The sequence below is a fragment of the Macrotis lagotis genome, chromosome X (genome assembly GCF_037893015.1).
Source record: "Macrotis lagotis isolate mMagLag1 chromosome X, bilby.v1.9.chrom.fasta, whole genome shotgun sequence".
NCBI classification, from domain to species: Eukaryota; Metazoa; Chordata; class Mammalia; order Peramelemorphia; family Peramelidae; genus Macrotis; species Macrotis lagotis.
In genome coordinates, this window is record NC_133666.1 from 35747304 (window position 1) to 35819392 (window position 72089).

Consider the following 72089-nt stretch of genomic DNA (forward strand, 5'->3'; position numbering starts at 1 on the left):
AGGCATCGAACAGGCAAGTTCTCTCTGCCCGTGAGACTTAGTCATTCGCATTGTCCTGCCACCATCCTGGGAGATCCAGAATCAAAGCTATCACTACTGATGTATTAGTTGGAGAGGTAGGAGACTTGGGTTTGGCTTGCCCCCCCCCATGCACAAACTTTGACTTTTATGAACTGTGCTCTCTTGGGTAGATCACTGATATTCCCTAAATGACAGGAAAAATGAGGCAGTGTTTCTGATATGCATGGTAGTCTGTAATATGGAGAGCAGCAACATGTGAGTTCTGAATTTTCCTAGGCAAGGCAAGGGTTTAGCTCTGAAGCTCTCTCTCATTATTTGAGACATCTCCAATAGGGTTCCCTAAGAAGGAACTTTCTGGACCCCCAAAGCAGGGAGAGACCTTACTGAAGAATACGGGGAGACCTTCTCTCTTTTAGGTTTGGGGCAGGACCTTCCTAAGCAATGTGAATCTGGATACTCCTGCCATTTCAGAGTGGGGTGGGACTGGAGGGACTGGAGGTGTATGGAATTATTCCTTGGGCTTCCCTGAGAGGGATCCAAGAGGGAGAAGTTCTAGGAGTTAGGGGTGCTGCCCTGCTGACTCTGATGGAGAGCTGTCAGGAGCTCTCTATCAGGCTTGGTGGGACCAGCAAAATCAATATTCATTTTTTAATTCAATTGTTTTTCTCCCCCGAGGCTCTTCCAATGGAAAGAAATCCTAAAATTGAAGGGATTCTTATTCTTTCTCTTGAACCAAATGAACAAGTGACTTATTTGATGAAAGTACTGACAAATGTATGAATTAGAATGAGATCAGTGTGGGCCAGACAAACTGTATTGACTCATTGCTTTTCTCATTAATAATAGTAACAAAAGAACACAACAAGAAAGACATACACAAGTAGGTAAGATTAATTTTAGGTAATAATAAATAATAAATAATAAATAATATAAATGTCCAGAAAGACAATCAAGCAGCTAGTTTTTATATTTATTCCAAGTAAAATCAATAATCCAAATACTGAGGAAAGCACAGAGCCAGAATCTATATATTATTATAAATAATTATAGATTATTATTGTAATTATTATAAATAATGTTATTATAAATAATAACATGTTTGAGTATTCAGAAGTTTCATAAACTAATAGATAATAAATCCTGATATTACAAATGAAAATTTCAAAAATATCCTTGAGAATTCAAGAAATTATATGGAAACCAGAGAATTATTTTGAATAAAATTGCTGCTCACAATTGCCCCCAAATAACATACCCACAAAGGATTAAGAATAATGTTTTAAATACATTTTGCCATTTCAAACACTCATTACCTTCAAAGTACAAAGAAAAACCTTTCAAAATCTAAAAAACTTAGTAGAAGAAATCAACCCCATGTAGGATCAGGAAGATATGTATACTCTCCCTTTCATCTCAGAAGCTACGAGGGTTGTTCTGAAGCTGTTTCCAGTGAACCCACAGAAGATACATTTACTTTGAGTTGCAATTTTGCCTACCTCTGCAAAGATTGCTGAACATCAACGAAAGTAGAGAAGCTATTTATCTTAGGACTATTTCTATTTCCCATCCTGCATGAAGAAGAGAAGAAATTATTATCATTATTACTACTTAGTGATACCTTGTATTTATTTATATAATACTTTAGGGATCTCAGGGTTTCTCTCTTCATATATATGTATATATACATGCATTATACATATATATTCTCATTTCATCTTTTAAAAAGAGGCGATTAAACTACTTCATTTGAAGGTTGACCTAGAGTCAGAAAAACCTTTGCTGAAGTTCCTGCCTCAGATACCCCTTAGCTATGTGATCCTTGGTAAAACCCCTTTCCTTTCTTGGTGTCATTGTCCCAGCTATAAAAAAAGAGAGGGACTACTCTAAGTCAATGCTGATTGCTGGACCCGAGTTCAAATACAGTCTCAGGCATTTGTGGTCTGTCAGACCTTGGACAGCTCTGTTTAGCAGGACAATTGTATTTGGAATTCGAAGCACAGCCTTTATTTAACTGGCTCAAATCCTGGCCCAACCACCTGATACCTGTGTGACCTTGGACTCGATGGCACCTAGAGGGGGCTTTTTCATATCTAAAGTTGTTTCTTTTTGATCCCTGTTTCTCCACTGAGCCCCACTTTCCTCCTTTGTAAAATGGGGTTAATAAATGTACCTACCTCACCAGGCTGTTGTGAGGGTCGAATGAATTTTAGAAATGTGAGTCATCACCAATCATCATCATTAGCAAGATCTCCAAAGATCTCTTCCCACCCTCCATCCCAAGAACAGCAACAACAGAACAGATCATCTAAAATATGCCACAAGCCAGGGGATAGACTATTTAAAGTGACTGAGGAGGGACATTTTCTTACTAAGCCGGGACCCCCGGGTTGAACAAGTTACATTCCCCAGAGCTGGTGCTCTGGGAGCTTGTTCCACATGTGGCGGGGTATCCACCTCTACCCCCACCCATCACCCCCCCCAACCTTTATTTCCACACACTCCAAAGCTGTCCCACTGAGCTTTGGCGGGGGGCCGGAGGCAGGTGTTTACCATGCAGCTCTCTTAAAGAAGATGCAAAGCTAAGAAGCACATGCTCCAGCTCGATCTTTATTCTCCTATGGTTTGTGATGGGGGGGGTCCCTCTTTCCCCCTGACCAATTACACCCCCCCTTTATGGAAATGTAACATTTTGTATGAATGGGAAGTAGGAGCCCCTCTGCATGCTAATGAGGGAGACAAAGTACCTCGCCTCTTATTTGCAACTGGGCCAGACCTTCCCATTAGTGAATTAAATCTGTTCAAATTTATTTACTAATATCTTCCAAGACCCTTCAGGCTCACCCCCTGAACTGTATTATATAGCCTCAAAAATAATTAGTAGCATGTAATGCACCTCCTGTTTATTTCTCCCTGGCGCCCTGGGGTCAGCTGGATGGTGGGGTGACCATCTGCATTCGCCTGGGAGAGGCTTGATTCTTTTTTTTTAATGCCTTACTCACTTGGGAAAATAGCTTTTCTCCTTTGCAATCTTTTAATTCAGGTGTGAGACATGAATATGCATCTTATCTCTAGCCTAGACATATATGTAATGTATGTATACATATATATACTCACATATATATTTATATAGAGATATAGATATCAAACTATCTCTCATGTTTTGTTTTCCTTTTCATGTTTCTTTCTCTTCTCTTTTTGTTTTTCTCTCCATTCCCCCTTTTTCCTTTCTCTTTCCCTCTACTCCCTTTTCTTCCTTTCTCCTTCTGCTTTCTCTCTCTCCTTTTCTCCCCTTCATTGTTCTTTCCCTCTCCTTTTTTCTTTTGTTTCCCCTTTCCTCCCTTCTTTCCTTCCTCTTTATTTTTTCTTTCTTTCTCTCTTCTTTTCCTACTCTTTGTTACTTTTCTCTTTCCCTCCCCCTTTTCTCTGCCTCTTTCCTTCCTTTTTCTTTTTTCTCCATGCTTCTCCCTTACTCTACCTTCCCTGCTTTCTCTTCCCTCTCCCCTACACTTCCTTACTTTTCCTCTCCCTTCCCTATCTTTCTTTCCTTCCTTTCTCTCTCTCTCTCTCTCTCTCTCTCTCTCTCTCTCTCTCTCTCTCTCCCCCCTCCTTTTTTTCTCTTCCTCCCTTCCCCTCTTCTCTTCTTCTCTCCTAGCGCCATCGGTTCCTGATGATGCTAAGGGCTGGGTTTTATCCATCTCAGATTTGCAAACACCTTTTCCCTCTTCTCTGAAGCTTGCTTGATGTTTATATTTACTGTCTGATCCCAAGGGCCAGCCTTTATTCCTTCTCATTATACTAATGCTAAAATGATTAGCACTCACTCTGTCTTCTCTTACGAAACCTTCTCATAATTACCTTGTAGTGGGACTCCTTCTTTGGTTGCTAATGAGCTTGCAATTTGCAAGATGCCAAATATTACAGGATGGAGGAAGCCCGTGCTTTGCTGACCCCTACCTTTGGCTTGAAAGAACTAGCCCTAGCTTTTCTTCTCTCTCTACAAATCTGTTTGGAAGCCTAGGGTGAGCTGGATAGAGCCCAGAGAAGGGCAGCCAAGATGGTGGAGGTCATACCATGTGAGAATCTCTTGGTTGAATGAACTGAAGGTGTTCAGCTTGAAGAAAAGAAGACTGGCGGGGGGGCATGGCACTGACTGCAGGAGGGAAGAAGTTAGATTTGTTCCACTTGGTTCCAGACAACCCTGTCAGAAATCATTTCCTAACAATGAGAGCTATCACAAAGCAGAATGGATTGTCATAGGAGATAGTGAGTTTCCCAATAGTGGAGGGCAGCTAGGTGATTTAGTGAACAGAATACAGGCCCAGGAGTCAGGAGCTCCTGAATTCAAATCTGGCCTCATGTACATGCTAACTGTGTGACCTTAGACAAGTCACTTAACCCCTTTTTAACCTCAGTTCTTCATCTGTAAAATGGGTTGGAGTAGAAAATGGCAAACCGTTCCAAGATTTTTGCCAAGAAAAGCCCAAATGAGGGATTACAAAGAGTTGGGCACGGCTGAATCCACTGAGAAACAACAATACTGTTATTAGTTTTTGAGCAAAGTCTGGAAGTCCCATGGTGAAGGGTGTTACAGGTTCCTACTCAGTGCTGCGTTGTACCAGATGGTCTTCCTAAGACCGCCATTTTTTAACTTTGTAAATACAAGCCTAGTTTTGAATGAGAAAATGACTGTAAGATCAAATCACAGAGGCCAGTTGAAAAATAGATGACCACTGAGAGCTTGAGGATGGTAATCGAGGAACTTTCCCTTTACAGAAATGCAAGAGTAACACTCACATTTTTCTTTCACAAATGGGACTTGACAGTAGAGAGGAGCCTTTATTTAGTGGATAACTCTAGTCCCAACTCCTGAGCCTGGCATTCAGCGCCATGCACAATCTGACTCCAGCCTACCTCACATAATCTATTAGACTTTTCCTATGAACTCATACCATCAAAGAACGGGGAAAAGGGAGGAGGAAGGGAAAAAGCATTTATTTAGTATCCACTAAATAAGGTCTTAAGACCTTATCTTCCCAGCAGCCGTTTGAATGAGGTTTCTATTTTACAGTTGAGAAAATAGAGGCAAACATGGAGGTTAAGTGACTTGCCCAGAGTCACACAGCTAGTGTTTCCTATGCCTGTAATTCTGACCCTCAACTCTGCATATTGAAATCCTTCTCATCCTGTTGAGGAAGTGAATGGGTTGTCGAGAGGCAGCTGTACTTGCTTAGAAGATGTGAGTTCGGATCCTAGCCGCTGACATTTACCAAGTCATGCCAACATTTCTCTTACTCTTTCTAAGAATCTCGTTTTGCAATCTGACTTCTGACCCCAAAATTCAACTGAAACTGCTGGGGCTACAAACAGGAATCAAGCAGTTGCTGCCCTCACAGAACTCAGATGCGAATGGGGGAGACCACACCTAGGGAAGGTTTCAGTTGCACCTGAGATTGGAAAGGTCCTTAGGACTCAGCAGCAAAGCAGATGGTGAAGCCACTTCTTTTATGTCTTGGATTCAACTGTTTCAGAAGCAGGTGCTGGGACGTATTTTCCACAGGGCCTGCTCCCTAGGGTGCTAGGGAGATTGGACAGAAGAACGAGTGGTCTAGGAGGGCTCTTGGGCTTACCTGCTCACAAGCGGCAGTTGGTCAGTAGTCAGTGTTAATGGTGGCCAGTAAAGTGGGTCCCTTCTCAATAATTGCTCCCCTCAGTGTTGACTTTGGAACCTAGGATAGAAGCAGATCTAGTGGTTTTGAGGGGAGCTACTATTCTCAATGTTCTTCAGCTCAGAGTTCTAGACTACCTCCATCAGGACCTGAGGGGAAGTGGTGGTAGAAATAGTAAGATCCAGGTTTGATATCTTAATTGCCAAATCTAATGAGCTCTACATTCTCATATTTTTTGATTTCTCTATAACTTTGACATTATCGACCACCCTCTTCTCCCAGATACTCTTATTTTGCTCTAGGCTTTTGTAAGCACTACTCCCTCCTGGTTCTCTTCCTTTCTGGTAACATTCACCAAATGTGGGTGTCCCTGAAAGTTCCTCTCCTGGGCCTTCTGCCCTTCTCTCTACTATCTTCCTTGATGATCTCAACAGGTCTCATGGGTTCAATAGTCATACATATGCAGATGACTCCCAGATCTTCCCACATTAACCTCTCTCCCTAATTCCAGTTTTGCAACACCAAACATCTTTTGAACATCTCAAACAAAATACCTTCAGGACATGTGCAGAGCAGAACTCATTATTTTTTCCTCTCCTAGCCCACCCCCTATTCCAAATTTCCCTGTTCCTATCAAGGACACTACTATTCTCCCAATCCTTCAGGTTCCCAACCTCATTGTCATCTGACTTCTCTTTAGGACTCAATCCCCCTGGTCCCATTTGTTGCTAAGGCCTTGTTCTTTTCTACCTTCACAATATCTCTCAATTGTCACCCTTATAGAGAGAGACTTTTGTCTACTATGTATTTCTCTTAGCATGTACCTAGTTATTGATATGCTGTTTCTCTCACTAGGATATAAGCCCTTTGAGGGCAAAAACTGCTTTTTGCCCCCTTTTTTGTATCTTTTAGTACTTGGCATAATGCCTAACATATAAGTCCTTAATAAATGCTTACTGATTGACTGACTGACCTTTCTGGACCTCAGTTTTCTTATTAAATAATCATTTGAGTGTTTCTCAGTTTGGAAAACTCCTTCTGCCATTACAGATCATGGATAACTCCTGAAAAGTTACCTGAGGCACACAGGAGGGAAAATGATTTGCCCAGGGTCACACTGTCAACAAATGACAAAACTGGCATTCGAACCCACAATGCCCTGATTCTTTATCCTAGTTTCATTTTCTTATCTATAAAATGGATATATTGAGATTTTTATTGCCTACCACACAAAATATCACGGTAGAAATGTTAAAACCTTCAAGTGCTCTAGAAATGTGAATTTATTAGTCTCTAAAATTTAGTTCTTTTTCCACCTCCTCCACAAAGTCTTCCCTTATTCCAAACACAATTCCTTCTCTTTTCCTCCTCTTATCTCCCAGTGTACTCTGTATTTCAAGTCCCATTCTCTTATATTTATTTTGGCTTCTTTTCATTTATTTTCATGCCTCCCCCTAAGAACACAGTGGCTTAATCATCTTCATATTATCACAGCTAAACGTATGGCATCTGGGAAAGATTTCCAGACATCTTGGAAGACACGAGTTCAAATTCTACTTCCACCATTTTACTAGCTGTGTGACTAAATGGCAAATCACAGTCTCTCTGAGCCTTTGTTTGCTCATCTATAAATCGGGAATAGTAATAATTGCTTCAAAGCGTTGTTATAAGATTCAACTGCTATAAAACTTATAACAATGGGTGTAACTGACCGCAAATCGCTTTATGGATGTGAGTTATTATTATCTGTTTGAATAGGAAATCCCATTATTGAAAGGTCATTAAATGTTATTATTATAACAGGGGACTGGCCAGTGAGGATCTAGTTGAGCCTCAGTGCAATGTGCAGGAGCTCTGGCTACTGCTAACCTCCAGGAGAGGTTTTGGAGATCTGCTTCTAGAAGCATATGAAGAAATGTCAGGGCAAGCCCTGGCCTTAATTCAGACAATCCAGATGATTGTTTCCTGTTCTCTTACTAGAAGAGTGGTGAAGAAAAGCTTTTTATAAGAAGCATTCGGGTGATATAGTAGATAGACCCTTGGGACTGGAATGAGGAAGACTGGAGTTCAAATTCAGCCACAGATACTTACTAACTGTGTGAACCTAGGCAAGCTCTTAACAACTGCCTGCCTCAGTTTCCTCAACTAGAAAATGGGGATAATAGCAACACCTACCTTCCAGGATTGTTGTGAGGGTCAGATGAGGTAATAATATAAGAAAGCACTTCACACACCTTAGAACAGCATATAAATTCTAGGGGGAAAAAGGATGCTGAGCCAAAATAGAGATATACACAAAATGGCCCAATGGAAGAACCAGCCTTTTTTTTTTCTTTCTTATGGTCCGTTGCCTCTGACCTCCAACAGACCCCAAATAGATCGAGGTCCTTTTCCCCACTGAGTTGATCTGGGAACTCATTGGCTTCATAGGCAAGCTTGTGTCTAAGATGGGGTCTAACTCCTGGTTGTGTCATCTTTTCTTTGGTATAGAGCCTTGTGACATCTTGAAAATTGGGAAAAGTCATCAGAAGTTCAGCAGCTGAGACTGGGAAGGCACCTGTCCTGAGGGGCTGCTTTTTGTCTGAATCCAGAAAATGGATCAACCTGGCAGTAGAAATGCCTTGTCTTGAAAACTAGAGTAATGAATCTATCAAGCAGCTAGGTGGTACAGTAGAGAGTGCCAGGCCTTGAGTCAGGAAGACTTGAGTTCAAATTTGACCTTAGACACTTTCCATCTGTGTGACCCTGGGCAAGTAATTTAACTCTGTTTGTCTCAGTTTCTTTACCTGTAAAACGAGTTGGAAAGGAAATGGTTAACCACCCTAGTATCTTTGCCAAGAAATCTCCAGGGGGAAGGTCACAAATGACCATGACAAATGACAGAACAACCATAACAACAATCATGTATCAGCAGCGCCATGCCTAAAGTTCACTCATTTGTGGAAAGAGTATTTAAGTTTAAGGCCAATTTTCCTAGAAACTGAGGGGCAGAAAGGAAAGAGTGCTCAGTTTTTGGAGAGTCTTGCTACCTACTCTTAGTAAAAGTTAATTGATGTTAATTGCTTATCCATGCTATGGAGGAGTTATCAACTAGGTAAACTGATATATGCCTGCTAATTGCTGATATTATATCGAGCAGCTATTAATTGTCATTTGCGAATGATAACGGACAATAATCATGGTGCTTGAGATTGGGGAGAACAAGTTGATAGCATTAGAAGGACTCTACTGCCCCCCAGGGGTACACCTGGAATTCTGAGGGAGTGATGTGGTCAGCCATTCTCTGGGAACCCTGTTAGTACACATGTGAGCTGGGGATTCTTGCTAGATCTACATTTGGAAGGGACGCCAGAATCTATCATTCAACAAATGAAGACACAGGCCCAAGAAAATGCAGTGACTTGTTCAAACCAGGGCAGTTAATTGACAACTGAGGATTCAACCCAAATCATTCAATGTTATAGTCAGTATTTTTTTTTTGTACTGAACTATGTTGCCTCCCTCATTTTATAGTTATGGTGTTGTTTTTAAGGATTTTGTCACAAAAAAATTCCTCACGATCTCCCTAGTTTCTTCTTAAAAATAAGTTTTTTTGTTTTGTTTTGTTTTTAGGTTTTTGCAAGGCAAATGGGGTTAAGTGGCTTGCCCAAGGCCACACAGCTAGGTAATTATTAAGTATCTGAGACCGGATTTGAAACCCAGGTACTCCTGACTCCAAGGCCAGTGCTTTATCCACTACGCCACCTAGCCGCCCCTTAAAAATAAGTTTTATTAATGACTTTGGTTTTTTACATTAGTTGTTTCTGGAGATAACCTCTATTGAGGCATCCTATTGAAGTGAGGCTTCTATTATGACAAGGGAAAAGAAGATTGCGTAATAACCTATACTAGTGACCCAATCTGACAATGGTACACTATTCTGCCCCATAGTACCTCACCTTTCTGCCTAGAGGATCAAGGTATGGGTTTTCTTTAATCCATCCTCTTTGCCTATCATATTTTTTAAGCGATGGCTTCGTGTATGATACGTTTGTTGGAATTTGATAGAAAGCAGAGAGATCTGGTTCTCATTATGTTTTCTAAGAGGAAAAAAATATGAATTCAGATTTCATCCAAAGAGAAAGAATTTCATATTTCATCCAAAGAGAAAGAATTTCATTTATGATTATAGAGAGAATTATCTTCTTGGGGTTCTCTCTGGTGCTCAAGCAAAATAACTAGCCTACTTGGGCATTTCTTGAAACCAATTCCTAAGAGAAATGGCTGAGGATGTTTGACTGGAAGAAGACCAGACTTGGAGGGTTAGGTTTTGTTCATGCATTTTGATTGTCATCAGAGAACAGAACTAAGACTAATGGTGGAAGTTGCCCAATAAAAAAGAATTTGTTGACAATGAGAACTATTCCAAATCAGGATGAATTTTCCCAGGATAGACTGGCTTTCCCCCTCTCTGGAGGTCTCTGGGCAGATGTTAACCCATTCCACTACTTGTAAGGAATCTTATCCCAAATATTTCTGTTGAGACAGAGCTGGGATTAGATGACCTCTGAGGTCCCTTCCAGGTCTGAGAGTCTGTGAGGCTTATGCTGAGTCACCCCACAGGTGCACTGTCTTGAATTGGAAACTAGCTGTTGAACCTTTTTTGTTAGAGACTGGTTGTGTTTGGGCACATCAATTTCCCTCTTTGGGTGTTAATGTCCTCACATGTGACCTAGGAGACTGAACTAGATGATCTCCTAAGGTTCTTCCATTTTTTGCCACACTATAATTTTTTCATGGTTAATTAGAAAACTATGGGTACAATTGGAAGTTACTGTATTTCCCCATGTATAAGACACCCCCATGTGCAAGATGCACCTTAGGTTTGGGACCTGAAATTTGAAAAAAAATGTATTCCATAAAGTTATTAAACTCAAGTTTGATTCATCATGAAATTCAGGGACCTCCTGCTCCTAGCTTTCAGGCATCTTTTGGGCAAGTCTGGGGCATGGATGCATGCTTAGTCCATTCCGGTTCATGAACCTGAAGCACCCATGTGTCCTTCTTGGAAATCCGTCCCTTCTTTTTCCTCACAATTCTTCTGGCCTCCTGCTGAACCATCTCAGTGGACACAAGAATTCCAATGGATCTTGGCTCTCCAATCCATCTCTTCATTTCCTTCTTGAACTCAGGCCATTTGACTGCCTTGCCTCTCATGGATGGCCTTCTTCTGCCAGGGCATTTTCAGTCAGGTTTCTTCTTCCTGTAGCCAGTCTTGGATTGTTTCCTCAGTTGGAGGAGTCCCAAACTGACATTCAGCAGCATGATTTCCATTCACTTTGGCAAACTGGATCACTTTGAACTCGAATTCAGCACTGGACAAATATCTTTCCCAAGCCATTTCTGCAGAATATGGCAAAACGTCACCTAATTTACCAGTAACAAATGCAAAGTAATGAGCACAAAGACACCAAGGGTGGAAAAGGTGGGAAATACAAGTAAGAAAATCTACAACCATGGCATAAGATGCTCCCAGGTTTTAGACCCCAAATTTTTTGAAAAAGGGTATGTCTTATATATGGGGAAATACAGTATATAATGTTAGTGTCTCAGGGATAGAAAGTCCTTTAAAGATCATCAAATCTAAGTCTTACTCAATGCCTATATCCCTTCCCTAGTAAGTTTTCACGTTTCTGTGTGGCACTGCAGTGGATAGATCTTGGACCTAGAGCTGGGAAGACCAACCTCAGAAACTTTCTAGCTGTACGATCGTGGGCATGGCACATCATACTTTTCACCTCAGTTTCCTCATCTGTAAAACAAGCTGGAGAAGGGAATGGCAAACCATTCCAATATCTCTGCCAAGAAAACCCCAAATGGGGTCGTGGAGAGCCAGATAGAAGTGAAAAACAACAAGAAAGTAAGTCATCTCTGTTTGAAGACCTCCAGTGACTGGGAACTCACTATCTCCCAGGACAACCCCTTCCACTGTTTTCATTGGGGGGAAGTTTTTCCTTTTAGTAAACCTATGTAAGTCTCCCTGTGACATCTACCTCCCATCCTACTGTGTTCTCAGGAGTTAAGCAGAATAAGTCGAAGCCTTTCCAACTGGATAATCCTTCAAATACTTTGAAGACAGTTGTCATATCCCTTCGAAGTTTTCTCTTCTCCAGGCTTAATTAACATCTCCGGTTCCTTCTAGCCATCCTCATGAAGCGTGACCTCATGGCCTCACACTATCCTGGTCACTCTCTCAACTTTCCTATTTAGCAACATCCTTCCGAAATACTTAGAAATAGCCATAATACTAGCGATATAGTCTGCCAAGGACAAAACTCCTACCTCCCCAAGCTACAGATTGTCTGCAAGGGCATTTGGGCTTTCTTTGTAGATATAGTTTTGGGATAGGTGAAAAAGCTAATGAATGAATGAGTGAATGAATGAATGAATGAATGCCTTTCAGGTTTTAGGTGAGTGATTGCTGACCCCTTGTGGCTAAATCCAAGCACTGCAAAGGTGGATAATTCCTTTGGACAAGGAGAATGAAAACTATTCTTGCTGATTCCTGGTATGTTTGATACAAGTACAAGAACTGACCTAAAGGGGCGGCTAGGTGGTGCAGTGGATAGAGCACTGGCCCTGGAGTCAGGAGTACCTGGGTTCAAATCTAGCCTCAGACACTTAATAATTACCTAGCTGTGTGGCCTTGGGCAAGCCACTTAACCCCATTTGCCTTGCAAAACCCCCCCAAAAAACAAAAAAGAACTGACCTAAAGTGTAGATCTTAGATGAACAACTGAATTCAACACATGTAGAATCAGTGTCCTTTTATTGGCCATGAGAGTGAAAGAGCAGGGAATCCAGTTCATTCTGAGCAAGTGCAGATCTATTGGGGGGGGGAAGTTCTGGGCTCTTGATTGATTGCTAGGCAGTTAAACAGAAGTTAAGCCCTGTCCTTGCTCCCTCCACCTCATCTTCTCCCATCACCTCCAGAACCTGACATCACCTCTCTCTTGTGCATCTATGATCTCCACTTTCCCACTGGCTTCTTTCTACTCTCTGGTTTCAATTGACCTGACAGAACAAGCCTACCTTTGACCCACCCATCCTGAAAGCATTCCATCTCTCTCCTTACATTCATGGTCAGATTTCTTGGCAGGAGTGGTTTACCACTCTGCTCCCTCCCTACTTGGTCAGAAACAAAACAATCTCCACAGTCACTGGGAAGAGCTGGCAAGGAGATAGAGGAACAGCCCCTCTGGAGCCAAACTGCCTTGATTGGTGAGTGAATCACTCAACTAGCCCACTATATCTAGCTGGTTCCAGACTACCAGACCAGTCCAACCATTCCCCCTAGCCTTCCTTCTGTCTATCCTGTCTTTACCCGCAGCCTACCAATTTTTACCCTGGATCAGTAATCAAACTAACACTACCCCACCATCATTGTTTCTATAAAGGGCATGTCAACTAATTGACTTTTATCAGCTTACCATCCTTATGCCTCCCCTGGCATTTCCTTCCCTGACCAACTGTCATATAGAGAATTACTTTTGTAGTTCACTTGTTTCTGCCTTGTCCAACTCTTCATGACGCCATTTGGGGTTTTCTTGGCAAAGATACTAAAGTGGTTCAGCATTTCCTTCTCCAACTCTTTTTACAGATGAGGAAACGGCAAACAGGGTGAAATGACTTGCCCAGGGTCATACTGCTAGGGAAGTGTCTGAGTCCTATTTGAACTTCTTGACTCCAGACCATGTACTTTATTCCCTATACCATTATACTGCAGATTTACTGAGAGTTACTGAGATTTAACTGATAATTACTCCCTATACTTTAAAGTTTCCTCTGCCATGAGTATTCTCTGTTCCTCTAGTTGGTCTTCTCTTCTTTCCCAGGCCATTGTCATGTCCTCTTTTGGACATGTCTTAGTCCATTGGCCCCCTTCACGAATGAAGGAAAAATCACAACAGCAATTATCCCACTTCATATAACATTTAACTCACCTTTCTAAAATGCACTGGTTGTGTATTCAGTAGTATAACTGCACAAGTATCACCCCCTTACTAGATTTCAAGACTTCATGAAGGTAGGGCCTAGATGCTCTCCACATAGGTATTTAATCACTTTATGGAATTAACGTAGCATCCAAGGACCCTCTCTCAATCATCTGAAGCTATTAGCCCTACTTTATAGGAGGGGAAACTGAAGGAAAAACTAGTGAAGTGACTTGCTCAGCATCAAACAACTAATTATTAGGTGAGTATGTTTTAGACTTCAAGTCTTCTCATTCCTGGCCAATTGTTCTGTCTACTAGGCTACAGTCATTTCCAGAGTTTACTATTTCCTCACATACAGGATGAAACCAGCAGTAGAAATAGCATATACCATCCCTATGTGGAACCATCGATGGTAGAAAATGGAGGAATTTTGAATAGCACGGATAACTTCTCTTTCCTCGGTAGTGTCCTTTTCAGGTATACTTTGATAATGAGGTTGACATGCATATTGCCAGAGCTGGCTTCGTATGTGGGAGGCTCCGAAAGAAAGTGTAGGAGAAAAGAATAATAGACAGACTACTAAACTGAAGGTCTACAGAGGCGTCATGCTGACCTCATTGTTGTATACCATGTCAGGAAACTGAATCGCTTCCATTTAAATTGTCTCAGGAAGATTCTGAAGATCACCTGGCAGGAGAAGATCCCAGACACTGAGGGCCTTTCTCAAACTAAACTGCCAAGCAGTCAAAGGTTACTACAGAGAGCACAGCTCCAAGGGGCTGGTCATGTAGCTTGAGTGCCAAGTGTATGCCTGTCAAAAAGTCTATTTTATAAAGAACTCACACAGGGGGTCAGAAAAAGTGATGCCAGGACACTCTGACGTTCTCTCTTAAGAACTCTGGTATTGGGGCGGCTATGTGGCCCAGTGGCTAGAGCACCAGCCTTGGAGTCAGGAGTACCTGAGTTCAAATCCGGCCTCAGACACTTAATAATTACCTAGCTGTGTGGCCTTGGGCGAACCACTTAACCCCATTGCCTTGCAAAAAATAAAAAAATAAAAAAAATAAGAACTTTGGTATTGACTGTGCATCATAGGAGACATTGGCACAGGACTAGCCAGCATGATGTGCCCTCATCAGACAGAGGATGCTGCACTCTATGAGCAAGGCAGAATGGAAGTAGCTCAAAGGAAATGTGAGATGAGTAGTTTAGAGAACCCACCTCAGGTGTTCACATGAACTATTTGTGTCCGACCTGTGATAGAATAAGAACTCATCTTGATCTTATCGGCCACCGACACACTGTAACTTGCCTCTAATGTAGTGAGGTCATTTTGGTCTTCTTCGATAAAGGTGAAGAACCAACCAACCAACCAGTTCAATTATTATGAATTATAGCTGTTACTATAACTGAAGCAAGTGTGCTTATGATGAGAGGGAGTTCCCTTTTTCTAAAGACCTTCTCTGTTGATTATTTTCAAGAAATGTTTGGTTGGAAGTCTAGGAGGAAACCATTCTAAATTCACAGAATCTTAGAGCTAGAAAAGACCTTAGAAATCATCTCGTCCAACTTTCTTATTTTGCAGAAGGGGAAACTGATCCCTAGAGATGTGAAGTCACAGAGGTAAGACACATAAAGTCACACAGCTAACAAGTAACAAAAAAATTCAAACTCAACCCACATGTTCAGACTCTGAATTGATCGTTATTTCCATTCAACCAAGTCAGGACTCAAAGATTCCTTAGATATTATTTTTTCCCACACATTCACTAATGGCTTCTCTTCATGGTAACTCACCCCAGGGACCTTCAAACTTTCAATGCTCTCAGAGTGAATGGAATTAGGGAAAAAAATCTCATTACTGTCTTCCTGGTCTGAGCTTTGCAAAGATCTGAGCCTGGTTTAGATCTGGGTACCACAACTGTAGGCTTGCCCCTGTTTGGAACTAATAAGCTTACTGCTGACCTCAGAGCTCTGTAAGCTGGTTGGAAGACTTCACTGGTTGAACGTGTCATAGCTGCTGACTCCTCCTTGACCTGATCTCTCTGCCCTGATCATTCAGCTGCAGGCCTCAAATATGGCTGGGAACTGAATCTGAGACCTTGATGCAGTCAAAGCCACAGGGCTACCTTCTGTTCCCGCTCTTTGCTAAGCACACAGCCTTGTATTTGTGATTGCCTCTTGCCAGTCACATCTAGGTTCAAGTCTCCTCCTCTGTGACTGACCTCGGGGTAGGAGCTAGAGAGCTGCCAGTTGGATTTGCTGCCTTCCTTACAGAGTCATACCTGGCCCTGCCAGATTTGGGACCTCTTCTTGTTCGAGATTCCAGTTCAGTTCCTTTCACAGAAGGTTCCAGGTGGTACCCTTCCAGCTAAACTCTATCTTAGTACCCCAGACTTCTCTCTTTCCTTCTGCAGACTTGAGCTGGAAAAATGACTCATTATTTTTCCCTTTGATTTTTTGATCATGACTTGGTCTTTCTAGATCTGGGCTATACTGCTTGCTTGTACTCTTCATTTCTGTCGGTCTTCTATGGTGTCCCTTCTGACAACAACCCTGACAAATGGTCATTCAACTCTTTCTTGAATATTCCAGTGGTAAATTGCTCATAAGACTGCCCATTCCATTTTTTTATAGCACGAATGGTTAGAAAATCTTTTGTATTAAAGCAATAAGGTACTAAAAGAACTGGTGGATATATTTACTGGGCTGTTGTCAGTGATCCTTTGAAAGATTATGGAGGCAACTTAATTACTTCAGGGCCTCTTTAATGCAGGCCACACATCCTTACTACCTCTGACTGATTCTCCTAAAATTAGTTTTTTAACCTTTTACTATCTTGATTGTGACCTGAGCATGTCTATGTTGGATAGTCCTGGGTTTAGAATTGGAATCTTTTTTTAAAATTTATTTTGAGTTTTATGATTTTTTCCCCTAATCTTCCTTCCCTCCCCCCCAGAAGGCAGTTTGTTAGTCATAAGTAATATCATTTTAGATATATTTAACCAGTTAGAAATTGATGAGAGCTGGGGTGGCTAGGTGGCGCAGTGAACAGAGCACCAACCCTGGAGTCAGGAGTACCTGAGTTCAAATCCATCCTCGGACACTTGATAATTACCTAGCAGTATGGCCTCGGACAAGTCACTTAACCCCACTGCCTTGCAAAAAAACCCTAAAATAAAAAAAAAGAAATTGATGAGAGCTCTTGGATTCTCCACTTGTGCTCTCTATGCAGTGTTGGACAACTAAGAGAATTAAGACAGACATCAAATACCTCATTTCCTTTCTCCTGGTTTGCCTGTAAAGAATACTGTGTCCTTTAACAAGGAATTTTCCTGTCTATAGTGATCATCTAAATCTCTATTATATGACAAGTATGGTTTATAGTGCTTTTTTTAACCTCCCAAATCCAAGTAATTTATTTATTTTTAAGGCAATGGAGTTAAATGACTTGCCCGAGGTCACACAACTATGCCATTATTAAGTGTCTAAGGTCCAATTTGAACTCAGGTCCTCCTGACTCCAGGGCCGGTGCTCTATCCACTGCGCCACCTAGCTGCCCTTCAAATCCAAGTAATTTAAATGTAAGAGTAGGTAGACCCCAAGCAAAATTGTTTATAATGTCTTATGTAGTGAGTGTGTGGGGGAGATGGGGAGTTAGGGGATTTGTTTCCATCTCCACCTCCACCCCGGTTAATCTATCCACAGAAAGTAAAAAAGCAGGTAAAAGAAGGAAGAAGGTATTAAATATACTAATGAAATACAAAGATCCTTAAGGAGGAAATATAAAGTAAAAGAGATAGAAAGATCAGACAGTAAGATATCAGTTTTTTTTCCTAAATTAAAGGTGAAAGTTTGTGGACTTTGTTCAAACTCCACAGTTCTTTCTCTGGATACAGATGGTCTTCTCCATCCCAGACAGGCCCAAATTGTCCCTGATTGTTGCACTAATGGAATGAGCAAGTCCATTAAGGTTGATCGTCACCCCCATGCTACTGTTAGGATGTAGAGTGTTTTTCTGGTTCTGCTCATCTCACTCAGCATCAGTTCATACAAATCCCTCCAGGCTTCCCTGAATTCCCATCCCTCCTGGTTTCTAATAGAACAATAGTGTTCCATGACATACATATGCCACAGTTTGCTAAGCCATTCCCCAATTGAAGGACATTTACTTGATTTCCAATTCTTTGCCACCACAAACAGGGCTGCTATGAATATTTTTGTACAAGTGATGTTTTTACCCTTTTTCATCATCTCTTCAGGGTATAGACCCAGTAGTGGTATTGCTCGATCAAAGGGTATGCACATTTTTGTTGCCCTTTTGGGCATAGTCCCATTCTGCTCTCCAGAAAGGTTGAATGAGTTCACAGCTCACCCAACAATGTATTAGTGTCCCAGATTTTCCACAACCCTTCTAACAATGATCATTGTCCTTTCTGGTCATATTGGCCAGTATGAGGCAAAAAGAGTAAAATGACTTACACAGGGTCACATAGCTAGTGTCTAAAGCCAGATTTGACCTTAGGAAGAGAAGTCTTCATGACTTCAGGTCCAGCACTCTCTCCAATGCAGCACCACCTAACTTCTACTTCTTTGGTGGTACTTCAAAGAGAAGCTATTCTTTTTTTTTTTAGGTTTGTTTTTTTTGCAAGGCAATGGGGTTAAGTGGCTTGCCCAAGGCCACACAGCTAGGCAATTATTAAGTGTCTGAGGCCAGATTTGAACCCAGGTACTCCTGACACCAGGGCCAGTACTTTATCCACTGTGCCACCTAGCCACTCCCAGAAGCCATTCTTTTTATACCATCTTAGTAAATGCCTTTTCTTTCAGTTAAATTTATTTTCTGACTGAGTGTTAAAGGTGAGCTCATTAGTTGGGGCTCATTACTATATAGTTTTAGGAGTAAAAACCCACAGAATACTCTAGAACCTTGAATTGTGTTTCTATTTCCAAGGGTGGGTTGGTAAATATAAGTTGGGTGAATATACCATGATAGTTGCTTTGCATAGATTCATAATTGGAAGGGACCTTAAAGTCATATAGTTCAACACCCTCATTTTACCAGTGAGCAAACAGGTTTAGAAAGGGTGAGGATCTTGCTCGGTCATGCAGTCAGCAAGTAGCAAATGTGTGATTTGAAGCTATGTCCTCTGACTCCAAATCAGCACTATTGCCATTATTAAATAGCCAGTTCCTTCAGCTGATGCTTATATGGCATAGTATAGTTCCCCTTTGGAAGATTTTCCAGTTTTCATTAGCCTTATAATGTAAGAAGACAGAGCCAACTATCTCTATGAAGGCAATTCTCAGAACCTATGTTTATAAGGTCAGAGTGATGGATAGTCTCATCTCATATGAAAACTGCTCTTCTCAGAGAGGAATTGTCCCTTAAACTAAAGGGAAGAAATCCTGAATTTTCCTTTAGGCAGCTGGTGGTGTGATGGAAAGATCTAAGCTGAAACCCAGACTCAATCATTTATTAGCTTCAAAACCCTGGGCAAGTCCCTGAATCTCTTTCTGGCTCAGGTTTCTCAAATGTAAAATGAGGATCATAATACCCCATTGGCAAGGTTGTGGTGAGGCTCAAATGAAATAAGGTTCGTAATAATGTTTGACCTTCATTCTTTTTTTTTTGTTTGTTTTGTTTTTGCAAGGCAATGGGGGGTTACGTGGCTTGCCCAAGGCCACACAGCTAGGTAATTATTACGTGTCTGAGGCCGGATTTGAACGCAGGTACTCCTGACTCCAGGGCTGGTGCTCTATCCACTGCGCCACCTAGCTGCCCCTTGACCTTCATTCTTAAAGACCATGATGTCAGGGAGATGATGCCATGACATACAGGTGAATTGGAGTGGAATCGGGGTGGGGGGGGCTGTGTTAAGTCACTAGCCTCACTTTCTCCTCTGGATCCATCTGGGTCCAGTGACCAGATATGAATCAGGACGACTGGAGGTGGTCCTGGATGGGAGAAAATCAGGATGAAGTGACATGCCCATAGTCATACAGCTAGTACGTGGCTAGTGCCTTAGGACAGATTTGAACTTCTGTTCACTCTGTGTGCAAGGACTTAATGTGTTTGTCTTCTGGAAGTTTGGGGTAGGCCTTGTTCAGAAATACCAAATTGCCAAAAGGCAGGCTGCCTTAGCCTTGCCCAATTAGGACCTGGTTGTAAAATCACAATATGAATGTTGAATTAAGAAGAAACTTTGATGGAAAACATGGCGCTTTGAAAAATTGCTAGCAAATGGCAGCTTTGGCCAGTTGTGACAGTTAAATTAGGAAGTAGGTTTTGCTTTCTTTATGGAGAAACAGGTGTGTTTGAGAAGGGTATTGCTACAGCTAAGTGATATTACTCAATATTTCTCTGTAGCCAGGTTTTAAAAAGCAGATTTCAACCATCTCCCTTCTCCCATTTGACTGTCATACCATTCCCCTTTGTTACAGTAGGAAACCCCATTGGAAGGCTTGTACCAATGGCCTGTACCACACTACTTGTCAAGAGTTGATTGCACATTGCTTTTGGAAAACAGCAAAATCAAGGTAGATGGCAGAAGAGCTAGGTGAAAATATGAATGCCCTCATGTGGGGAGGTAGGGAGTGCAATGATATATATCAAGTTTTTTTCTTTAAAAATCTTAGAACTGAACAGTTCCTATAGAAAGTTATGTTCTAGGTATTGTCTTAGAGACTGTTTTCAGGACCTACTTGTGATTACAAGAGTTTAGTCACTAGTCAATGGAGAAGGAACTCATATGGGGGCCATAGAGTTAAGTGTATGTTCACTGATGCTCAGTTGATTCAGTCATGTTCAACGTTTTTTAGGTTTTTGCAAGGCAAATGGGGTTAAGTGACTTGCCCAAGGTCACACAGCTAGGTAAATATTAAGTGTCTGAGGCCAGATTTGAACTCTGCTACTCCTGACTCCAAGGTTGGTGCTTTATCCACTGTGACACCTAGCTGCCCCCATATTCAACTCTTAATGTCCTCATTTGGAGTTTTGTTGGAAAAAGTATTGAAGGGGTTTGCCATTTCCTTCTCTAGCTCATTTTACAAATGAGGAAACTTGAGGCAAAAAGAATAAAGTGACATGCCCAGGGTCACACAGCTAGCGTCTAAAGCCAAATTTGAACGTGGGAAGAGGAGACTTCCTGACCCTGGGCCCAGCAACTCTCTCCAATGCAGCACCACCTAGCTTCTAGCTCTTTGGTGATATAAAAGACTGATTAAAAGAACCTCCTATCCATCTCTACTGTCCCACCACTGTCACCGTGGATATGGAAGGGGGCTACACAAGGCCTTTAAGGATGATTTAAAAACTTGTCTTTTGAGTCATCTCTTAACTATGTTACTCCTTGTATAGCGGACTCAAATTTGTCACCAGTATGAGAAGCCTGCTCAACCAGAGTCTATGCATCACTGGCAGAGCCTTCACAAACTCAGGGTCACCTCCATAAAGTCTTGCTCGGAGGACTTATCATGCTGGGAAGATGAAAATGGACAGGCAGGCTAAGTATTTTCCTACCAAGTCATTCTGATTGACCCTCCGTGGAGCCACCTCTTGTCTATTTAGGTTCTTGTTCCAGAAAAGGTGAAGTTAAAAATAAAACCAAGAAAACTGTTGACTTCAACACAGTTTTATTCCCCATTCACCTTTTTGCTTTCATTTCCATTTCCAACCAGATTTTTTTTTTATTATTGGAAACTGGACATTGGAAAGCTAAGGGCACTTGTTGGAATCCCATCAAGTAAAATCTACACTCAAGAGAACCTGCTTCCCTCTTATAATGCCTGGTATTTTCTCCCTGAACATCTTTCCATTCTCGAGCAAATTCTTAATTTTCACAATTTGCTCATCCAGTTGGGGAAAGTTTGTGCTATCGGTGTTAAATCCTAAATCATCACTTTTCTTCCTCTGAGCCAGCATTTCTCCTCTTCTGGTGAAGTCCAGCTTGGAATCTGATTTTCCTCGTCTCTTCTTACGCTTCTTTTTCTTCCTCTCAGCTTTCAAAACTAAAATAAGACATATTTGTGAATGACTAACATAGAGGTACAAACAGACAAACTCCTCTCTCATTAACCTGTGGACATCACCCAAGCACCAACACATTGATTAGTATTGTCCCTTTGAAAGTAACTATCTCCACTAAGGCACTTTCCCCTAATGTTAGGTTTTCAAGGAACGAGTTAATGACTTGAGGTAGGGGCCGAAAGCCAATATCAATGGAGGGTTCAAGGGTTCAGCTGAATCCCCCTTTTCAGCCACTTTCCCTGAATTGCATAATCTTTCACATTTGGCCAATAAGACTGTTATGGTCACACAGACAGCTCATCAAAAACCAGTGTATCTAATGATTCATGGAACCAACACTCAAGCACATGGATATTCAAAGAGATTTCTATCTCCTTACCAAAGTAGAGGGACATAGAGAGGAAATGGTTCCATGATTTTACTGGTGTAGGATACTCCCAGGTGAAGAAACCACCTCTCTCCCAATGAGCGAATACTTTGCTCAGGGTCACAATACTAGTATGAGTTGGTATACTTATAGTGTTTCACTGAGTTGAGAATATAAATTTTACACTCGACATCAAAATTTAAGAACACATACACTAAAACACTAACAACAGAGGATAGGATCACATAGCACTGGAGAAAAACTAAGACACTTAGCCAACAAGGACAAGAGTAAGGTCAGCCTTCTTTAAGGCCAGTGGACATTGGCAGCTAAGAGCTAGAGTACTGCTTTCCATAACCAGAAGATGCCAGAACCACACAATGGCCTACTTTCCCATCTAACCTACTTCACCACTCCCCTCCCATCTTCCAAATCGGATCAAGACACTATTTCTGCACTTTAAATCCCTCTTCTACAGTTCTCATGTTTTCCTTACGTCTTCTTTTCTCTATCTGTAATAAGCCCAGGTGCTTCAAGTATTACTGAGTAGCTGAAGTCACCTTCTTCTGGAAGCCTCTCAGTGTGCTTTATGACTGGAATACCAGTTTCTTTTGGAGACAGACCTTAGTTACCTCAGGAAAAGGTGGGACAGTTTTGAGAGATTGGATCTTCCCCTGAATCCCTTAAACCCAGGAGGAAGAACTAGACAAAGAGGACCCTTGCAACTTTGAAATTTTGAACTTTTGTGATCTCCTGCCCACATGGGGTCAAGAAGGCAAGAGAATCCAAAAGAAATTTATGACAGTTTGAAAACCAGATTGGCTAATGGTGGGATTAAAGGCTGTTTCCACTCCCTTGGCATATGTGGGCAGGTCATGCAGAAAGAAGAAAAAGGTACAGGCCTTAAAGTTAAAGTTCTGGAGTTCTAGTTCATCTATTCATTAGTCAGGGCTCACTAGTAGTGGACTGAAATCAACAGATGCTCTACCACCACTGAGAACCTTCAAGGAAGCTAGCAAGGAGTCACCCTTGAGAGGGACCTCAGAGATTTAATCACTTAGAAATTCGAATCGAAGCATGCTCTTCAAGGTGAAGCTTTCCTGTCCTTTGTTTCCACTATTTTTAGCTTCTAATTTTCCTTACAGGAGCTTTGCTTTGTTAAGCACATGAATCTTTTCCATGAACTATACCTGTATGGAGTAATGCTTTGAATTCTTTTTCCCTTTCTTGGAATGTAGGAAATGGTTCCCCTGACTCAAATGTATCAGAATCATCTGGTGGTTTAAATGAAACAGGAGTTTCAGCAACATTGTCAGCTTCTTGAAATTCTTCACGCTTCATGTAGGTACTAGAGGGAGAGAATATATAGGAAGGCATTTCAACAATGAAGCTTTGTCATTTTACTACCAATGATGTCCTTTAATTACACACACACACACACACACACACACACACACACAAACACGATTTAGAAATGTGAGAGAACATCTTATATAAACAAAGAACCCACAACTTTTAATCAACCCTCAAGGATCTAAAATAAGTGAAACAAACAATGGTACAGATAATACCAAAGAGCAGATATGATAACATTTTGAGCTTTGTAGCACAATATTGGATGTTCTAGTTTTTCCCCTTCAGCAGATTTCCCTCCATGCTTAAGGAGAGACTTAGTTAAAAATCACAATCTTATTTGGTCTATAATAATATGCTACAGATGGAGCCATTATAAATAACTTTGAACATATAGGACCTTTTCCTGTTTCTTTTGGGTAAGAGTCCAGCAGTTATATAGTTGGGTCACAGGATATGTGATGTTTAATAACAAATTCCAAATTGCTTTCCAGAATGGTGGTACTCATTCACATTGGACTTCTCTTACACCCTTTCCATCTTTTGCTCCACCTGAGACCTGGCTCCCCTCAGATAATACCATATCCATGGCCAACCTCTGTAGCACTGGCTGCAACATCATTTTTATCCCCAACATACTGGATTGGGAGAGGAGTCAGAATACTCCTTCCCCTTCCCTGCTTCTCCCAGATTCTCATGACCATCACTCAGCATCCTTTCCTTCTTTAAAGTTCAGTGGTTTAAAATTTTCTACTTTATTCAAATTATGGTGGTTATGGTCTATCAACTTCTAGATTGTTCTCCCTTCTTTCTTAAGAAGCTTAGCTCCTGAATTGCTGTGTTCCTTTCCTCCTCAACTTTTGCCCTGGTATCTGGGGACATTTCCATCCATGTGGATGATCTTTCAAACTCTTTAACTTCCCAATTTCCCAATTTTGTTAAACATTATAACCTTCCTACCATTACTCCTTCATGCCATCTCAGTCACACACAGAGGAACAGTCAGATCCCGAGCCTTCACAATTACCTACAAGTGCTCTAATCCCTTGATCAAAAACTCTTTCCATTATTCTATATCAGGGGTTCTTAACCTGGGACCTGTGAGCTTGATTTTTTCATATTTCAGTAACTATATTTTAATATTACATTTTTTGCGATCCTATATGTTTTATTTAGAAGGGACCCAGAGGCACCAGTTGAGTGCAAGTTACAAAAAAGGTTGAGAACCCTTGCTCTACATAAATTTAACCACCTATCATTTCATCTCTCTCCATGTCTCATTTTTTTCAAACATATTTATTGTTCTTTATGAGACTTCTAATCATCTGTCATCCTTTAGTACTCTCTTTGACCATTTCATTCCTTCTGACTTTTCTTTCTTATCTTCTCAATCTTGACTTTATAGTTAACCACTTCAATTCCACATTATTTACTCTCAAATCTCTCACCCCATCCCATCTCGTTCTGTCGTCAATCATGCCTTGCCAAACCCCAGGCCTGGGTTACTCCCACCATCTATTTCCTTGTCTCTTACTCACATACTGCTGACTAGAACCAAAGGAAGTCACACTTTCAAGCTAAAAATTCATGTTGCTTGACTTTACGAGGCCTTCACTACAGAAAGGCAATCTTTTTATTCCTCCCCTATCTCATTGTCACAGAATCTCATCCAAACTTCCTCTCCTTTCCTCAAGCTTCCCTTACCTTCTTCTTCATCCCTCTCAGCTAAGGACCTTGCCTCCTATTTTACCGAAAAAACTGCGATCACTCAAAGTGAGCTTTGCCTTCTTCCATTCTTCTCAAAAATCCCTGACATCATTTACTTTTTCTCCTTTTCCCCAAGTGAGTCTTTGACAAAATCCTTACCCGGGTCAATCTCTGCGTGTATATTTGTTCCCATACTGTCCTGTTTTCCCCAGCTGACTGCATTTCAATCATCCAGTCCCCCTACAATCTCTGATCTTTCCCTTTCACCTGGTTGTGTTTTGTTCTGACTTTAAATAGACCCAAGTCACTCTCATTCCCATAAAAATACTTCATTAGACCCTGTTGTTGTGTTTGTTCAGTCATTTCTAACTCTTTCTGATCCATTTGGGGGTTTTTCTGCAAGTGATATTGGAGTGGTTTGCCATTTCTTTCTTCAGCTCATTTTACAAATGAGGAAACTGAGGTTAACAGGGTGAAAAGCCCAGGGGTCACACAGCCAGTATCTGAGGTGAGATTTGAACCCTGGGAGAGGGTCGGCTTCCTGATGTTTAAGGCCAACATTCTATCCACTGCAGCAATACCTGTAGTTGCCTCACATGTTCATCTTGTTAATAGTTTAATCAACATCTCCATGCAGATGACTCAGGGATTTATGTATCCAACATCCGTTGCTTCCCCCAAGCTTCAATCCCATACCACTAGTTGCCGACAGGACATTTCAAACTATGTCCCAAAGAAATTTCAAACTCAGCACATCCAAAAGACAACTCTCTAAACTTCTTCTCTAATCCCTTATTTTTCTGGAAGGCATTACCATTCTCCCAGTCTCCCCGGTTTGTAAGGTCAGTTTATCTTGAGACTCCTCACTCAAACCGAGATCCACTTATCCAAGCAGTTGCCAAAGCTTGCTGTTTCTACAGATGACATCCTTTCTCTGTTCACCACTTTTGTTTAGGCTTTCAACACCTCTAGTCTAGATTATGGCAACAGCTTCCTCACTGATCTCCTCACTTCACATCTTCACTAACTTTTAAAATGCATAATGCATTTTTCCCCACTTCACCTGTACTAGATTTACAAATATAGTTGTGGCAGGAGACCTGTATCCTGGATTCTAGAACTGGCTTTGCTTTTCACTCACCATCTGACTTGGAGGACAACTAAAGGGCACTGCAGTCAATTAAATTCTGGGCTTAGAGTCAGAGACTCCTTTTCCCGAGTTCAAATCTAGTCTGAGACACTTACCGGTGGTGACCCTGGGCTTGTCATTTCCTCATCTGTAAAATGACCTAGAGAAGGAATGGCAAAGCACTCCAGTAGCTCTGCCAAGAAAACCCTCAATGGGGTCACGGAGAGTCAGACATGACTGAAAAACGACTTAACAACAAAAAGACATGTGATTTGGGGCAAGTTACATAACCTCTCTCAGCGTGTATAATGGGGATAATATCACGGTCACCCAGGGCTGGTGACCTTGTGTCTCCTTGTATACAGAGGAGTTCAAGTAATGGTTTATGATTGAACAAAATAAAATATATGAAAGAAAGAATCTGGAAATAATAAAATGTTTTATAGAAACACTAAATTGCAAAATGTTAGAGAAGAGAACCTTCAGGATTACTTAGTCAGACCTCCTTTATTTTGCTGAGGAGGAAAATGAGGCCTCCACAGGGGAAGGAAGACCTAACTCTTAATTCTGTAATTGCTACTTGCTAGCTTACATTCAGTGCAAAGTTCCCAACTTGAAAAATTAAAATGACCAAAAGAAATAAGACACTGAAGGAATTTCTCACAGAAGAATATCTAGACCAAGGCTTTCATGAGACAACAGCTTAGGATGATAGGTCATGAAAACCTTGATCTACATTTTCTTATAAGAAATTTCTTGGGCATCTGACCTTGCGTCCTTTGAAATGAAATGAGTTCTGTGAATCTATGGTTCAAATTCAGGCTATAAATATTCTCTCTAGGAGTCATAGATGACATCCCTTTTGGGGATGATGTAATTTTCTTTCTTTACATATCACCAGTGAGGAATTAAGGACTCCTGCTTACTGTTTCCGAAAGGAGAAAACAGAAAAGGTATGGGCTGTGCCTCTGGTCTACAAAGCAGACAGACAATATCTATACACAAATGGATGAATGCTTAGCACCCTCTTGTAAGCCACTTTGTCCCTTTTAAAATAATTCTTAAAGCCTTTGGAGTTGATTTCTGGCTTAACAACCAGACTTAAGGGAAGGAAAGTATCATTATCTGATTCTAACCCAAGTCTTGTTTGATTTGCATAAGGGAAATTAGAACAGTCCAGAATGACCAATCATTACATATAATAGGCTATAGTATAAGATGGTTTCCCACTGCCTTGAGCTCAAAGATCTTGCCTTGAGCTCAAAGATCTTGCCTTGAGCATGGAACTATTTGCTCATTAATTTCCATTTGCACTTTCTCATCATTTGAAACATCTCCCTTTAATTTCTGGAAAGTCATGAGAGAGTTACCATCCTTCTATAATTCCTGTATTGATCAAGTGATGGGCATTATAATTGATAGACAAGGTCAGAGATTGAGAGGGGAAAAGGATCTTAAAGGTCATCAAGTCTGGTTTCATCATTCTGCAGTATTCTTCCCACTGTAGCATGCCAGTAGTAGCTCCATCACAGAATGAGAAAAATATTCTATTTACTGGCTTTCAAATATACTTACTAGATGGCTAACCACAGCGCGGCTCCTCCAATCAAGGCGAGTAAGAGTGATAAACAGCCAAATAATATGATTTCTGCAAGAAGAGGCCAATGATTATATATCAATAGTTAAAGTGGGAAATGGGAAAAAACACACACATATACAAATTGATCTGTCATGATGCTGTTAGATTTGTCAGGTGATTCCTATATCCCTTTGTTGGCTACCCAAATGATCAGCTACTTGCTGCGTATAAGTTACTCTTTGAGATAGGCAATGCAAAGCTTATAAGTGGCATGTTTCAGAGGAGAGAAACTGGAGAGGCTGGGGATAGGTCACCCAGGTCGTGACTGAGGCTGAATTCACATTCCAGTCTTCTGATCCTAATGCAGTGTTCTTACCAACACACTAGAATAGCATCTGCATTCCTTAAAATTTCATATAATTCTCTCATTATGTACTTTGTAAATTTGGGGATCATTATTGCCTCCATTTCCTGATGTGTTATGTAAATCAAGTCAAGAAATATTTATTAAGCACCTCCTTGTGTCTTACCCTGTGCTAGTGCCAGAGATACAAAGAAAGGTAAAGTACAATTGTGCTCTAAAGGAGCTCCAGTCTAATGTTAGGAGGAAGACTGAATGGTGTATGCAGATTATAACTGATCCCTGCCTTTTTATCTTGTGCTACTCTTGTCTATATCATCCTCTAAATGCTCCATGGGAGCCCACTCATCTCATTGGGGTCCTTATGCTTCACTATCCACACAAGAAAGAACCCAATAGGTAAAGAATTCCTTGAACTTTAATAGACAGCCCATTGAGTTGGTCCATCAATAAAGAGAGGATCAGCCTTTGGATGGAAAATGAAATGTGTCTAGAAGGGAATAATAAGAGGAAGGGGGGCAGAATGTTTCAAGTGATCTCAAATTTCTCTTTTAAATAAAGGGGAAAAATTAATCTTTTTTTGCGATGGTATTATAAAGCCATCAGGGAGGTGATGCCATGACAAGCACAGGAACTTCACTTGAGTGAGGGCGAAGGTGGTTGTGCTAAGTCATCAGAATCACTTTGTCCTCCAGAGTCATCCATCTCCAATGGCCAGATATGGATCAAGAGGACTGGCAATGCCCCTGGATGTGAGGCAATCCAGATCAGTGGCTTGCCCAAGGTAACACAGCTAGTGTGTACTTGGGCAAGTACCAGAGGCTGGATTTGAACTCCCATCCTCCTGACTCCAAGGCCATTGCTCCATCCAATGCATCACCTAGCTGCCCTGCATATGTAGTAAATGATTGCTAAATAAACACAGGTTTTTCATTCACTCACACTTATGAAGGCAAGGTCACACTGACATAACAATATGTATTTCTTAACAGGGGAATTGATTAGAATTAAGACTTTATGAACCTTCACTCCAGGTGATTCCCTTCTTCACAGATTGATCTTTTGTTTCAGTGTATAACCATTCCTTGATCACAGTAAAATTTTTAGAGGCTGGAATAAAAAAAGAGCATTAGCTAGGAAGTTACTATTAAAATTGATCTATTTAGCAACAAGATGTGTCTATATTACTCAGAGATGTTGTTAGATGGCTATCAAAGTATTGGTTCTAACCCCCCTCCCCATTCAGGGGGAGAACTGATGGGCAAGAAATCAGGGAAGGAAGAATTGGGGAGAACTATGTTTGCTGAGCAACAATTTTCAGTGCTTAGATATGTATGTGTGTATCTGTATGTGGACATGTTTATACATATATATATTTAATGTTCATATATATTATCATGTATACATATACAAAAAAAACATAGAGACTTATAAATGTACAAATACATAGTCCATAATTCCTTATCATGAAGTCAACAACTCTATCCATCTCTTCTCTTCATACATGTTTTTGTGTAAAAGTCACTTCAGGCAATGTGACTACTGAGAAATGTGTGTTAGTACAGGGTCACGTAAACTAGGCGACAAAATGATGTGTGATTATATGTGTATGAATCATTTATTTAATTGTTTTTTCATGGAAGGAGTGTGTGTGCATACATGTATGTGTGTGTGTGTGTTGATGAGTGTCTAAATATCAATTGACAAGAAGCCTATGTCTGCATCTGTGTACAAAAATCCCTCAGGTCAATGTGTTCAGTGAGCAAATTGTGTTTGTGTGTGCGTGTGTGTGCGTGTGTGTGCATGTGTGCATGCGCATGCATGTAGCTATAGGAGTCACAAATTCAGTGGGGGTATCTGTTATTTGTTAGTGTAGTAAACACTGCAACCATTTGTTAGTGTAGGAAACACTGCAACCATTATAGTTAATGAAAAGGTCTGTGTCTGTGTGGGCAGGAGTAACCTAGGTTACTGAGATCAACAAGGGGTATGTGTTTGGATGTACACATTGAGGTCCATGTATAAAGTGAGAATAGATATATGTGTACACTTCTAGATAAATCAGTCATATCTGGGTATCTACTGAGAGGCTGTGCGAATCTCTGCATGCTCAATGTGTCCAATCAGGGTAGTGTGAGTGTGTGTGTGTGTGTGTGTGTTGGTGGGGGGGTGAGACTTACCCAATCCAGTGTGCACATTGCAGAGTGTTTGGGCAGGAGACACAAGGTCAGTGTGTGTGGTGCGGTTTGTTGTGTCTTTGTGTAGCAGGTGCCAGGTTATTGTGTTCAAAAAGGACCTTGTGGGCATCTTTTCTACAAGTCTCTCAGAGCAGGAGACTGAATGACCAGCTTTTGTGTATCTATATAGTGTGTGTGTGTGTGTGTGTGTATGTGTGTGTGTGTTTGGCTGTGTGTTTGTGAGTGTCTGTATCTGTGTCTTTGTGCATGTGTGTGTGTACTGTGTGTTGGGGGGAGTAAGACCTATCCTATCCATTGTGCACAGTTTCTGTGTCTGGGCTGGAGTCACAAGATCTGTCTGTGTATTGGGTTTGTTGTATCTTTGTGTAGCAGGTGTCAGGTGACTGTTCAACAAGGACCTTGTGGGCATCTATTCTACAAGTCTCTCAGGCCAGATGTCTGAATGACCAGCTTTTGTGTGCCTGTGTAGTGTGTGTGTGTCTTTCCCTATGTGTTTGTGAGTGTCTGTGTGAGTCTTTGTGTATATGTGTGTGTGTGTGTGTGTGTGTGTGTGTGTGTGTGTACTCTGTGTTGGTGTGGGGGGTAAGACCTATCCTATCCATCGTGCACAGTTTATGTGTCTGGGCTGGAGTCACAAGGTCAGTGTGTGTATTGGGTTTGTTGTGTCTTTGTGTAGCAGGTGTCAAGTGAGTGTGTGCAACAAGGACCTTGTGGGCATCTTTCTACAAGTGTCTCAGGCTAGGAGACTGAATGACCAGCTTTTGTGTGTCTTTGTATTGTGTGTGCATTGGATAAGTCCCATTCCCCCCAACCAACACACAGTACACAAACATACAGACACACACACAGCCAAACACACAAAGGCCCTGTGCGGTGTGTGAAGGGCAGTTGCTCTAGGAGGGCCCTGGGCCCTGTGTGGTGTGTGGAGGGCAGTTGCTCTAGGAGGGCCCTGGGCCCTGCCCTGTGATTGTGGACAGAAGTGAAATCACCTGGAAGGAGGAAGCCTCGCAGTTGCCCCAAGTTACTTTGCTCCTGGCCTGACAACTACGTATGGCAGACGTGAGAGGGAAACAGAGGCCCCCTGGGCCACAAGCAAACCTGACAGACCTTTTCTCCCTGCAGCTTTCTTTCTGAACATGAACCCCGGCGAGCTGTTTTTTCCGATTCTTTCCTTTAACGCCTTTTTGAGAAGAACCGCTGAAATTTAAGAATCCAGAGGTTAGCGCAGTCAGAGATGCGTGCTGCACCTGGGGCTCTGTGTGGAGGATCTGTGGACATGCCTCCAAACATGGCCTTCCCTCCCGGGCCCTGGGCCCTGTCCCTTTTCCTTGACTGAAGGGGCCTGCCTGCCATGTATATCACCCACAGGGAATAAATCACCAAGTCCGGTCCGGAGCCCAGATGAGCCCGTATCTTGCTGGGAACCTGTGTGTCCCACGACCCCCTGGGGTAGGTCTGGTAGTGAAGCAATATGTCACCCAACTTGGCACATCTTCAGAACAGGGGCATGGGGGTTGTGGATAAAGGAGGGCAGGAAGGAACCAATGGGCATCAGCAGAAGAGCAGGCTACCAGAGGCCAGGGCCTCACTGGCACTAGATTGGCCAACTGGCTCTAGAATGTGCTCAGCAGCAACGTTTCTTGGCGCAGACTTCTCTGGGGTCTACACTGTCCTCAGCACTTGTCTACTGGCAGGACTCTAAGGTTACCTATTCCAGGAATCCTTTCTTGACCCTTTGCACTTCCACCTCGGATAAACTTCCTCCTTTCACCTTCCCTATGTGTGAAGTCTGTGTGTGTGTGTGTGTGTGTGTGTGTGTGTGTGTGAGAGAGAGAGAGAGAGAGAGAGAGACAGAGACAGAGACAGAGACAGAGAGAGAGCACACAAAAGCAGAGAGACACACAGACGGGAGGAGGGAAGGAGGCACATATAAGGAGAGACAGAGACAAAGCAATAGAAGCAATAGAGACACAGAAGCAGTGAGATAGACACAGAGATAAGAAAGAGACAGAAAGGGAGATAGAGAGCAGATGAGAGGTGGTGAGAAAGAGAGGGAAGGAGAGATGGGAAGAGAGAGACACAGTGAGATTAGAGACACAGAAAGAGAGACACAGGGACAGAGGGCGAAAAGAGACAGAGGGAAGCAGAGAAAGAAAGTCAGAGGGAGAGACAGATAAACACAGAAGCAGTCACACACAGAGAGGAAGGGGAGGAGACTGAGAGCACAAAGGGAAGGAGAGAGAAAAACAGAATCAGGTGGTGAGAAAAGGGAAGGAGACAAAGCCAGGGAGAGACAGATTAGCACAGAGACAGCACCATAAGAGATAGAGAAGTAGAAAAGACACAGAAACAGAGGGGGGGGGGGGAAGGAGAGTCATACACACAGAAACAAGAGACAGAGAGGGATGATGAGATGGAGACAGAGGCCCAGAGGCACAGACAGAAATTCAGACTATACATAGAGTGCCTGTTTGTTCAGTGGGGAGGGGGGCCTTCCAGCATGATCGCACACCTCAAACAAGCAGCACAGGGAGTGGGACTATGGAAGTCTAGATGAAGAAAGCAAAGAGGCCACCTGAAGCTCCCAATGACTTGACTATCCCTGTCTCCTCTGGGTGTGAGCTGTGTTGGCATACTCAGCATGCCCCATTTGCTTCCCTTACTTCCTCTGTACCTCAGAAAAGGCCTGCTCCCGGCCTAGACATGTCCTTGGTTGTTGGGTGCTCAACCTAGCAGGTTGCTCAGTAAGCTGCCCATCTTTGTAACTAGCATTTGTCTGGTCCTGAAGTGACATTGTAAAATGGCTAGATAATTGAAAAGGAAAACATTTCTGTTACCTGCATCAGGCCAATTGAATCCTTTCTTTAGTAAAGACTTCCGTATTTTCTCCATGTCCGCTCTTCCAAATTCATGGCCTGGAAAAGAGAGAGAGGATTAGTTACCCCAAACAACACAGTGACTAGCTACCCTAGATCCTTCTACTATCGGATCATTCCTACGCAGCGATAAGGGAAACTGAGGTTCTCAAGCACAAAACTGGTGCTGCCTAAACAGCTGCTGCCCCCAAAGGGCCTGAGGCTTTCGTTTGGGGGTTTTGTCCCGTCCAGACCTTTGACCTTAAGTCCCAAAGCAGTAAACCTTCCCCTACTAATTAAGATCTTGTAGTCTCTGAGGGCTGCCTAGGACATTGGTATGGTCGAGGCCCAGCATCACACAGACGGTAGGGGCCAAAGGGGGGGGACTTAAACCCAAGTCTCTCTGACCCTCTTTTCATTACATTCTGCTCACCCCCAATAGCTTGTAGGTTCTAGTAAAGGAGATTACTTACCAGCCCCAGTTCCAACTTGCTTGTTATCCTCATTCTTGTTCTTCTGGTGGCCTACAGTGTCTGATGACACATTACAGATGGAGAAAACCAACAAGTGAAATGACTGTCCACACTGCTAGTTAAGGGAGACAGCTAGCATTTGATCCAGATTTCACTATATGTTATCTGTGAGATGTTATATGCCTTAGATGACACAGAAAATTGCCTTTCCCCCCTTTCTTCCTGTCTCTCTTTTGGGTAACTTAATTTTATCCAATAAAGTAAAACAAACACATAAGAACAAGGGCCATATACTTGCATTCTTCCCCGGCCTCGAGGGCCCCTCCACTACTGTTTTCCCCCTTTGGGGGCTGCAGCAATTTTGCCAATTATAAACAAAATGTTCTACCTTGGCTGCTACTGCTGTGAACAGAATAGTGTTGCTGCTTGTCCAGTTTTTCATCTTCCAGAATGATGCTTGCCATAGACGTTGTACTGGAGTCACAGAAATTCACAGGAGCTGCAAAGTGCTTTGGGGTTATTTGTCTTGAAATTAAAGCAACTAGTCAAACAATCTGGGGATATCCTGCCCTCCCTCTCCCTTTCCCCTCCCCCTCCCATCAGTGGGAATCCATTTCAACCCAGTTAACATTCTAGTTAAGTTTCGACTTACCTGAATAAATGGAGAGATGGAACAGCATTTCCATGCAAATAATCAAGGTAAAGGCCCGCATATACATGGTGAACTGATTCTTTGTTTTAACCTGTAAAGGAAACTGAAATGTTCATGGAAACATCCCCATTGTCTGTTCCCTTACAGGAAAGGGTTCAGATGAATCTGAGATGTTTGCAGGTTCTAAGATAGAAACTGCCTCTTCCCTAGAGTGTCTGCCTCTTTAACTGACTGTCCATTACGCTGTCACACAGTCCTGGACCACTCCTCTGAGGCTGAGCTCTTGGTTGGCATGGTGAGTAGAACCAAACTAAAGGGTGGGATGGTCCATCAGAAAAGCAGGCCTTAAAGGGGTCGGATGATACCAAATTCTGAGCTTGGCAGGGGGGAGCTCTGGCACCAAGTTCAGTGGTAAACTGCCTGCCTGGGTCCCCAATGCTCTTCTCAGAGTCAATGGATACACTAGAAAGTAGAAGCACTGAAAAAAAAAAAAACTAGTGCCAAGCAAAACATCTGAATAATAAAACCCCACATAGACACTCCCCCAACCTTGAGTAGGCGATCAGGAGATTGTACCTGAGTGACAAATGTAAGAAAAAGAAAGTGGATGGAGGAGGAGGTAGTTAGAAGGGATCTAGAAGGCTGTTTTTACGTCACCCCATGGTTTTGTGATGCTGCCCAATTCAAATGAACACTCACTCCTTACTAGGCCAGCTATGACTAAGGAAATGCTTTGAACTGTAATCAGTTTGGTGTTGGTGATTTAGGAGATATTACATTAGTCCATTGTATTTGGGAACTGATTCCTAGAGATTTTATATTCCAGAGGCTATTATCCTGGGATTGGTGGTTTTCTGCCAGATTTATACTAGATTTGTAAATTTGGATGGGACAAATAATATCTTTTATTTTCACTAACCTCTAAATGGAATTAAACATTTCCTTCAATTATTTAAGAATATTATTTTGAGAAGAGGTCATCCATAGGTTACATTGGTCGGCCAAACATGCAGTTCAACCCCTCCTTTAGCAGAGGCGGGGAAACCAAGGCCCAGTGGGGGAAAATGATTTGCCCAAAGTTACTCAGGCAAGCAATTATGAAGCTTAGACTTGACCTCATGTCTCCCGTCTCATACATCAAGCTGCTTCCTAGGATAAATTGAGTTTCTGTAGCCATATTGTTAATTAAGCTACAGTTTCATTTCTCATCTGTCTCTAGAGGGCATCCCAGGAAGGGGCCCAGGTGGGCTGGGAGAGACAGCAGTCAGGGTGGTGCTATAGAAGAAAAGAAGGTTGAATCTGAAATCAGCCCACTTCTAGGGCCTTCAAAAGCTCCTCACCTGTAACATGAGGGGCTCGGATTAAATGACTTTTCTAAACTTCTGATCCCATGAACTCTGTGCTCCCTAATGGAGAGAGATTTTAAGTGCTATATTTCCTCCCCACCCAGAGTAAAACAGCAAAGGGAAGGGGCATTTTTTTTGTCCCTTCAGAATTGTGATTTCTATAGGAGTATTTCATCCTAAGTCAGGAAAAGGTCAAGTTTTTTTCTAATTTGAATCTAAAAAAGACTCAATCTAATATGGAAATATATTTAATATCATGGTTATATCTAGCAGATTTATTGCTTTCTTGGGGGGGGAAATTTGGAATTCAAAAACCTCACAAAAAACAAATAATGAAAACTATCTTTATATATTGTTGGAAAAATACGAAAGAAACAAAAACGAGGGCCAATTAGCACTCCAGTACATGACTCTTCCTTCCCTCCTCTCTTCTCTTTTCTTTCCTCTCGCCTTAGAAATGTCCCTTTTGTCCACTGTCTACAGTGCTTTTAAGTGAATTATAGAGACAGAAGATCACACACCAAGTTGAAATGATCTTACCACAAGAACTCCTATTCATATGCCACAATAATACAAGTATTCTTAATATTGATATTAAACATGAACCCCAATATCAGTATTTTTAATATTAATATGAAAGATTCCTTATTAATTAATTCCCAGGATTAATATAAGTACTCATAATATAATATAAGTAATACAAGTACTTTATAATATAATAATATATAAGTATATGTAATAATATAAGTATGTAATAATATAAGTATATATAATAATATATATATAAATAATATATATAAATAATATAAGTATGTATAATATTATATAAGTACTCATAATATAATATAAGTAACATAAGTACTTTATAATATAATAATATTATATATAAGTATATATAATAATATAAGTATACATATAATATAAGTATATATAATAATATATAAATAATAATATAAGTATATATAATATTATATAAGTACTCATAATATAAGTAATATAAGTACTTTATAATATAATAATATTATATATAAGTACATATATAAGTATATATATAAATATATATAGAATAATATATATAAATAATAATATAAGTATATAGATATAATATAAGTACTCATAGTATAATATAAGTAATATAATAATATAATATATAAGCATATATATAAGTATATATAATATATAAAAATAATAATATAAGTATATATATAATATTATATATAAATACTCATAATATAATATAAGTAATATAAGTACTTTAATATAAGTACTCATTTGGATCCAAATAAAAATTGGATGCTTGCCTTGGGGCTGGGCCGGGGGCAGTGGCAGCAGTTCCTAGTCCCAAACTGAGCTCTTTGAATGATCTTTTCTCAATAGCTGTTGCTTCTTCTGTGAAAGAGTCAGATCAGGGTCACTAGGTCCCATTTCCTCCCAATGTAACAGGTTGGACAATTACATGCAGGACATAGGGATACAATTAGTTACACTCTTCCGAGGCCTCCTAGGTCGTGTATTCAGAATGGCCTATGCTGACTTTCTGGTGAGCTCAAAGAAAACTGGATCATATTGCCAGTGAGAGTTTTTAATGTGGGCCTCGGGGGAAAGCCAAGATGAACCCCATGGGTCAAGAGGAACCCGGAGACCTGTTCTCCTGCTGGAGAGACCTACACAGATTTGGTACTTTACACTCTGGAAAGTGCTGGGGAGGGGGGAAAGCAAGCAAAAATAGGGTCCCTGCCCTGCAAAAATCACTGAAATGGAGAGGAGGGGTGAATTGCTTTGGAAGCTTGGGTCAAAACTTGATGATGGAGTATAATTTTTGGAAGGAAGGCAGTAGCAAAAAGGAAGGGAAGAAATCATTTAAAAGCCCCTAGATGCGCCGACCATTGTGCTAAGCCTAAGCCCTTTACTGATATTATCTGATCCTCTGAGGCTATTATTAACTCCATTTTTTATGATGAGGCAAAGACTTCCAGAAACTTCCCCAAAGTCACAGAGGGTTCCTGACTCCAGACCTGGCCCTCCCTGCGCCATTTCTGCTCCCCCAGTAGTCTCTGGGTGGAGTAAAGCTTGAGTAGAGAACACAAGGCCCTCAAACCTCAAAAGGATTTTTGGGAACTCACCCTTAGGAAGCCATGTTGTATATTTTTCAGACCACTCAGGAAACCTTTGCACTGATCTTACTCTACAGTAACCATTCGGGAGCTTGTCTTTCTTAATTAATTGGACTTTATGACCTCAAGTAAGTCACTTGCTCTCTGGGGGCCTTGGTTTCCTCCTCTAAAAATGAGATTCTAGGCCCTCAAAAATCACCTGCTTTAAATCCCTTCATTCTATAATAGAGGAAAATGGAGATCACTTTCTGTTTGAAATCAAAGAAATGAACATTCTAAATGCAACTTGAGGGGGGGGTGGAAGTTACTGCAAAGGAAGAATCCCCCCCCACCCCATCCTGGCCTCCCCCTCCCCAACCCACCTTCCCCCTAAGCTCGGGACAAAAAGAAAGAAATTTCTAGTGACCTTACCTTGTAGATTTCAGGATCGAAGCTCTGACTGCGCGCCTGCACGTGCAGATGGGCCACAAGTGAGCAGGCCTGGCCAGCTTCTGCCTCTTCTGCTGCAGAGAAATTCAAGCCAAGAGTTTTTTGAAACCTCCCAAGCCCAAGATAGGCAGCTTCAGTCTGTTCCTATTGGGTGGTGGGTTGCCTTGACAATCTCCCCTAACACCTTTAGGCCTGACAAGTGGCTCTCTACTGTTTTAGAAGCACTCGGTAGTATTTTAATAAGAGATCATTGATTGATCTGGTCTGGATTCTTTATCTTTTTATAGCTATGATCCCGGCCTCCAGAAATCTATTTTGCAACAGTGTTTCATTTTGTATTTCTTTGGCATTTTTTTCTTCCTGTTGGGCCTCTTCTTTTTTACTGCTGAGCCCTGCGCTTTTTCCCCACCCTTGCTTGAGAAGTTAGGTATTTGCTGGCTGCTTCTCTGGGAAACCAGCCTAGATTGGTTTTATTTTGGTCTGTTTTATCTAGTGTCCCAGATTTTGTTTGGGAGATGTTCACTTTGCAAATTAGTATTTATAAACTGGAACAAAATTTTCTCCCCAAATAAATACAATGTCTTGAAACAGAAGGTTGGCAGAGAAATCACTGTTTGGAATGAGGTGGGAGGAGGGGGCTCCTGTTTTTGTCCTTGAGATAATGTTAAACAGAATTCACAAATCACAAGCACGGGGTCAGGGGATCCTAAAAGTAGAGTTGGAAGACATTCTTTTAAGGATTTTATTTATTATGAGATTTACAATTCCCCCCCCCCCATCTTGCTTCCCTTCCCCCACCCCCTCACTGAAGGCAGTCTGTCAGTCTTTACATTATTTCCATGGTATACATTGATCCAAATTGAATGTGATGAGAGAGAAATCATATCCTTAAAGAAGAAACATAAAGTATAAGAGATAGCAAGATCAGATGAGAAGATATCAGGTTTTTTTCAAAATTAAAGGGAATAGTCCTTGGTCTTTGTTCAAACTCCACCGTTCTTTCTCTGGATCCAGATGGTATTCTCCATGGCAGACAGCCCAAAACTGTCCCTGGTTGTTGCACTGATGGAATGAGTCCATCAAGGTTGATCATCACCCCAGTGTTACTGTTAGGGTGCACAGTGTTCTTCTGGTTCTGCTCATCTCGTTCAGCATCACCTCATACAAATCCCTCCAGGCTTCCCTGAATTCCTGTCCTTCCTGGTTTCTAATAGAGTAATAGTGTCCCATGACATACATATACCACAGTTTGCTAAGCCATTCCCCAATTGAAGGACATTTACTTGATTTCCAATTATTTGCCACAACAAACAGGGCTGCTAGGAATATGTTTGTACAAGTGATGTTTTTACCCTTTTTCATCCTCTCTTCAGGGTATAAACCTAGCAGTGGTATTGCTGGCTCAAATGGTATGCTCATTTTGTTGCCCTTTGGGTGTAGTTCCAAATTTCCCTCTAGAAAGGTTGGATGAGTTCACAGCTCCAGCAACAATGTACTACTGTCCCAGATTTCCCACAACCCTGAGCTGGAAGACATCTTAAAGGGAATCTAGTTCACTTCCCTCATTTTACAGATTAAGAAATTGAGGCCCACTTACAGTAACTTGCCCCAGGTCACACAGGTAATAAGAGGCATAGCCATTTAGGCCCTTTAAAATAAGACAAATGGTATGATAAAAAGTCCATCACTCTCAAATATAAATACATATATGTATATCTATACATATATGTATATATAAATATATATGTATATATACATATATAGTGTTATATATGTGTATATATACATATATGTGTGTGTGTGTGTGTGTGTGTGTGTATAGTGTTAGCATCTTCTCTTCCCAGATTGGTTTTTTGGTTTTGAGTATGCAAAAGAGGTCATTCTTTGCTTCATTTCTTTCTTACCTGTCTTAATCCCTAAGACAACAATTATGAGATAGCCTGAACGTGCTGCCCTCCCAGTTGGACTTTTTTGACTATGTAAAAGTGGCCATTCTTTGCCTCACCTCACTTTCCATGCCTCAGTCACTGAATGGGCATGACATCAGACAAAGTGAGACCTGTTAAAAACATTAGCTTTAAAAGACCAAAGTCTCTCACTGTATCCAAAGCCATCTCCAAGTCATCCTGATTTATCTTTGACTACTGTATCCAGATGACTCCAGAGGGGAAAATAAGATTTTGTACAGCCCTCCCTCACTCCAAGCCAATTCATGTATATGTCATGGCATCACTTCCCTGAAATCTTGGTCTTCCTTGAGAACTAATGACAAACAACTATAATACACACACACACACACACACACACACACACACATATGTTTGTGTATATAAACAGGATATAGTGACAGGAATGTCGGATTTTCAGTTAGAGAGGGTGTTGGCTTGGGTCTTTTATCTCTTGCCAGTGAGATTTTGGACAGGTCACTACATCTTTCTTAGTCTCAGTTTCCCCACTTAAGAGATAAAAGGGTCGACTAGATTAAATGATTTCTAAGGTCTGGTCAAATTCTAATTCTATGACCCTATGAAAAAACACAGGCCTCTTTTTGGCCTTATGCAGTCAAACCAGATTAATTCAAGACATTAACCCAACTGTGTTTTAGCCTGGTATTTTTATCCCTCAAGAAGTCTTTCCAACATGCAAATGATGAGACCCCAACCCTCTCTATTATTCTCAGTCTGAGACCTCAAATCTCTCTACTCTGAGTTCATTGAACTCCAATATTTAAATTTTGAACAACTTGTTCATAAACCCTGTGCATCTGGTAACAAAAAAGTTTTCATCTAATCTAAGACCCACTCTGGCATTTTGAGATGCACCTGTGGTGTCCAAACACCACACACCACACCCACACCCTTGAACCTATCAAAACATTTTTGTTTATCTCTCCTTATCTCAATACCTTCTCCCCATTCATCAGGGTTAGTGTCTCTCCCAGCATAGCCCATGAGCTTCAGTATCCAGCCTGCCTACAGTCCCATTACTTTAACCTCCAGAAGTAAAGCTACCTTAAATGAGAGACAGTCTAATCCATGAAATTCTTTCCCAAGACACTTCTGCACCAGACCATACATATTCTCTCTCTCTCTCTCTCTCTCTCTCTCTCTCTCTCTCTCTCTCTCTCTCTTTTTGCAAGGCAATGGGGGTAAGTGACTTGCCCAAGGTCACACCGCTAGGTAATTATTATGTCTGAGGCTGGATTTGAACTCACATCAGCCTGACTCCAGGGCCAGTGCCATATCTGGAACTCTAATGACTGTATCACCTAGCTACCCCAAGCCTAATGCATTCTCAAGAAGAAACATGTCTGTACTTGATACTTGGGAATGCTGCACTCAAAAGCAGACTAAGTTGAACTCTATTTTAAACATCTTGTAGAGAGAAACTCTGATTTTTTAAAAAGTTTTATTTTTGTTTTTTACAAAGTGCTATTGATGTCTTTTGGTTTTAAATCATACACATTTTCTGATATATTCTGTCTTCCTTAGCTCATTCACCTTCCTAAAAGACTAGATGAAGACCCAGTGTAAATTTACAGCCCAAATTTTTTCAGCAAACTTTGTTTCTGAGATAAAAGGACAATCTGGAACTGTCATGCTTGTAAGGCAGGAGCTGAGAACCTTTTTTCTGCCAAGGACCATTTGGCTATTTAGAACATCATTAGAGGGTTATATTTGATCAAACAATGAATTCACCCCTAAAGAACACCTAGATTTATTGAATTTCAATTCCCATCTGTGATTGCCTTGGCAATGCCTGACCAATGCAGCCCACCAGCTGGAGGTTCCCTACACCTGTTCTCAAGGAAACTGTCATAATTTCTGAATAACTCTATTACAAGACTTCAAAGGAAACAGCATGTACTAGTGAAAGCTGGGGAGCATATAGTTATATAAGCAGGATGCATCTTCCATCACTAGATGGCAGACAAAGATCAGGTTTCAAAATCTCAATCCTGGTCACCTTTGGAAAATTTTCCTGTCCTCCTCAATTCCTGATAAACTTGAAGCTTTTCTTTTTAAGTTTCTCTGTCTCTGTCTTTCTCTCTTTGTCTCTCTGTCTTTCTGTCTGTCTGTCTGTCTCTCTCTCTCTCTCTCATTGCTGCTTCCATCCAAAACAAACAATTAACAAAAGCAGGACCTTCATAACAAACATGGGTAATCCAGCAAAGCATAGTCATACGTTAACCATGTCCAAAAATGCTTTTTTTTTAAAGTTCATCACCTTTTTGACAGGGAACAGCTGCCATTATTCATCTTTAGACCTCAGTCTATCTTTGCATTGACTTGAATTCTAAATGCTTTCAAAGTTGTTTTCCTGAAAAATGCTGTATAAAATTGTTCAGATTCTTTTTACTTCACTCTATATCAGTTCTTAAAGGACTTTCCAGTTTCTTTTTTTTTATTAAAGATATTATTTGAGTTTTACAATTTTCCCCCATTCTTACTCCCCCCCAAAGCAATCTGTCAGTCTTTACTTTGTTTCCATGCTGTTCCAGTTTCTTTTAAACTATCCATTTCATCATTTCTTATGGCACAATAATACTCCATTACATAAATATACTATAATTTGTTCAGTCATTCCAAAACAAATCAGTAACCCCTTAGTTTTAATTTTGGGTGATTATAAAAACAGCTGATATATATCTACCCCCCCCCCCCCCTCTCTCTCTCTCTCTCTCTCTCTCTCTCTCTCTCTATATATATATATATATATATATATATATATATATATGCACACACACACATACATTTATATGTATATATTAATTCTATGAGTCTTTTTCTTTCTTTTTTGGTCTCTTTGGTTTATAAGCCTAGTCCTAACACAATTGGGTCAAGGATATGCGCAGCTGGGGGCATCATTCCAAATTGTTTTTTTCATAATGGCCAGGCTAATTCGCATTGCCATCAACAGCATATTTATATGTTTATTTCCCTGTAACTCCTTCAGCATTTGTCATTTGCCTCTTTTGTCATCTTTGCCAATTTAATGGGTATGAGGTGGAACCTCAGAGTTGCTCTCATTGTTGATTTCGAAATTCATTTGAATTTTTTCATTTTGACTGTCCATCATCTTGATGGAACAGTCACTTCCTTCTGTATTTTGGCTGCTGTGAACTAAAGGCTTCTCCAGCTCCTCTCCCAAGTCTATGTATTAGAAACATTTAGAAGCAAAGTCAATGTGAAGTCAAGAATTCACTTTAGAAGAAGAAGGAAAGGAAAAAGCAAGGAAGGAAGGAAGAAGGGAGGGAGGGAAGGAAGGAAGGAAGGAAGGAAGGAAGGAAGGAAGGAAGGAAGGAAGGAAGGAAGGAAGGAAGGAAAGAAGGAAGGAAGAAGGGAGGGAGGGAGGGAAGGATGGAAGGAAGGGAGGGAGGGAGGGAAGGAAGGAAGGAAGGAAGGAAGGAAGGAAGGAAGGAAGGAAGGAAAGAAGGAAGGAAGGAAGAAGGGAGGGAGGGAGGGAAGGATGGAAGGAAGGAAGGAAGGAAGGAAAGAAGGAAGGAGGGAGGGAAGGAAGGAAGGGAGGGAGGAAGGGAGGAAGGGAGGAGGGAAGGAGGGAAGGAAGGAGGGAGGGAGGGAGGAAGGAAGGAGGAAAGGAGGGAGGCTCCCAGTGGAATTTGACTTGTTGGTCATCAGTGGTAATACCCAAGTGAAGAATTTCCTCATAGAAACCCCTCCCCAGACCTATTACTTCCTTGTTAATGGATCCATTCTGGATTTGACTTTGATACGTACCTACTGTATTTCAGATCTATACATAACTTGAGGATAGAAGGAAACTTGAAGTGGGATAAAACAGATACTAGGGAGACTGAGAAATATTATTATTATTATTATTAACCTTTTTTTGCAACACAGTGGGGTTAAGTGGCTTGCCCAAGGCCACACAGCTAGGTAATTATTAAGTGTCTGAGGCTGGATTTGAACTCGGGTCCTCCTGAATCCAGGGTTGGTGCTGATTAAGAAATATTGAAAAGAAAATACACTGGTCGTTGTTGCCATAGTATAGTAACTGAAATGTTGAAGTTGCAGTCATTGTTTCAAATCCTATATCTGACACATTAGCTCTGTGACCAGTTCGATTCTCTGAGCCTCAGTTTCTTCATGTGTTAAATGAGGACAACAGCAGAAGCTCCTGCTATGAGACTTAAGTGACCTGATGCATGTAAAACTGCTTACAAACTCAGAGGAAGTCAATCATCATTAGCTAGAAGAACCAAGTATGGGTGGGCAGGATTCTCTGGGATGGGGCATTGGAACCATTGAGGTGACAGAATGGGGTTGACAACTAAAGAAAAGGCATCATGATACAGTACAGGAATTGTACTGGAGGAAAAGAGTACACACTTGATACAAATCCTAGCAGAGAGTGTAGCTATGTGACCTTGGATGAGTTATGTCCCCTTCCTCTGCCTCAGTTTACCTCCTCTGTAAAGTGAAGAACATTGGAATAACTGGGACTCAGTGGCTTCTAGGGCCCTTTATAGTTCTAGATCTATGATTCTTGAAGTGAACTGGGGCAATTCTATTCTCCTCACTGGGCCTCAGTTTCCTCATCTTTAAAATGAAGAGATTGGATGAACCTGGAAGTCTCAGCTCTAAATATATTTTGCTTCTGAGCATTATTTGTACCAGCAGCCTTGAGGTGAAAGGAACCCTTGTTCCTGAACACCCAAGGTAGACAGTACCTTGGAATTATTGCTGACCCAAGAAAAATAAATAACACAATAAGTACACCTGCCCAGGACTGTGTGTGACTGGTAGGAAGAAGGGCTGCTAGGTGGCCCAGTGGATAGAGCAGCAACCCTGTAGTCAGGAGGAGCTGTATATCTAGTGGGTCCACTTCTGCATAAAGGAGTCTTAGCCAGGATCTGTTGCTAGGAGACAGCCATCCAAAGGCCTGTGTCTGCCGTTGCAGGAACTGCACTGTAAATCACTCAGTAGCAGGGAGCTCCTGTTCAGCTGCTTCCCTGGGCTGAATAATAACCCTTTATGAATATGTTCTCTTAGCCTATGGAATTTAGTGTGCTTGGCAGTAGTGGAAGGCAGTTTGTAGGATCATGACCAAGCTATAAAGACCCTTTGAGACTGGTTACCTTATTCCAAGGCTCTCGGCAGGTCCTTAATGCTTTCCCTTCCCTCAAAACACCAACAAAAACTCAAGAAGCTTTGGGGGGGTTTTCTAAGTCTAAGGAATTGAGGGATCTTTTCTGGAGAAAAAGCTCCATGTGGCATCGTTCTTATGTTGGGATACCATAGATGGGTAAAGGAGAGCTGGGGCCATCAGAGCAGCTCTGGGAAAATGGCCTCCATGGCATATAAATAGCTAGGGCCATGCTACATATTCTCAGCTTGCCTGACAAAGGTCAATTGGTTGCTTGGTGGCAGGGAATGTGGAGAATGGCTCCTTGGCTACTGGCTTGAATACTTTCTAGCAGAAAAGAACAGTGACTTAGGGCCCATGGCTCCTGATGTGGCACTTTGGTTAGACACAGACCTTCAATTTAGCTGAGATCCCAAAGGCTGCTGAAATTCCCTCCTGAGATTGGGGGAAATTGTACTGTAGCAGGAAGGAGAAGGAGGATGGTTGAGCTCATGGGTATTGGGGAAGGAGGGGGTGGGGAAGAGACAGAAAGGATGGGAGGGGGGAGAGAGAGAGAGAGAGAGAGAGAGAGAGAGAGAGAGAGAGAGAGAGAGAGAGAGAGAGAGAGAGAGAACACCTTATTGATGGTTTAAATTAGAGAAAATGAACAGGTGAAATCAAAAATTAAATATTAAAACATCCAAACTATGCTGCCTTGGAGTAAAACCTTAAAATGAAGGTTCCGAACCTGAGGATCCCGCCTTTATTTTAAACAGTTGACCAGTTTGGGAGGAGAACAAGCTGAGTGGAGGAAAGACCAAGAGTGAGAAGGAGGAAGGGGGGAAGGAGTTTATATTTTAATAGTTTATGCTTCTCTTCTGACAAACTTTAGGAAATATCAGTAATAGCTTGTGTTTCATCATCATCATCAGAGTTAGAAAGGACTTCTTTGTTATGTAGGAGTTACACCCCCCTCCATGACTTGCTTAAAGTCATATACATAATAATAATAATAGTAATAATAGGTAGCATTTCCGTAACGCTTCAAGGTTTGCCAAGCGCTTTATAAATATGATATCGTCAGAGCCTTACAACAATGTTGGGAATTAGGAGCTATTGATAACCCCATTTTGCAGATGGGCCTTTTAGAGTTAAGTGGCTCACCCAGGTTTTTACAGCTAGTAAGTGTTTTAGTCTGGATGTGAACCTGAATCTTCCTGGTTTTCAATCCAACACTCTCTCCACTGGACTCCTTAGTTGCCTCAGGTCTTATGTAGCAAAGACAGGATCAGAACTCATGTCCTATGACTTTATAGCCAGCCCTCTTGTTGCCATGCTTTGCATACTAGTCAACTAAGATTCAGGAGGGGCCCTGAGTTGCCCAAGTTCTGATACCTAGTAAGTGGATGCTAAGTCATTCTAGCTGTGTCTGACTCTCTATGACCCCAACTGAACTTTGTTTTGGGTTTGTTTTTTTTTTTTTGGCAGAAGTGCTTTTCTATCTCCTACTTCAGCTCATTTTACAGATGAAGAAACTAAGGCAGGTAGGGTGAAGTGACTTGCCCAGGATCATGCAGCTAGTAAGTCTCTAAGGTCAGAGAATTTAGGAAGATGAATCTTCCTGATTTCAGGCCTGGCCACTCTACCTACTATGGCACCACCTAGCTACTCCCATAAGGCAATGAGCAAGACCTAAGCACCGGTCTTCGGTCCTGAAGCCCAAGCTCTCTTCCCACTCCACTAGCTTGCCTCACAGGGAGTTCTATTAACTAAAACTTTTAAGTTTCTTTGAGAGAATGACTGGAAGAATAGAAGCTTTTTAGTCTATTTACCAGGAGATTTCTTTTGTAGATCAGTTACTGAAGAAAACCAGAGTAAAACAGCATTCAAAGTGGTTTTTTATTTCTTAGAAATTCAGATCGTTTTGACATCTCACCTGGCAGGAAAGGAACAAAACAAAGGAGGATGGCTTTTTTAGATTTTTGAATTAGATGAAAGAGCAGTAACCTGGGAAGAAACATAAGAAGGTAAAATCTTGAAAGCAAAGTCAGCTCTGGTTATTACTGTGCTTTTCCTCAAGATGTGGCACTTATCCAAAATCCTCTTCCTTCTGCCTCCCCTGGTGCTAGCAGAGGTACTGGAGAATGCTTTGAGACCCATATGGTTCATTTCGAAAGCTGAGGGCTTTTTCCTACTCTGAGGTTCAAATCTCTCCAACATACATGTACATGCTTGGCAAATTGAATTAAGCATGGCAGGTCTCTTTGGTGTTTCTGGTCTGCATATAGGCAGAAGGTTGCTTATAACGTGGAGTCCTTGCTGCAAACTTTCCTTAGAAGTCCCCCAGAATGAAATCATTGTGGAGAGATGGTTTTAGTATGGCCCCTAATGGTGGAAGGGGGGAAGAAAAAGGATTCAGGCCAGGGTAGGAGGCCTTCCAGAGTCCCACTTAGTCTTAAATATGCCACTCTATTCTCTGCTCATCCCAGTATTAATGTGCTTCCCCTTGACTTGAGAATAATCTATGTTTCATCTATCTTCTTTATTATTGCAGTTGTTCTGTCAATTCATTGTTCTTATACTTTTTTGTGCATTTGTTATGTTGGTGCAGTTTGGTGATGACTCTGTACTAGTTTTGTTAAGATTACTCCAACAGAGCAAGTATAAAACCATAAAAACATGAGAGCAAGAAAGGACCAAGACTGTCATGTGATAGATGGGGGAAATGGGGCTTAGAAATGGAAAGTGACCTGCCCAAGATCACAAATGACATCACTTCCAGAGCAGGATAATAGAAATAACATTGGCTTTAGAGACTGAGCTCTCATTTCTCCACGAACCATCAAATGGGGGGGCAAATAACTTCATCTCACTGTGTTTCTCTTTCCTGATGTGTAAAATGAAGGGGCTGGCAAGCCCGGTGAGACTGGTTACCGTCTAAGGCCTACTCCTCAGTGTTTCTTGGCTTCTATGCCAATACTGTTTCCACTGTAACAGGCTAAAGCTCCATTTAAGAAATGCTTTCTTGATGATAACAGAAGACAGATCCTTTCAACTTATTACTTGGACAACTGTGCCACGAAGCTACCCCCTGTAACCATGGCACATTAAATTGTTTATCTCTGCTGAGTTTTATCTAGTTTAATTCACTAAGTCTCTAAGTCACTAAAGCCTGACATTGTCTATGGCCTGTGGATATCTGGATGATGATACATTTCCTCCAGGAGATAGTTTGATGGCAAATGCAGAAGAGCTCAGAAACTGATTTTCTTGTCCTCCTAGAGAGCATCCTGCGCTCCTCTGTAAGGTTCACTCTGGGCAACAGAACCAGCATATTGCTTCTGTTAAAGTCAGCCTCAGGCCAAGTCAAAGCAGCAAGGAGAAAAACATAGTTGGAATGGTCTTTGGTCCTACTGGCTTGGAAACCAAGCAGAAAGGAAATGGGGGTCATAGATTTAATTGTCAGTTAATAACTAGTTGGAAGAAAGTAAAAAAGAGCTCTGTGCCAACCCCCCCCCCAAAAGCACAGAAATAGTGGCTATAGCATATTAAACTGGGAGACACATTCTGTTGCTGACACCAACAAGCTAGGTGACCTTGGGCAAGTCACTGAACCTCTTTCCCCATTAGAGTGTAAACACTTGAGAGCAGGGATTGAGTTGCTCTTTGTTTTTTGGTTTCCCTTGTTCTTACTAAAATGACTGGCACCTAATGAGTGTTTAATATACATTTTTGGACCCACTGCCTAACTCTTTCCTCTATGGTTCCTTCATTTGTGAAGTGCATAACTCACCCCTATCTCTTTGGGATATCTATACATTTAGTCTGCGGAGCCCCTTGATCCTTGGAAGTCAGCTCTCTATTAAAAAGCAAACAAAAACTCCAGGACTTTATTGATTAATTCAGAAATAGAAAATATAAATATTAAGCAGCTCATGGCCAGCCAAGTTGACTTTTAAGTGAGCTACCTGTGATTTGCTACTTGTCTGACCTCGGGCAGATCACTTCAACTTTTTGGCCCCAGTTTCCTCTTCTGTAAATTAAAAGTATGGGCTTGATTTCTAAGACCTTGAAATTCTATGATTCTTGCTGAGATTACCTTCCCCTACCCTCTCTGCTCCCACCCCCAATAAATATTTGCTTCTATGTTGTTGAATTCCCTAATTGTTTCATGATGCCTGTATCATTGTTGTTCACATGTGCTATGCTTTGGTTGCCAATTCCATGAAGGCAGATTTTCCTGTAGCACTTGATAGGGAGTTGTAAACTGAAATTTTTGTAGAACACGGGACAGCTTGGAGGTTCAGGGGCTAGAATTCTTGTCTTGGAGTCAGGAAGGCCTGAGTTTCAATGTTACTTCAGGCAATTACTAGTTTTATCACCTTAGTCAAGTCACTTAATGGCTATTTGCCTCAGTTTCCTCATTTGTAAAATGGAGATAATTGCCCCAACTTTCCAGAGGTATTGTAAGGACAAAACGAGTTCATTGTAAAAGGCTTAGCATATTACCTAACACTTAGTTAGCTAGTATTATCATAACCTCATTTTTCTTTAAGGTCTGTAACTTTTTTCTAATTCTTGTGTTTACTTTGACCTTGGGTGCTAATCTCCAGCTCTGTACTCTTGGTTCTTTCCTCTCTTCTTTTCTGATACTCTGTTTGGTAACTGATGAGATCACACTGGAATATGGAAACTTTTTTTGCCAGTTTGGAAAAGAGCAGTGCCCTCCCATCTCCCCTCACGAATGGCCTTGAGAGCGGATCTCTTATGTTTGAGCTGCTGCAGCACCATTTTTTTTTCTTTAATTTATTTTTCTTTATTTAAAGCAATGGGCTTAAGTGTCTTGCCCAAGGTGACACAGCTAGGCAATTATTAAATGTCTGAGGCTAGATTTGAACTCAGGTCCACCTGACTCCAAGGTCGATGCTCTATCCACTGCACCACCTAGCTGCCCCTGCAGCATCATTTCTGTCTGACTGTTAGGAGGAAAATTGTTCTCTCTATTTCACCTTGTGGGTAACAGGCAGGAAGTCTCAGGGGCTTCCCCTAGAGTCACACAGACTTTGGTCCAGCCTATTCCTGAACACGAATCCCCCCACTCCATCCTTGATAAGTTCTGCCTCTACTGCAAGTCCTCCAGGGAGAGGCAGCCCATTTCCCCACTCACAGGTGGTTCGGGCCCCTCTGGGATAGCTTTCACTCTTAGAAAGTTGTTATTCTTGTTTTCTTTGACATTAAACCTCAATTTGCATTTTTTCAATTTCTACCTATTGCCTTCTGGGGCCAAACAAATCAAGTCTAATAATCTCCTTTTGGCATGACAACCCTTCAAATCCTTGACAGTTATCATGTATCCTTCCCACTTACCCCCTAGCTCACATCTGTTCAGAGACACTGTGATAGAATCTAGTTCTTCCAAGGTCTTTTACCAGCTTACTTTCTGAGGACAACCCTGGGAAGTTGCTTCTAATATGCCTCAGTTTCTCCATTTATAGAATGGAGAAACAATTATATATATTTTCCACATTGTTTCTTCCATTCTTTTGAGTGGTACTTTTTAAGGAATTCTCATTTTCCCACTCAAGCAAGTATATTCTTTTTTAAGGTTTTATTTTTTTAATTACGTACAAAGATAGTTTTCAACATTTATCCTTTGGCAATCTTTTCTACCTCCCTCCTCTCCTCTCCATGTCAGTGAGTAATCTGATATAGGTTGGACATATACAGTCCTCTTTAACATATTTCCATATAAGTCCTAATGTCAAAGAAGAACCAGGAAAGAAAAAACCATGAGAAAAAGGAAAAAAAAACCATTAAAAGTTTTAAAAGGTGAAAATAGTATGCCTTGGTCTCCATTCAGCCTCCAAAGTTTTCTTTCTCGATATGGATGGGATTTTTCAGTACAAGTCTTTTGAGAATTGTCCTGGATCATTGAACTGCTGAAAGGGTCTGAGTCCATCATAGTTGATCATCACACAATGTTTCTGCAGGTAAATTCTTAAAAAGGCAAAGATGGTGCAAAAATGTAAGCTTAAGGAAGAATGGAAATTATTTTTGGATTATATTCCATTTCATAGGATCATAGATTTGAAACTGGAAGAACCCGAGAGCTCATGTAGTTCAAGCTTCTGATTTTACCGATGGGGAAACTGAGGTCCATAGAGTTTAAGAGAGATCCATCAGGGGTTACACAGTGACAGAAGTGGCATTTTCTCTGATAATTTAGATGCTCTTTAGCTCTTGCATTATGCACATATTCGCTCATTCCCTTTGGTGTAAGTTATTGGCATGAACATCATTGTCATCACAGCCATCCATAGGACACTTTAATGTTTACAAAGTACTCCATTTCCAACAACCTATAGTGCGTGTACAACATGAGTCTTGAATTCAGGGCTATTGACTCTAAGTCCATTATCCGAGCAATTAACTGAAGTTAAAAGGGGTTACATTTGTTTTATTTTATTTTATTTTATTTTATTTTATTTTATTTTATTTAAGGCAGTGGGGTTAAGTGACTTGCCCAAGGCCACACAGCTAGGTGTCTGAGGCTGGATTTGAACTCAGGTCCTCCTAACTCCAGGGTCAGTGCTCTATCAATTGTGCCACCTAGCCGCCCTGGGTTACATTTCAAATAATGATTTTTCTAAGTGTTTTATGCAAGGAAGTGACTTGTTTGAGGTCACAGGCTAGATCTGTGGGCAGAGCAGGGGCCAGAACCCAAGTCTCAATGGACCTCACCTATGGGAGCTACTGAGATTGTCTAAATCCTCTTCAGCAGAGGCTGTTCTGGGAAAGTTCTGGTCATCAGCTTCAGACCGAATCATTGATACTTTCGGTGGTAATGTGACCCTAGTAGCACACCCTGTTATATCTTGGCCAGCTATTCCTTAGTGGGTATTTGGTCCAAATTCAGGGTGGAAATTATACTATAATGAGTTTGTTGCCAAGTTCATAGAGCCAGACACAAGCTGATGCCAGAGGAAAAGAAACCATATCCCCTCCAAGAATCACTACAGAAATGGTTGTGTGTGTGTTTGTGTGTCTTTGTGTCTGTGTGTGTGTGTGTGTGCGTGTGTGTGTGTATGTGTTTAGAAACCCCTGGCACAATTAGTCCACTGGGAGGATGGGGAGCTACCATTAAAGGCTGAGCTTTGAGGAAGATGGATTGGGTCAGTAATCTACTGCAACATAGTCTTTACTGACCTGTGGACTCGAATCGCTGCTGCTGTAAATGCTCTCTTGCTTCCACCTGGATCCTTCTAGGCTTGATGCTTCAAGAGGCCCTGTGAGTGCCCAGGGTCAGCCTGGCTTTTAGATTTTTTAGAATCATTATTTGAATTCAAGTCACATGACTCCAAATTGGGTGCTCTTTCTATTGAGGCAATGTTTGTGCAAAGAACAATGACCCAGGAGTCTGAAAATCTGGGGTCTTGTTGTGGATTTTCCAGGTACTCATCGTATGTCCTTGGACAGCTTCCTTGATCTTTTGGGCCTCAGTTTCTCCATTTGAAAAATAAAGGGTCCTTCAAGTTCTTAACATTGTTTTTTTTTAATTTTATTTATTTATGGCAATGGGGTTAAGTGACTTGCCCAAGGTCACACAGCTGGGCAATTATTAAGTGTCTGAGGCCAGATTTGAACTCAGGTTCTCCTGACTCCAGGGCCGGTGCTCTATCCACTGTGCCCCCTAGCTGCCCCTATGTTCTTAACATTCTATGATTCTATGATCATTCCTTTGGAAAGAAATCCTTTACTGGTACCAGAAAATGCTCCCTTGAAATATATCAGGTAGATCCATTACATTTAAAAGTGCAGGGAATTGGGGCAGCTAGGGGGCGCAGTGGATAGAGCACCGGCCCTGGAGTCAGGAAGACCTGAGTTCAAATCTGACCTCAGACACTTAATAATTGCCCAGCTGTGTGGCCTTGGGCAAGCCACTTAACCCCATTGCCTTGCAAAAACCAAAAAAAAGTGCAAGGAATTGCAGGCACTGGTCATTTTTCAATCAGAATTAAGTGGCACTGTGGGCAAGAAGCCAGGCCCCAGGGCATCAGCTCAAGCAAGTGAAAATGAAAACTCCTTTCGGATGTATTACATTCAGTCTACAAAAGGACAAAGATGTCGAACAGGGTCTGATGTGTTGCTTGGTATTTACTTGTATTTACTTTCCTGGTATGAAAGGAGAAACCACAATTGCCTTCATTGCTTTCTGGAAACCTCATTTTCCTCTTGTTTCCTGTATCATTGGGAAGAGGGCTGGGCCAGGAGAGGATTGTGGGAAAATGACAAAGCATGGATCCCAAGCCTCAAGTCTCTAATCCATTCCCCACTCACCTGCCAAAGTGATGATTTTTTTTTTTTAGATTTTTGCAAGGTAAATGGGGTTAAGTGACTTGCCCAAGGCCACACAGCTGGGTAATTATTAAGTGTCTGAGGCCAGATTTGAACTCAGGTACCCCTGACCCCAGGGCCGGTGCTCTATCCACTGTGCCACCTAGCCGCCCCCAAAGTGATTTTCTTAAGGTGTTTGTCTGATCATGTTATACTCGAGAAACACCAGGAATTCCATATTACTTTCAGAGGCAAATATAAAATTCTACATATAGTATTTAAAGTTTTTTCAAAATCTGGATCATGTCTACCTTTCTAGTCTTATGCTTTGCTCCCCTACAGCAGCTAGGTGCAGTGAATGGAGCACTGGTCTTGGAATCAGGAGGACAGGAGTTCAAATTCAGCACCAGACACTCATGAGCTATGTGACCTTGTGCAAGTCACTTAACCCTGATTGCCTCATATCCAGGGCTTTCTCCAGTCTTCTTGATTCCTATTTGACCACTGGACCCAGATGGCTCTTGGAGGAGAAAGTGAGACTGGTGACTTAGTGCATCCCCTTCCCCGCCACTCAAATCCACTTCTTGTGCTTGTCATGGGATCAGCTCCCTGATGTTGTGGTCTTCTTTTGAGAATGAGAACATTATCGTTACTTTGCAAAAACTGTATGATCCGTCTCGGCTGCTCTGCTAATTATTGCTTTATCAGAAAAGTCTGCTGCTCATCTCCCTGCCTTTGTAGCGGCTATAATCCAGATTGCAGTGCTCTCCTTCCTGACCTCAACTTTTTAGTTTCTCTAGCTTCATTTAAGACAACCCAAATCCTTCCTCATGGAAGGAGGCCTTTACGGATCTTCCTGTCTGATATTGCCTACCATCTTCTTCAGCTGTTGTTCAATCATGCCCAATTCCTCATGACTCTATTTGGAGTTTTCTTAGTAGAGATATTGGAGTGGTTTGCCATTTCCTTCTCCAACCCATTTTACAGAAGAGAAAACTGAGGCACACGGGATGAAGTGACTTGCCCAGGGTCACACATCAGGTAAGTGTCTGAGAGTGAATATGAACTCAGTTCTTCCTGACACCAGGCCCAGCACTCTGTGCATTGTGACTCTACCTAGCTGCCTTCTACCTCTGTATATGTTTTCTTAGCAATAGTTTATATATTGTCTCCCTTATTTGAACATGAGCTCTGAGGGAGCAAGCACTGGTTTTGCTTTTCTTTATATCCCCAGGGCTTAACACAATTGCCTCTTAGAAGTTGTATTTTTGGGTTCCATTGATTGTTTTCTTGCTGAAGCATTGTTTGGACCTGTCATTTCATCAGTTTACTAACTTATAATGTGGAAACTCTTTTCTCCACTCCCAATCACCCACTCACTTGTAGCTTTTAGAAATCTTAGAGAGTTTCCTGAAGCAATAAAAGGTTAAATGACTTGCCCAAGATCATGAGGCTTTTTATATGGCAGAGACAAGACTTACTGAATCCAAGATTGTGTCTCCATCAACTCACTACATAACATTACTCCCTTTCTCACACCTTAATAGAGTTAATATAGCCATAAGTTAGAATTGGCAGGGAGCACAGCAACCATCTAATCTATCCTCTCTCATTTTGATGTTTGTCCTTCATTTTTTAAGAAGACCATGACATCAGGGAGATGATGCCATGACAAAAACGTGAATTGTATTTGAGTGAGGGGATGCTGTGCTAAGTCACCAGCCTTACTTTCTCCTCCTGAGTCATCTGGGATGGCCCTGGATGTGAGACAATCAGAATTAGTGTCTGAGGCTGGATTCAAACTCCTTTCCTCCTGTCTCCAAGGCCAGTGCTCTATCCACTGACCGCTGAGAAGCCCAGGTCACGTGTAGCATCCTAGGCCTAAAGCTGGAAGGGAACTCAGAGGCTATCTTGTCCATTGGACAAAGAAGGAAACTGAGATCTAAGGAATGGGGTAACTTGCCTGAGGTGGTACTGGTAAATAAAAGACAGAGTCCACTTTCAAAATCAGGACCCTGATTTTTACAGCTTTGATATGAAGATCCCTTCTCCTTGTGTCTGATCACAGGAGTCTTTTCTTGATAAGTGCAGTCAGTAGAGAAAGGAAGGGATGTTTCTTAGTCATCATCTTTTGTGGTCTTTGACAGAAGCAGCCAGAGGAGTAGGAATTCCACAAGAAACATATTTGCCTTTTTTATCTCAGGAATCACAGCAATAAACCCCAGATTCATCATTCAGGAAATGTTGCCCAGCTCTCATTCCAGCTTTATTGGTTTAAGGATTTAAGAGAAGCACAGAGACGACCCAGAAAGAGAGCTTTCGTGAAATGAGAATGATGAATCAGTAGGCCTTTTTATTTTTTATTTCTTAACGTGTCTCTGCTATTAAGCATTTCACTACATCATAGGTAGCTGTTGCTGTTCCATATGGAAATAGTAGTCATTTAATGCTAGGACAAAGTTATAAAAGAAATCACAGACCTTCATTTACTAACAAATGGCACATGAAATGTCTTTGGGGCCTCCCTGAGCCCCTAGTCTGGAAATTTGGGTTTCAAGGTCAAACCATATTTTTGAGAGATTATCAATGTTTTTCTTGTAACAAACTCTTGAAATACCAGCGGGAGGAGAGAACAGGCAACTTTTCTTTTGCCTTTCCTTGTCTCCAGAATAATAACTCCATGTCCATCTGTTTCCCTGCTCTATTCTGAATTCACAGTGTTTCCCATATCCTGAAAAGCCTTTGAGGCAAGGGGTCTGGAACTTGAAATGGACATTTGGGGCTTGTGATTTTTAAAGACCAATCTGGACATGGTTAGAGGGAGGATGGACCCCTGGGAGAGGAAGCCCTCTACTCTTATGCCGGTTGTCTCCTAGGCAAACTGGAAGAAACACAAAAAAGGCTATTTTCATTCATTCATTTGTTCATTGGGCAAGAGCCTACTAGCTGACTGGCATTGTGCTAAGAACTGAGGACTCAAAAAGAGACAAAAGACAATCTAACGGAGGATACAACATACAAAGAAATATACACAGGACAAGCTATATACAGAATAAATAGCATACAATTAACAGGGAAGGTACTGGAATTAAGAGGAGTTGAGGAAGTCTTCCTGTAGAAAATGGGATTTTAGTTAGAACTTAGGGCAGCTAGTGGATAGAGCACTGGCCTTGGAGTCAAGAGGACAGGAGTTTGAATCGGACCTCAGTCACTTGACCCTTACTAGCTATGGGACCTTGGGCAAGTCACTTAATCCTGATTGCCTCACATCCAAGGCCTTCTCCAGTCGTCCTGATTCCTATCTGGCCACTGGACCCATGACTGAGCACAGTACCCCATCACTCAAATCCGATTCATGTGCTTTTCATGCTATGATCTCCCTTATGTCATGGTCTTTGAGAATGAAGGACAAATGTCATCAAAGGAAACCAGAGAGGTCAGAATTTTGTAGCTAGAAAGGTACTACAACTCCCTTAGATCATAGTTTCATAGAGCTAAAGCTATAAAGAACCTCAGAGGCCAATCTAACTCAAAGTACTCATTTTACAGATAGGGAAACTGAGGCCTAAGGAAATAAAGGTAACAAAGATGGCAAGTTATAGATGCAAGCTTCGAACCCAGCTCTTCTCGCTCTACATCTAGTACTTTTCCCCTCTACATATCTGGGGTTGACAGCATGAAGTTCTTTTAAGAGAAGTCAGGCTGAGCCCAGGAGGATCATTAGTTGACCTGGGATCAAGTGTCACTTCTGACATGTAATAGCATTCATAGAACATTTGAAAGTGCTTCCCATAGGTTTTAACATTAGATTCTCACACAAGTCTTGTGAATAAAGGTGCTATTATTATCCACATTTTGCAGATGAGGATACTGAGGCCTGAAGACACAAAGGGGATTATTCAGGGTCCTGGACTACCGTGGTTGTTTGTCCTTTGTTCTGGAAGAGGACCATGAAATCGAGAAGGTGATGCCATGACTTACAAGTGAATTGGATTTGAATGAATGGATGCTGTGCAAAATCACCAGCCTCGCCTTCTCCTCCAGAGCTGCCTGGGTCCAGTGGCCAGATTTGGTTCAGGATGACTGGAGATGGTCCTGGATGGAAAAAGTAGATGTGTCCTAGATTAGGAAAGGGGGAAAGGGTTCTTCCAGGCTCTTTCCTTTAGCCTCATCCCTGAATATCTACCTCCTCTCTGCCCTTTCCCATCATCTCCAGGAGAAAAGAAGTTAACCTATTTCTTCCACTCACATTCACCCTTCTGTGTCTTCCCTGTTGTACCTCAGAGGCCAGATGCCCCATACCATCTTTCCTTTAATAAAGGAGTGAAGAGGGACAGAAGATGGAGGTTGCCTGAAGGAGTGATTCCCCATACAAAAATAGTCACATGACCCCATAACGGGCACCCACCTTCCTACCACACAGAGCAACACTCAGTCTGTAGCCTCCTGGCCAAACTGATGACAAACAGAATTACACAGCTAAGAAGCATCTGAGAGAGGATTTGATTATAGGTACTGACCTGTCTGACCCAAAGTCCCCCTCAACCCCCTACTTTATTTGTTGCATCAAGTTGCCTCAGACACATGACCCTGAGCAAATAACCTTATTTCTACTTGCCTCAGTTTCTTCATTTGTAAAATGGGGATAATGATAGCACCTGATTTACAGGTAGATATTAAATGAAATAACATGTAAAGTACTTTACAAACTCCAAAGTATTATAGAAATATGTGTTCTTATTATTCGCTTCTCAATGACTCAGGCAACTCTCTAAGGCTAAATTATCGACGTGTTGCTACTTACCATCTGTGGAGGTAGTTTCTACACCAGGAATCTACAACAATGATGCAATCACTTGCTTCTTCCTTACCCCCCCCCCAAACCATTCTGAGTTACCATCAGAGATTGTGTAAAGGGGGGACAGTGTGGAAACTGGCAGACTTGTCTCCAGAAACTAGTGTCATTAGTCTCAGAAATAGTCATAGGTAAGAAAAACACTGCTCTCCTGCTTTGCCTCTCTGTCTTTGTTTCTTTATTTCTCTGTTTATCTCTGTTTTGGTCTCTGTCTTTCTCTCTCTCTCTCTCTCTCTCTCTCTCTCTCTCTCTCACACACACACACACACACACAACACATACTATGTCAATAATTGTCATCATGTGTGGTATTTTAATTGCTTGTTTTGCTGTTTTTGGTTGGTGTGATATTAACAGTTCAATGAGTCAGTAACAGGAATGCAAAAACATTGATGGATCTTAGATATGACCCTTCTTTCTTCTCTCTCCTTGGCCAAGATCATCAGGAAAGCAAGACAAGAGAAAGACGGGAGCCAGCTGTAGAGGTCCCCTGTGGCTCCCCCAAATCCCCAGCCTGCTACTCAGTGTCTCCCTCATCACTTTTCTGAGCAACCCAAAGGAGGCGAGTAGAGCTGGCCCCCAGGTGTTCCCAAGTGCACACAATGATGAGCCATGGCTTCATAAGGACTCTCAGAGGGTTTGCTTAAATTGTTACATGATTTTAGGAATTCCTCACTAGCCGAGTATTCACTGTATAGTCTCCACATAATCACTGAAGCTGGAAGGGAGCGCAACCTTTTCCCCAAATAAAAATCCTGTCTATAATCTCCCAAGCTTCTGCTTGTACAGTTTAGTGGAAAGAATGTTGAGTCTGAAGACAGCCATCTTGCCTTCAGATCTTACCTCTGCTTCTTATTGTCCTCTCTGTAACATAAGAGGGTTAGACTGGATGCTCTCCAAATCTCTAGTCCTTGTAGGATCTTAGGTGAGTCACTTCTTTTTGAGTCTCAGTTTCCTTCTCTGTAAAATGAGTCGGTTGGCCCAGATGACCTTTGAGGTTCCTTCTATCTCCAGATCTAGGATCCTATGGCCCAAGACCTCTAGTGAAGGAGGATCCCATTACCTCCCCAGGCAGCCCAGGGCACCATTGGCCAGCTCAAATGTCAGGGACTTGTTTCCTTGACAACAGTGCCCTTAGATCTGTCCTTTAGAACCGAGCATTGCAAGACTGATCCCTCCTCCACCTGGCAGCCCTTCAAAGACTTGGCGAGGGGATCTGTTCTACCCTATCCCTGTCAGTGTTACTTGTTGGGGCTTCAAAACATCAGCAGACTGGTCATCAGCTTCTTGGGTTAAAGGGATACTTGCATTTTCCCCCATTCATAAAGATTCAGCAGGAACTGGGAACTGGGAAGGGCATACAACCTGCCCTCTGGTTGGGGAAAAGGTGAAAGGAATTGATTCACCCTGACCCAGATAAGAGTGAACACTGGGGAACTTTTGGTAATGGAGATAGGAGGAAGAGGCAGTTGGGAGTAGATAAGGTCTTAAGAGACCCTTGACTCTTCTGCATATTGGGCTTTAAATAAACCCCAAGAATGGAACCCAGTACAATCTGAACACATTTAAAAGTCACTCAACTCCCCCACTCCCACCCATTTAGTTGTGACTTGCACTTCTGGGTATATCCCTGCCTTAGATCTCTCTCACTCCAAACCATCTCCCATTCAGTAACCAAACAGGTTTTCCAAAATCATAGATCTGCTCCCACCCCCATAAACTCCAGTGGTTTCCCATTACTTCCAAGATCAAATATAAAATCCTCCGTATGATGTTTAGAGGTCTTCAACATGCCTTCTTGGTTCTTCTCCTACCTGCCTGTTTCTTCTCTGATTCCTTTATTGGTTCTTCAACTATTCATGGCTATTCCTCCAAGGGTCTTTCTGCGAGCCTCTTCTCTTTTCCTTTACTATATCATTTGATGATTTCATCATCACTAAGTTTAGTGGTTTATCTCTATGTAAATGATGCCCACATTTATAGAGCCACCTACATCCCTCACTTGGATGTTCTGGAGATATCTCAAACTCAATATGTTCACAACAGAAGTCATTATCTTTCTTCCCAAATCCTTCCCTCTTTCAAACTTCCCTTTGATTGCTGAGCACACCAACATCCTTCCTGTCAGCTGGACTCACAATCTCAGTTTCATTCTTGACTCCTCCTTCTCACGCATCCCAAATATCTAATCTCTTATCAAATGGTGAGGGTTCTGGCTTTATAGCCTCTCTCATATATGTCCCCTTCTCTCCATTCACATAGTCACAATCCTATTTTAGATTCTCACCATTTTACACTTGGACTATGGCCACGGCTCCTAATTGCCTCTCTATCTCCTCTCTCCCCACTCATTGGCCAAAGTAATTTTTCTAAAGGGCAGATCTGCCTTGTCATCACCCTATTCAATAATCTCCAGAAATGTTACCCTGTTGCCTGAAGAATCAAAATATAAATTCATTTGTTTTTCATACTATAACACCTCCCTACTTTTTTAGACTTCTTCCTCATCATTCCTCTCCATGTCCTTCATGATCCAACGTTGCTGGCTTACTTTCTGTTCTTTGCATAGGACACTTCATTTCTCGTCTCTAACTGGATTATTATTTGTCTGGCATGTTCCTGGGAGGAGGGAAGAGGGAAACTCCTATAGAACCAAAGGTTCTACCAAATGGGTTACCCTACCAATATGAAGTAAAACTGGATGGCTGCTAAGGCCCCTTCCAACTCTGAAATTCCGTCATCCTAGAAAGGATCTTAGAGGTCCTATGGTGCATTTGGTACATGAAAAAACTGACAAATGACTTGCCCAAGGTCATACAGCTAATAATTAATGACTGAGCCAGAGCTAGAACATAGGGCTCAGATTCCTAGGCCACTAACCTTCCAATGGCATTTAAAGTGCCCTTGAGTCTCTTTCCAACTCGCCCCCCTCCATATCAATCTTTCCTGATTCTTCTAGCAATCCTTTCCCTGACTCTTCTGTCTTGTTCAGCTTCTATCTCATCCCTCTGCTCCCCTTTATTGATTTTTAAAACTTGATCTATGCCCAGTGTCTCCATTCCCTGACAATCCATTTTCTTCTTAACCCTTTATATCCTGACTTTTGTTCCCTTCACTCTACTATGGATATTCTCTCCAAGGTGACAGTGGTTACATCCAAATGCCTCTTCTTAGTTCTTACAGTCTTTGATTTCTCTACAGCTATTTAAAACTGTTGTCCACCCTTCTTTTCTGATCATTGGTGACAGAGTCATCCCAGACCCTTGGTTCTCTTCTTATCTGTTGGTTCTTCTCTCTTCTGTGCTGGTACTTTCTATTTGGCTACTTAAGGTAGATATTTTCCAAGATTCAAGGAAGACAGTTTATAAAAGTCTTTGCAAACCTAGAAGTGCCAAATGCATATGAACCACGATGACTCTTGTATCTTCAGCCTCCCTCCAGTTTGCCCTCCTCCCTCCTTGCAATTAACTAAGTCCTTTTTAAAATTCAATAGCACTTATAGGTTCTACCATGCAATTTATTTCTTCAATTCTATCCAATTCAGCATACATTTATTACTCCTTGGCCATGTGCCACTGCTGTGCTTGACATTGGAAGTATGAAGATGAAAACAAAAACCAATTATTTACTGTTTTCCAATATAGAGCAAGGTAGTTGTTTTGTTAGGTAGTGGTGGCCCCTAAGTCAGAGCCCAGGACTCCTGAGTTCTGATCAGCAACAGTGAGAGGTTCAAATACCAGCTCTGGCACTCATTACCTGCTTGATGTTGGGTAAGAAATTTCATCTCTCTTGGCCTCAATGTCCTCATCTGAAAATTAGAGTAGATTAACTGGAAGGTTCCTTCTAGCTTGAAATCCATGATCTTTTGAAAAAAAAAAAAGGTTATTTAGTCTTGTGAACTGGTCAAGAAATAAGAACTATCCAATCATAGTATAGTGCTCGAAAGGACCACAGAGACTCTCTCTCGACATCCTCCCCATGCCCTACCCATTCTACAAATGAAAAAAACTGAGACCCAGAGAGATGTAGTGACTTTTCAAAGGCCAGACAGGTAGTAAATGTAAAAAAGCAGAATTTGAATACAAACATTTTGATTCCCAAGCTAATGCTCTTTCTACTTTACTACTTTCTTTCCTTTATAAGTTCCTTACAGAATGAGAGGCAATGTGGTAAATAGAGGACCGGTTTTGGATTGGCAAGATTTGGGTTTGATTCCTTCTTCTAACCTAAAAGCTGTGTCTTCCTGGGCATGCACTTAAGACGTTAGTGCCTTCTGGCAATTATCTGTAGTATAAGCTCTGTAGAGCTAACTTGCAGTTGGGTTGCCTATCTGTATCTGCAGAGGGAGTTTCCATACTAGGCCAGCCACTAGGAGTGTCATTATAATTTGGTCCAAAGTAAAGTAAAAGAAAAATGTCAGTGCTAATAAATGCTTGCCGAGTGAATGAGAGGAAGAAGGAAAGCATTCATTTGGCAGTTTTATCATTGAAAATGAACTGAAATGGGCTTAGGACAAGAGAATTTATGGAAAATGTTAAGAGAATATTTCATCTGGAAAGGATTCCAGAGGAAATACTCTTGCATAAAGGAGTCTCCCACTGAGGCATTGTCACCTCTAGCTCTGTCTAAAAAGGAGCACCTCATTACCTAAAAGAGAGCCTCTATCCATCATCCTGCAGGCAGCCAGAAAGCCAGGAGGCCAAATGTTAAGTAAGAGTTAAGCCACTGATTTGGAATGGGCCCATGTGCAAGGACTAAGGGGATTAGAGGTTGGGGGAAGGAACTCGTTGCTCAGCCAAGCTGCTCCAGGAGCAGGTGGGAATGAGGTTCGGAAAAGAAAGAAAGGAGCTTGCTGCTTCTTCCAGTAATTAAGTCACTGCATCCCTTCCTATCTCCCCCACTAATTTAGCCAGATTAAAAGTTCCATTTACGCTCTAATTGCCTTTTTATCTTCTGAGATCATTAGAAGCCACTTCCTGTGGCCTGTCCCAGTGGACTGACAAAGACACCATGGACTCTGTCAATATTCACCTACTGGCATATTCCAGTAGGTTCCAACAGGGCTTTGACGACAACCTGTGGGTGCTAGCACCAACAAGTGATTTGGAACTGTGTCCAGTTGACGACAACCTGTGGGTGCTAGCACCAACAAGTGATTTGGAACTGTGTCCAGTTGACGACAACCTGTGGGTGCTAGCACCAACAAGTGATTTGGAACTGTGTCCAGTTGACGACAACCTGTGGGTGCTAGCACCAACAAGTGATTTGGAACTGTGTCCAGTTCACTAAGTTGAGAGAGCAAGGACTGGACTTTACAGATGAAAGAGTTCCAAATGTCTGCCCTAGGAGGAAGGGAGAGGTCAACTATTGCAAGTCCCTCATTTTACAAAGGAGGGAAGAGACTAAAGAGAAGAGGTGGGTCCTTCAACTCACATCTGTTGTTACCCATTTATTTCATTGACCTATCATCCAGGGCACTTAGATTTCTTCACATTTTTACAATTCATGTTTTTGAAGATACTTTTTAATTTTGCATCATAGTCATTTGGGGATATACTCCTTCTTCCCCCAACCCACCCAGAGAGTTCTCCTTGGTAACAGTTCAGCTCATCTGACAGCCTAAGCAAAATTCTCTCTCTGTAGATCCTCATCTCTGCAGTGAAAGCAGGTGGGGGTGGGGGTGCATCTTCCCCTGCTCTCCCACCTCTCCTACAAAAGGAGGGCCTGTGGCCAACATTCAACCTGTTTATCAATTCAGAGGCTGTAACTGAGGCTTAGGGAGGGAAATGACTTGCCCAAGTAGCAAAGCTGGGATTTGAACCTACATCCACTAACATCAAATTTGATATAAACTATACTGGCTTTTTTTTTTTTTGCAAGGCAATGGGGTTAAGTGCCTTGCCCAAGGCTACACAGCTAGGTGATTATTAAGTGTCTGAGGCTGGATTCAAACTCAGGTCCTCCTGACTCCAGAGCTGGTGTTCTATCCACTGTGCCACCTAGCTGCCCCCTGTACTGGCTTTCTTACATCTCAGAGATACCCTAGGTTCTGATTTGCTTCATAGACCATTGCCCTGGGCCTGTCGTTCTAGGGAGCATCTTTAAACCAAAATAAAACCAGACCACCAGGAAGTGTAATGTTGAAGTCAACAGACTCTGCATTACTATGGAGAAGGAATAGAAAGGAACACACTAGGCCTGCTTGGGGTAGAAGAGTAGATATGATGGACTAAGGCATTATCAACCATGAAAAACATGGGTGTGGGCATGGATTGACCCTTGCCTGTTGGTGTCTTGGTGTATATGTTTTAATGTTCACTGCCACAGCATAACCTTTCATTCCCTTCTCCTTCTGCCATTTGTCAAGATGAAGGTTTAGGTCTGGGGTCCATATCAGGTAGATCTCCCCTGATTGATGGGTTGTGGGACATGGCCGCTAGGTTGGGGGGAGGGGAGAGGCTAGCATTTCAAATAACCATGAGCTTTCTTCTATAGAATTGTTGCCTATGGGCACGAGAGGCAGGATTGTATAGCCGAAAGAGTATTGGATTAAACATTAGAGAAGCAAGGTTCAAATCCTGAATCAGCAACTTGCTACCTATTTGACCTTAAACAATCATTTGACCTCCCTGATACTCTGGGAGTATCAATTATAAAATGATGGATGAGGTGAAGGCTTCATGATCCTTAAGGTACCTCCCAGTTCTGAAACTCTGATGCCTATGCCTGCAATTGGAATGTGGCCAGGAGACTCAGAGCTTCAAATGCTGGATCCCTGTTGATGCCATTGCACCTGACCACTTATTGATAAGACTTCAAGGGATCTTGAAACAAGTTAGGGACTTCCAGAGAAAAACTGGGGAAACAGGGCTTCTCAGATGATCACTCCCAAACTTCCCCTCCCCCAATCTTGACCTTGGGCAGGAGCAGCATTTGATTGGACACCATTTAGTGTGTGTAAACTTGTGTACATCATAATATGCTGAGTATATCAGTCCTAGGCCATCTCTATTTTTAGCATCTGAAATCAAATAGAGGGGAGAAAGATTGATAGAAGCAGCTGAAAATGTAGGTTGACACGCCACATTTATTTTAGCTAGGGAACCCTTTTTGTGTGACTGCTGACTCTTCATCTTTCGGGGATGGAAGGGGGCACACACACATTTCCTGGGCAAACTCAGAATACCTCTCAGCTGCTGTGTATCTCCCATTAATTACTGTGGGGAGGAGTCTGTTTCTAGGGTATCCATTCAGTCAACTTAATCATTCAGTTCTCCTAAAAGAAATCTTGGTAAGTAGAGAACTGGTTAAAGAACTCTTGCTTGACTCTATCTTGGGACGAAACCTGGGATTTCATCAATGTCAGGAAACTCTGGAGGCAAAATTTCCTTAATTAATAATGACTTTGCTGTTTAACAGTCATTTGGTTTTGCCTTGGGACATCAAGAATTTAAGTGTCTCATTTAGGATGTGTCAGAGGTAGAATTTGAACTCAAGGCTTCCTGATTCCTAGGCAGGAATCTTTGATCTCCTCTACCATGCTGCTTCTTAATCTCTCTCTTCCCCTTAATAGGGCATCAAAAATGCTCCATTATCTCTCCCAGGCCCTTTTTGAAAACTGCAACCCTTTTGTAGGGTCTACAGTCAATTAATTATTCATAGGAACATTGACTTCAGATGCCAGCCAGTTATCCCATTCTGATCCACTGGCCAATCAATAGTGTGTAATAATTTATATATTTTGTAGAGAATCCATGCATTCAATCAACATTTGTTGCATGCTTAATATGCTTAAGGCAGAGTTATGGGGTGATAGAGGATGCAAAGATGAATATGTTATAATCTTTTTCCCTCACATTTTCTTTTTTATTAGAAGGAACCTCAAGGCCCTCTTAGTTTAGCCCATTCTGGTACAAGCTGTTGTAGTTCAGTCATTTTTCAGTCATGTCTGACTCTTCATGTCCCCATTTAGGCTTCTTTCTCTCTCTTGCTCTCGCTCTTGCTCTCTCTTTGGTTTTTGCAAGGCAATGGGGTTAAATGGCTTGCCCAAGGCCACACAGCTAGGTAATTATTAGGTGTCTGAGGCTGGATTTGAACTCAGCTGCTCCTGACTGGTACACTTTCCACTGCACCACCTAGCTGCCCCTAGGCTTTTCTTGATAAAAATACTGAAGTACTTTGCTGTTTCTTTCTCCAGATGAGGAAACTGAGGCAAACAGAGTAAAATGATTTGCTCAGGGTCACAAAGCTAATAAGTATCTAGGGCCAGACTTGAACCCAGGGAACTGAGTCTTCTTGACCTCAAGTCCAGCATGCTACCCACTGGGCTATCCTCTGGCACAAGAATCACCTCATAAACATTTCCAATAGGTGATCATTTAGCCTGATTGAACACCTAAAGTGCAAGGAAGCCTCTACTACTTCTTGAGGCAGCCCACTTTGCTTTGGGATAATCTTTAATCTAATTACATTATTAACTCGCTGTCCACTGAAATCCTCAGATCCCTTTTCAGACAAACTTCCTCCTAGTCATGCCTCCCACATTTCATTTGTTCCTGTTCAGTTTCATCTTTTAGATTCAGGTCAACACTCTAGCATGTTGAGATTTTTGGGGATATAGTGCCTGGCACTGCCTCTGTGGAAGAGTTAAAATTTATGTAAAACCAATATAATGCTGACTAGAATGTGAAAGTGTCCCAATAGAGTGCCCTAATATGGAATACTATGGAAGTTTAGAGGAGGGAGAAATTGCTTCCTTCAGGGGAAGCAGGGAAGGTCTTCTGGAAGAGAGAGCATTGGAGTTAAGCCTTGAAGGAGAACTTGGACTGGTAGAGATGGTGATAGAAGGACAAATAAAGGAGAGCAGATGGGTAGAGTATTCTATGCAAGGGTGACATCATGAGCAATGTAGTCCTGAAAAAGTTGTCAGACGAAAAAGCATAAGCTTTTGTTTGGGAGGCAACTGAAGGGTTTCATCAGGGGCTGACAATGGAGCTTACTTTTTAGTGGATCAGTTTGTTCTTTGTTATATCCAAATAACATGGTCCGGTTGGGTAGTGCAACCATGGGAATAAGAATTCTCTATGGAGTAGTGAATAAGATATGTGGTGAAATATTGAGAGTTGGGGGTTTAATGTTACCAGTCCTTGAAGAACAGCATCCAATATGAAAGTGGGGTTTGGGTGGGGGTGAGAAGGATCAAAAAACCAGGGAGTCTCAGAAAAAAATAAATGCTGACTTATTGAGACTAGCTTCTCTACAAGATCTGCATAGTAATCCTGGAGCTACTAAGGTCTTTTTTTTTTCTAGAAGCAGCATTTCTAAGGTTATAAATGGTAGACTCTTTGTTTCTCCATGTAGGTCAGATGGCTTTAGGCTTTTGTTAATTGGGAATCTCAGCCCAGATGGGGCCAGAAAAGGCACTGATTATGGAGTCAGAAGGCCTAGGTTGGTGACTCTTTTGACTTATCTGTGTGATTTGGGGTTGATCCCTTCAACTTGCTGGCCTCCGATTTCCTCTCCTGTAAAATGAAGGGTTTAGATCACACAATTTCTAATGGACTCAATCTACTCATCCTAACTAATTAGGATGTCCTAGAGGAGGTAGTGTAAGGAAGTTGACACAAATGGTTACTGCAAGCAGTTGGAGAGGTGAGCCATACTGGGCTGCCTGACTAATGTTTTTTCTTCATTTTTGAAGACGACCATGACATCCGGGAGGTGATGCCATGATGAGCACAATAATTAAATTTGAGTGAGGGGGTACTGTGCTAAGTCATCAGTCTCACTTTATCCTCCAGAGCCATCTGGGTCCACTGGCCAGATAGGAATCAGAACAACTGGAGATGGCTCTGGATGCAGGGCAGACAGATTAAGTGACTTGCCCAAGGTCACATAGTGAATATTCAGTGTCTGAGGTTGGATTTGAACTCCTGTCCTCCTGACTCCAAGGCCAGTGCTCTACTGCATCACCTATCTACTTCAGATATAATGGAACCTATACTGGGAATGTAACTGAGGAGTGTGGGACATTTACCTCTTTCCTCTCTTTTGAAGCATCAACAGGAAAACTTCTAGTGAATGTTCATTAATATATTTGAAAAAGCATTGAAAAGGAATGAAAATTAAGCCTCTGTCATTAAGAAGTCCAAGACTTCCTTCATTAAAACTGGATTTTGAATATTGAAGCCAATTCATTTTGAATGAATTCAGTTTGAATGAAGCTCAGTTTTAAATGGTTAAACATTAATCTTATTTCATTTTAATTCTGTTTTGGAAAGCAGTTTAGCAGAGGTAGCCCCTGGTAGGTATTTGTTCATCACAGCAATAACTATGCTGGAGACCCATAAATTAAAATTTACATGCTTGTCATGAGACCAGGGATCATGATGGTTTAAACTTATTTCTTTTGTTATGAACTTCACCAACACCAACAGATTTCAACTTACACAGTAGACTAGAAGAAAGGATTATATATAAAACTGTGAATTTCTAATATGCATGGTTTGTTTTTTAAATATATATTAAATTCAATATCATATTAATAAACCTACCCTAGTTCTATGTTTCCATCTGAACTTCTTTTATTATTACAATACTATTATTATTATATATTCAAATTTATATATTTTAAAACTATTTTATTTCTGCTTTTTTTCCTTTTAAGACAACACTATTACTACCCATTCCCACCCCTCAATAAAAAAGCCTGTCTTTGTAACAACAGAGTTAAGCAAAAGAATTCCATACATTGAGTCCCAAGGGCCCATATTTTTCTTTTGGAAGCAGCATTTCCTACATTGTATATGGTAGATCTCATGTTCTCTCTCCTCACCAGTGACCAGAGAAGGATCACATATGTTCTGTTTTTGCACTTATAAGAATCTGCATTCTGAAAATCTATGTCTTTCTGTAGCACTAGTCTGCCATCTCTCCCAAGAAATGCTAAGTATCATCATTCTTCCAGAGTCATAGTTAGTCTCTGCATTGATCAGAGTTTTCGAGTGTTTCCATAATGTTTTCTCTTCCATTATTGTGGTCATTGTATGACATATTCTCCAGGTTCTGCTCACTTTACTCTGCAATCAGTCTTCATGATTGCTTTGTAATCAGTCTCCATTCTCTTTAAAAGAATGGAGAATTAAAGGTCTCTGGCTAAATCTCTCAAAAGCTCATCCTTACCAGGTGGCCAAATGTTCACAGGTTCCTGAATAGATAGATTGATTGATTAATGGAAGTTTAAATTTTCTTGATGTGGGCCAACTGTGTCCATGATTGTAATGGTAGTGAATAGGTTTGGACTCTAGTCACCTTCACCGAGGTTTTGGGGGGGAGATAGTGGCATAAAATGGATCCATTTAATAATTATCCTGCTGTGCATCACAGTTTCAGACAGGCTAATCTATTCCAGAAAATATTTATTAAGTACCTACTCTGTGCAATGCCCTGTTTCTGGGGACTGGAATATAAGGGGAAAAATCAAATGTTATCAAGGCAGAAATGATCTGAATAGATACCCACCACAATTGGGGATGCCATAAATGTTTGGGAGGGAGGGACAAATTCCTTCAGTACTTGAGGACACTTTGAAATGTCTGGGTACATCGCATATATGGGTAAGTGAAAGGAATGAAAATGCTATCTCTTAGATATGTAGCTTTATTTTTATTTTCAAGGTAAAATGTGATACTTATCATCTGTCTTCTGGTACTGTAGGAACTGTGAGCAGAGAAGGCCTTGTCATTGTTTCTATTCCTTTCTCTGGGAAATTCTGTTTGATACCTGATGTTGAAACATCTTGGGGCTCAGACCAAGGTCATTGACTTGGTTTCAATTTATTGTGATACTTATGAATTTCTTAACCATCTAATGTATAAAACGGTGATAGTTTTTTTAAACATTGTTTGTATTTCTTTTTAATGTATCATTGTTGAAATTTTTGAGCAGTCCCCCAGTCCCCCCCCCCCACTAAGTTCTGTTTTTGTTGCAAGATTTTGAAAACTTCAGTGCTTTTTGGGGACACATGTCAAATAATAGGAGAACTTCCTCTACTTGGTGAAATTGCTAGAATGGAAAGGATAGGATGTAGTAGGATGAAATGCCTCTAACCACTACAGAAAGCTCTCTGCAGGCTTTGCATTAACTTAGTTTTAAAATGCAGCACAATATATATATATATATATATATATATATATATATATATATGTATGTATATATACACACTTATATATATTTTATTGCATTTTAATTTATTTTGCTAAATATTTAGCTATTATATTTTAATGTGGTTCAGACCCTACCCTAGAGTGTTGCTGCTTGCAGCAGTTTACATTTGACTCCTCTGGCTTAGAACAATGAAATAAAGTTAAATAATTGATAGCCATTATTTGTTAAAGGTAGGATTTGAACCTAGAGCTTTATGACTACTCTGAGAACAGTTCTCTATCCACTAGTTATACTGCCTCTCCCTTCTTAAAAACTTAACTGAGATTCTACCCACAGCGTGAAGGCTTCCCTGATTTCATGAGGAGACACTGGTCTTTCCCCAGCTCAGACTTCCAATAGCAATTTGCTTTCTCCTCTCTCAGGAGATTATTCCTGAGACAATGATCTCATTTTTTGTGAGCCTCAGTTTCCTTGTCTATAAAATGGGGACAATAATAATTAATTAGAGACCTCATGGGACTATTATGTTGAAAGCTTTTGGCCAAGTCGTAGCTAACATTTTTAAAGTGTCTTTTCCTTTATTGTCTTATTTGATTCTCATTACAACCATGTGACACAGGTGCTATTATTATCTTGGTTTCATAGATAGGAAAACTGAGACTCAGTGGTAGAAATTATCTTGCTCACAATCATATAGGCAATAGGTATCAGAGGTTTCCCTGACTGAGTCCAGCACACCATCTATTAGTCTATCTCTCTTCTCACATCACTATCAAGCATTATTTTATATTGGAGTCATTTGTATATATGTCAAATACCCCATTGAGGTTATCACTTCTATGAGGGTAAGGGAAAGGCTTACTCTACAACCATGCTTTGCAATTGGTGCTTAATCAGTGGCTGCCAAAATGAACTGATTTAAGAAGGGACTTCAAGAATATTTTACAATATTTTTTGAAATCAAATGAGTGGAAAAGAATGTTGTTTATGAACTTCTGAGAATTATCTCTTTCTCCTTCCCTAGTTCTTTCTCCTGTGTAGATGACCACGTCGCCTAAATGTCCTCTGGTCAGTTGGCCATCTTCCATGTTAGGCTTTGTCCACTCCATTTTGACGAGATTACTGAAGAGAAATGCAGAGGACCTGGGGACATTCTGGGGCACATCCCTCTGATGCTGCAGAATTTCTGATGGCCTATGGTGATGTGATTGAGACTCCTGTTGTATGAGCTGAGTTGGGGTCCTTTGCTGCCCTGGCCTCTTCTGCTATAGTCTATGGCTTTCTGCTGCCCTCTGCTGGCCTGCAACTGCTATGGCTTCCTCCCCTTATGGGCAGGGCTCTATTATCTCTTTAAGTTTATAACCCTAAGACTATCTCCAACTCTATGATCCTTA

The 72089-nt window shown here is 41.4% G+C and overlaps 1 protein-coding gene across 2 annotated transcripts; it reads right to left on the reverse strand.

Moving 5' to 3' along the window:
• Nucleotides 1–21281: 21281 nt before the first annotated feature.
• Nucleotides 21282–38477, reverse strand: LOC141500633 (uncharacterized). Of its 2 annotated transcripts, XM_074204004.1 has the most exons (11): nucleotides 38238–38477; nucleotides 37014–37101; nucleotides 34367–34457; nucleotides 34103–34213; nucleotides 33715–33774; nucleotides 33224–33301; nucleotides 31494–31583; nucleotides 29212–29298; nucleotides 27824–27896; nucleotides 23250–23407; nucleotides 21282–21673 (listed from the first exon to the last, which is right to left on the reverse strand). In XM_074204004.1, exons 3-11 carry the CDS (start codon nucleotides 34431–34433, stop codon nucleotides 21405–21407), a joined length of 993 nt encoding a protein of 330 aa, XP_074060105.1. In that variant the 5' UTR covers nucleotides 34434–34457; nucleotides 37014–37101; nucleotides 38238–38477; the 3' UTR covers nucleotides 21282–21404. The 2 variants fall into 2 exon arrangements, with proteins under 2 accessions (XP_074060105.1, XP_074060106.1); XM_074204005.1 differs by lacking the exon at nucleotides 37014–37101.
• Between the last annotated feature and the right edge of the window lie 33612 nt (nucleotides 38478–72089).

Coding starts and splice junctions, on each gene's coding strand:
- LOC141500633 (XM_074204005.1), bottom strand. CDS start 34,433: ATGTATATGCGGGCCTTTACCTTGATTATTTGCATGGAAATGCTGTTC. Junction 33,302..33,714: donor GCAAGTTGGAACTGGGGCTG/GTAAGTAATCTC, acceptor TCTCTTTTCCAG/GCCATGAATTTGGAAGAGCG. Junction 29,299..31,493: donor GAAAGCTGCAGGGAGAAAAG/GTCTGTCAGGTT, acceptor TTTTTATTCCAG/CCTCTAAAAATTTTACTGTG.